At 41.2% G+C, this 72089-nt stretch overlaps 1 long non-coding RNA gene across 1 annotated transcript; it reads left to right on the top strand.

Annotated features, from left to right (window-relative positions):
• Nucleotides 1–25956: 25956 nt before the first annotated feature.
• LOC130709393 (uncharacterized) lies at nucleotides 25957–61631 on the top strand. Its single transcript, XR_009009931.1, has 4 exons — nucleotides 25957–26224; nucleotides 33285–33444; nucleotides 51278–51376; nucleotides 61504–61631. It is a non-coding gene; the product is annotated as an uncharacterized LOC130709393 (long non-coding RNA).
• Nucleotides 61632–72089: the final 10458 nt, after the last annotated feature.

The following is a 72089-nucleotide window of genomic DNA, read 5'->3' as shown; positions in this document are numbered from 1 at the left end:
TAGTGTCTGCCCCTCTGGACATCCATCAACCCTGCTGAAATCAGGGAACTAATTTTAATAGCAGGATCTCCCACCTTCATCCCCAGAGTACAGTAGAAATTCAACAAAGCACTCTTCAAGGATTCTGGTTCTCTCTTCATCAATGTTTTCTCCGGTGCCTTAGAAAAGGGAGTGTCTCTAGTCTTAGTTTCAGTATATGCTAGATATTGTGTATGATAAATCCATTCCAATATTTTTATCTCCTTAAGTCTCTGGAGCCATAGCATTTCAACTTCCTTCAGTGCTAGGCCACGGTGGAATCCGGGTTTCAGTTGACCAACCAAGTTAACAATTGGCTCAAGCTAAGGAGGATGAATGCAGAATCTCTGGTTAGTGTATCCATGCTAATAATTTGGCCCATAAAATTATGTTTCTAGTAGAATACCCAATATATTGTCTAGGCTTTTGCCAATATTAATTTTAGCAAAATTTTGCAATTCTTTTGGCATGTGAATCTTTTCCTTCCACGTTTGACTTTTTAAATTGGCCCCTAAGGACATGCTAGATCTTGAGCTAGTTACAAGTCTGCAGGGAATGAAGGATCACAGGTGTAAGGCAGGAGAACTGGAATTCCTGTAGGCGATAACTGTCTCAGATGAGGTCACTATATGGTCTTCAAGCAGGGCCACATGAGCATCTTTAGACAGGGGAAGAGGACTGCTTCTTTTGGTAAGAGAGGTGCAGTGGAGTTTGAGGGTACTCAGAATCATCTGGAGCCTCCCAAATGCCCTCATTCCAATTCTTGTGGCCCCCTTTCCCAAATAATGCCCTGACTTTCATATATGACATCTAGTGAGGACATGAATTCAACCTACATTGAAATTCAGTAACCGGCCAGATCTGACTCTGTGTTTGCTTTGCATCTGGCCATGACAGCCCTGTGACTTTAAGAGATAAAAAATTCTTTTAGAGGAGTCCTAAAAGCTCCCTGTTTCTCTAACAATACCTTAGTATGAGAATTTAAATTCTTTAGCCTGTCTTCATTTTTAAAAGCTCACAGAAGCTAATAGAGGCAGCCATCCCAACCCCTATTTTTATATTCCTTAGCCCCATGTAATAAGTGGGAAAACAATCAAAAGGGAAGCCAAAATTTGGCTTCAGTAGACACTTGATTCCAAATGGCGAAAGATAGTCATTTACATTGCTATTTTACCATCTCACATACCATGGGTTACTAGTGTCCCATCATTTAATGATATCCCAATACTTATTCCAAGCCCAAATAGGTCAGATAAGTCAATCTAATGTTCCATGTCTTTGAAATCTGTTGATTGCAACCACTTATAGTCCAATTTTTGTGTTGGTCAGAGTTCTTTATTTGTAATCAGTGAATTTCCTCTGGTTACTTTAAGCAGAAAGGAATTTATTCGGGGATATAGAACTTAAAGAAGCATTACAAATGTTGAAGAAACAGACTTTAGGTAAGCTTCCAGGAATAACCCCAGTGTGCTCTTCCACATTCCAAAACGACCTTCCAAAGGAGTTACAGCATCTGCTGTGATCCGGAAGCCACCACACTGCTGGTTCCATTCCATGCCAGAAATATGAATGCCTCTTGCCGTGCCTCTTCCCTGTACAACTCGGTTTTGAATCAGTCTAATATGGGTGCATCTGATTGGTGGAATGTCAATCACCCTAGGTATCCTGCACAAGAACTGGGAAATACAATTTTTTATTTGTTTATTTGTTGTTGAGAAGACAGGAGCTACAGAGTGAAGAACTATCAAAACGTTAAGAAGGTGTTCAAAATATTTTTGGACATCTGAGAAGGAGCCTGGAGAATAGAAAAGGGAAGAGCAGTAGGAATTTACTTCTTGGATTGGGTGGTAGGCCCACAAGGATTCGTTATTTATTTATTTATTTTGGCTGCACCGTGCCGCTTGCAGGATCTTAGTTCCCCCACCAGGGATCGAACCCGCACCTTTGGCAGTGAAATCATGGAGTTCTAACCACTGGACCGCCAGGGAATTCCCAGGATTTATTATTTTTCTAATACTTTATAATGAATACATATGTGTATTAGTCTGGCTTCTCCAGAGAAACAGACCAATAAGATTGTTCTATCTATCTATCTACCTATCTATCTATCTATCTATCTATCAGGAATTATCCTACGTGAATATGGAAGCTGAAAGGTCCCAAGATCTGCAATCGGCAAGCTGGAGACCCAGGAGAGCCAATGATAGAGTTCCAGTCTGAGTCTGAAGGCTAAAGACCAATGTCCCAGCTCAAACACCATTAGGCAGAGGCTAAGAATTCTTTCTCACTCAGCCTTTTACCCTACTCAGGCCTTCAAAAGCCCCACCCACAAGGGGGAGGGCAATTGGCTTTATTCAATCCACCAATTCAAATGCTAATCTCAACCAGAAGCACCCTGGCAGATACACCCAGAAGTAATGTTTAAACCAAATATCTGGTCACTCTGTGACCCAGTCAAATTGACACACATCAATTTTATATACATATCAAAGAATACTATTTTCATTATGAGATATAAAAAAGGATTTTGGGACAACTACAAGTGACTGATGGCCACTACAAAATGTAGTCCCTGTTCTTAAGGTTTTGACTGAGCTTAAGTGTAAATGCTTTGGGGAAGGAGCAGTTTTTTAAGTTGCTATTAGTCATTTGTATCTTGGTTTGAAGGTGAATGAATGGGTTGTTGAATGGAGTTTGGAGAGGGAGAGAGAATTTAATCTAGGTATTTGAGGAGTGGAAAGGTTGAGGGAACCATTAGAGGAATAAAGGAGGAAAGAATGGGAGTTTGAGGGCTCTAAGACAGATTTCTGCTATTTCACATTTTGGTTGGAACTGCGCTAACTCCTGGCACTTGCTTGAGGTAGTTTTCATTTTTATTTTTTCACCTTAAAGGATATTGGAATTTTCATGGGACTTCCCTGGTGGTCCAGTGGTTAAGACTCTGCGCTCCCAATGCAGGGGGCCCTGGTTCGATCCCTGGTCAGGGAACTAGATCCCACGTGCTGCAGCTAAGACCCAGTGCAGCCAAATAAATAAATAAATATTTAAAATAAAAATAAAGAAAAAATAAAGGATATTGGCATTTTCAGGTGTCAACAGATTATTTCCAATCTGTTATGTATCTATCAGTATGCCCAGTTTTCATTTTTTCATATACATGGCAGGACTGAATTAAAACTTGCTCTTCCAGCCTGTCTTTCTGGTTCTTGGGGTATTAGTCCGCACTATTAGAAAGTGCAGGTGGGGTCATATACTTCATTATGTGCTGCTATTTGTTTCAGTCTTGGATTGGAGGAGCCAATGAGCAGAAATTGCACAAGGGAACTCTCTTCAAACCTTCAGTTTATGAATAATGCATAACTCGCCGTGACTCATCAAAAGCAATGGTAAACAAACCCCCAACAGTTGGCCACCTCCTCAGCAATCCACAGACAGTGGTCCCACCCCTTGCAAACTGTGAACGGCAATATTTGAAGGTAGCAATGGAAATTGGTGGTGCTGGTTTATCTTTAGCATCACCCATATGCTTATTGGCACACAGTTAAGTCAGAAAAGTGACTGAGGCAAGCAAAGAGAAAAAGGTGTCCCAACTACTAAGGTATCTGGAATCTGTAGAAATGCAAGCTGTTCCCTATCCCACCCCACAGAAGTGCTCTTTCCCTGATCTTTTTCCTGTTATAAATGGGGAGCCCCACCGTTATTATAGTCTGACAGTCCTGGCTTCAGATTCTGCCTCTGCTACTTTTGAACTTTATGTCATTGGGCAAGTTACTTAACTTTTTTTTTTTTTGAATTTTATTTTATTTATTCTTTTATACAGCAGGTTCTTATTAGTTATCCATTTTATACATATTAGTGTATATATGTCAATCCCAAGTTACTTAACTTTTCTTCTTTTATTTTAGTTTCTTCTCATCTTTCCATCCTGGCCTCCATTCAGTAAGAAGGGATAGTAGCAATACTTATCTCTAAACACTCAGGGCTCTTAATTATGAACAACAGCAGCTGACTCATGCTGATTAGGCAGAAAAGATATTGGGTAGCTCACAGAGCAGTTGGCAAGGCTAGAGAAGCAGGCTTAAGGCTAAGCTTCTGGGGTCAAGGCCTGAAACTATGCTGCAGAAGTGACCCAATAAGGAAGCCGCTGACCCTGCTTTCCCCCAGAGCCCAGAGTGGCTGCCGGGAATGCACACTCTACTGGAGCTCTGCCAGCACTGATACTTCTGGGCCAGGAACTGTTCTTACAACAACTGGTACCCCAGAAGACTGGATGCCTCTGCCACCACCCTTGTCAGCAGATGGGTCCCAGGTATCGCCTCCTTCCTCTGGTTCATCTTTTCTGATTAAACTGTTGCCCGGGAGCATCTTAATGGTAGACCCTAGGCGTCATGCCTTTGTTCTAGCTGCTGAGGTCTCTGGGGAAGCAAATTTTCTGACTTGACTTTAGGGAGGCAGACCTCATAAGGCAGGGAACTGCCCAAACATAGCTAAATGCACAAAAGGTGAGAGGCAACCCGAAAACATGACGTACATTCTCTCTCAAAGTGTGGTGAACACCAAGCAGGTATGTCCAATGTTTGACATGCTTTTGGGGTTCATTAATTCTTGTTCCCTTTTCTTCTTTATCAGAAATATCCATCTGCTCATTGGATTCACCCCCAGGCTGGTTTCTACATAGGCAGGATTTGTAAACAAAGTGATGGAACCTTTGACCCAGTTTGGCCCACTTGGAAGGGTCTCTACTTCCTAGCGCCATTCCTTGGATGGACTTGACCTCTTGGTTCCTGACCTTATCTGCCCTGACCCATGGGACCTACTCACTCCTTCCTCTTACACTTGACCTTCCTCTTACACTTGACCTTTTGATCACTATACCTTTTGCTTGCTCATGACCACAGCAACCCACTGACACTCTCCACCCCCCCCCCATTTTTATCCTAAGCTCTTGGTCTCTTGCCTTTTAGTTTATAATGAATACTGATACCAACTGGATTCTCTCCTTGCCCTGACTTCTGAACAGTTTATGCAGCATTTTCATATTTTGCATAATCATTGAAGGAGATCTTATAAGAAATATTCAAAGACTTATTTAGGTTTATAAAATAACTACCAAATTAACTATTGTTAATGAAAGAGAAGTGAAGAAAGTCTGAAATGGAGATAGACGAAGACAAAAGAAACAGTTACAGAATGTTTCCCTATCACTTACCCCATTCTCCTACTCCTCTTTTTAAGAAGTAATTCATTAGGACTTTGTATATAGAGGGGAAAAGAAAACTAAAACAACTTGCTCCAAGAAATACGCTTACTGATAAAATTTCCCCAGACTCTCTTAAGACGGACTCTGCTTTCTCTTTCATGCAACTGCACTTGCTAAATTTCTAGAACTTCTTCCTAACTAACAAAGGGCAGCATTTTCAACATTAACAGCCTGGTATCTAGCTGTTGGGACTCTGTGGGCTAAGAGAATGCCTTGAGGAGCTGGGGAGAAAGCAGTATGATCCTGTTCTAGCATCATGGCTCAGGGAGCCAGGAATTATTTATCTATGATTATTTATTCAAATTTTCCTGCTATCTCTCAACTTCATTTGACCATCTGGGAAATGTTCTGCTCAATTGACAGGAAATGTCCTCAAAAGTCCTTAGGCTTGTTTGTATCTTTGGATGTGATCTAGAGTAGTATAAACAAGCAGATATGGAAGATGATTCTTGTTCAGAGTTGTCACAGTATAGTGACTGACCCTCAGGATAAAGGCAATTGAAGTCGTGTACTATTTTACATCATGGATCTCCGTCAGAGAGCAGCGTTCTACCGGAGAAAGTTTCAAAGAGTTACCAAATCTTTCTTGCTCAATTGTATCCCTCAAAATAAGGCATTATTAGAGAAAGACTGAGGACATCAGATCAAAAAGAGCTAACACATCTTAAGAAAAGTATTTTTGAGTGTGGGTCCATCTCTATTTACAATGGTGGGAGAACTATACTTAGACCACTTTGTTTAATTTAATTTAATTTATTTTTTATACAGCAGGTTCTTATTAGTTATCTATTTTATACATATTAGTGTATATATGTCAATCCCAACCTCCCAATTCATCCCACCACCATCCCCCTCCCCGCCACTTTCCCCCCTTGGTGTCCAGACGTTTGTTCTCTACATCTGTGTCTCTATTGAGTCAGACCACTTTGAATCCCAGTTCTGCTACTTTTAGAAGAGCATTTTGGATGAGACATTCGTTCTACTATTATGTAACTTCTTTGTTTTACAAAAGTGAAGGACTTAAAGTGCAAATATACCAGAATCCTTTACTAGCATCTAAATTAACTAAGATTCATTAGCTTGGTGGCCATAAAGACCCTGAAAATAGGACAGAGAGAGGTAATTCCTGGTTCTAGAAAGGGCTAGAGCATAATACCATGGGCATGGCAGTTCTAGCTGGGGTGCCCAGGTCATGGTGTCCTGTTGACCTTGAAGCAGCCGGAGGAGGGAAACTGGCATAGCCAAAATCATGTTGAAAGAGAGATGGAGAGAATCTCTCAGGCAGACTCCATGTACTGTTAAATTTTGCCTATACTTTGCCCTGCTTAGCATAGTTAGTTAAGCAGCAGGAGAAGCAGTAGTGGCAGATCAGAAAAAGTACCCTATTGATGGGGGTGGGAATGAATAACAGGTGTATTCCTAGCTAGTTGATTTTATGCCAAAGGTATCCAGATCCACAGCCCTGTTGGGGAAGGAAATCCCAGACTTCCTGCCAAATTTCATCATGGGGACATATGAACCTTATTCTTTCTGGTTCAGTAATCTTGGTCCAGCTGCAAAAATAACTTGTGCATGAATTGCCACAGAAACAGGTAAAGCTACTGGATGAGGACCAGGAGGATGGCAACCTCTCTGCCCCTTTATACATGTTTGGTGTTTGGAGGGTTGGTCTGGTTAATTTTGGCAAGTCTGTCTGCTGGGGTCCTAAACCCAGCTTCTAGGAGCTCAAGACACCTGTCCCATTCATCTTTCCCTGGGTCCGTTACAGACAATAAGTTCTAAGAGCAGTCTAAGACTGGTCAGAGACTCAGTGCTGTGTTGAAAATATAGGCAAAATATTTCCATTATTCCATTGTCATAGAATAGAATGGAAGAACAGGAAAGAGCTCTTTCATTCACCATGTCCAGGACAAGGCTCAGGTATGGAGGGGGGCTGCGTTTTCCCAGGATCACCTGAGGAGTGTTTGGTGGAAGTGGAAACTTTCCAAAAAGGATTAGAAATTACCAGTGGGCATGATTATTACCTCTCACCATCAGGTGGAGTTTGTGCAGTAAACTATTATTAATAAAAAGGGAATAAATATCTTCTCCATGTTTCAGTGTTTTTCTCACCGAGTGAACCAAAACCATATGTTTGCTAATATGCAATTTTACATAAATTGTGGCGGGAAGGCACTTGTTTTACCAGTTTAATGCAGCACTAGATTTTAGGGAAATACCATTTTGTTTTGGAGGGACAGTGATGGCTGTTTATGTACAGCAAATTCTTGGGCCCTGAAATATTGCTTTGTACTTCCTGACTGTCTCGCTAGGCTGCCTGTGACTCACAGTATAAGAATCCTTTAATTATTCTGAAACCGGCTGGCTGGCTGTGTTTTTTCTTTTGTCCTTCCGTTTCTATCTCTCAGACAGTGTTAGTTCTCCAGGTTTGAAGCTTTCTTTTCTACTAGCGTCTCTTGTGCCGCGCAGCCGTTGGGGGTGCCCGCGTGGCATGTCCCTGCCCTGCAGCAGTGCAGGTGTCCCTCTCCATATTCAGGGAGAGCCCTAGCCTAGTTCCCAGTCCTCAGCTGGGAGGGGGCCTCAAGAAAAAATGAACCAGAGCCAGCCAGCCCCCCTGGCTGTGGCTGTGTTTTACTGGCTAAGCTTCTGCTTTTTTCTTTTAGACAAAGCCCATCATGGTTCATCTTTTCAGTTTTTCTTTTCTCACAAAGGATCCATTTTGAGAGGCTTTCCTTTTAACCAAGAAGATACAGTTTTCTGGCCAGACTTCTCATTGTTGACACAAGGGGCCAAACCACCTCTCCCCTTTCTGTTTTTCTGGCATGTCTCCCTGACCCAGCATAAGCCAGCACCTTCATACAGAGAACTTAACTGGTCCTGAGGAGACGTTCATTCACCTGTTCCATAAATACTTACCAAGGGACTTCCCTGGTGGCGCAGTGGTTAAGAATCCGCCTGCCAATGCATGGGACACGGATTCGATTCCCGGTCCGGGAAGATCCCACATGCCGCGGAGCAACTAAGCCCGTGTACCACAACTACTGAGCCCGCGTGACACAACTACTGAGCCCACGTGCCACAACTACTGAAGCCCGCACGCCTGGAGCCCGTGCTCCGCAGCAAGAGAAGCCACCACAATGAGAAGCCCACGCACAGCAACGAAGAGTAGCCCCTGCTCACTGCAACTAGAGAAAGCCCGCGGAGCAATGAAGACCCAACGCAGCCAAAAAATACAAACACAAAAACAAACAAACAAACAAACAAAAAAATACTTACCAAGAGTCTGCCTTAAGTATGGTGACCAACTACCCAATTTGCCTGCCACCGTCCTGGCTTTAGAACTGAAAGTACTATGTCCCAGGAACCCCCTTCGTTTTTGTTGTTGCTGTTGTTTTTGTTTTTGTTTTAGTTTTATTTATTTATTTTATTTTTATTGAAGTATGGTTGCTTTACAATGTCGTGTTAGCCTCCACTGCACAACAAAATGAATCAGCCATACACATACAGATATCCCCTCCCTTTTGGACTTCCCTCCCATTTAGGTCACCACAGTGCAGTAGGTGAGTTCCCTGTGCTATACAGCATGCTCCCATCAGTTGTCTATTTTATACATAGTATCAATAATGTATATGTGTCAATCCCAGTCTCCCAATTCCTCCCTCCCCACCCCTTTCCCCCTTGGTATCCATACATTTGTTCTCTATGTCTGTGTCTCTATTTCTGCCTTGCAAATAAGATCATCTATACTATTTTTCTAGATTCCACATATATGCGTTATTATCCGATATTTGCTTTTCTCTTTCTGATTTACTTCACTCTGTATAACCCTCTCTAGGTCCATCCATGTCTCTACAAATGACCCAATTTCATTCCTTTTTATGGCTGAGTAATATTCCATTGTATATATGTACCACATCTTCTTTATCCATTCGTCTGTCGATGGACATTTAGGTTGCTTCCATGACCTGGCTATTGTAAATAGTGCTGCTATGAACATTGGGGTGCATGTGTTTTTTTGAATTATGGTTTTCTCTGGGTATATGCCCAGTAGTGGGATTATTGGTTGTGCCACGCAGCATGTAGGATCTTAGTTCCCTGACCAGAGATCAAACCTGTGCCCCCTGCATTGGAAACGCGGAGTCTTAACCACTGGACCAACTGGGAAGTCCCCCACCTCAGTTTTGAGAAAACTCAGACAACTGGTCACCCTAGCCCTAAGCTCAGCACTATCAAGGAGCTGAGTGTATAATGACTACCAGCTTCTCAGGTACTCAGTGACCCTCTGTGGTTGTAGTTTCTTTTCTCACAGAGCAAAGCATGACATGGTGGAAAGGGCACTTACCTAGAATGGGGGACCCTGGGCTCTGGTCCCAGATTGGCCACTAAAGAGTCAGGGGCTCAAGGACCGATCACTGAACTTCAGTTTCCTTCTCTGAAGAGTTGGATTTTGTGTTCTTTGACTTTTTTTTTAACAACCCAGATTCTACAGTTCTATTTCTAAAGCAACTTGATAAACCAATTCACACTAATTAGTATTACTAGGTAAGAAGTAGTAGGTAATAAGTTTCGGTTGACACTTGCTGATGATGCTAACATTTATAAGGTCCTTATCTGGTGTCAGACAACATCCATTATATTACTTCGTCCCCACAGTAACTCTTGGGGTGGGTGCTTTCTTTACTTCCATTTACAGATGAGAGACTCAAGGCCTAGAGAGGGTAAGTAATTTGCCCCAAATAACACAGAAAGTTGTGGATTAAAGATCAGAACCTGGGAGGTCTGACCTTCAAGTCCAAACTTGAACTGTTGCTCTCACTGGCTAGAGATAAGTCAACAGTTAAAATGAACAGGCTTATTGTTTTCCCTCAAAGGACTGGAAGAAGGAAACTGGCTGTTTGGAATGAGATCTTTGCATTCTGGGCTGCTAAAGGTTATGGTCCTGAAAATCAGAGCATGGTATTTAGGAAATTAGGGTTCTCAGCTCATAGTGAGCCCCCTCCCTGCTCTTTAAGACTAGCCAAAGCGACGGAACCAATTGCGAATTAGAGCATCCTTCATCCCCCACTGCTTCTTTCCTGTTTGTTTGGAAGCTTTAGGATATTTCCACTCCCTGCAGGATCCTGAAGCACTTTAGGTGCTGTTAGCAAGGCTCAGAGGGTCACTGCCAACTGCTCCCACTGCCTCTCACTGTTGTTGTTCTGAGAAATGATTCCATTTAGATCTAGTTTGCCTAACAGCGTGTGTGTGGGTGTGTGTAGGGGGCGGAGTGGGGCAGTGTAGGAAGATTCTTACTAGGCACGTTTCTTCTCTTTCTTTGGAAAGGATGATTTGAAATATAAACAAAATAAGGCTGTGCACATTCACAGCAGCTGGCAGAGTTTCACTTAATTAAACTACTGTGATTGCTTTATTCATGTATTTCACTTGCCCCATTCCCTTCTTCTCTGACTCCTTACGAAGGCAACGCCATTTCGTGGTGAAGGGGGGAGAAATTAAATGTTGTTAGTCTTTAAGACCAACACTAATTAGCAACTTTTATTTTATTGTGATTGCCTACGTGAAAGTATGCAAAAGTAAAGTTATATTCTGAGAATGTGACTGCTTTGGACTGAAACGTTAAAGGGAATGAACAGTTCCTGGGAACTCACCCTCATTTGCTCTAAATTCCCCCAGAGCACAGTGAAACACCAGTGCCAGGGGCAGGAAACGGAAACAAGGGCCAAAAGGGATGGTCAGTTGAGCAGCCGGCCATCAGCATGATCTTTCTAAAACCCAGGTCTGATCCACTTTCTCTCCCGCTGCAAAACCTGACACAGGTCTCCTGCCTGCTGGGTCAAGGAGAAGCGCCTTAGCCTGGCATATTTCACAACCTGGCTCCATCTCTCTAGCCTGTCGCCTCACATCACCTCTACCTGCCCAAGGCTCCAATCACATGACCCCACCCCCCTTGCCCCACCATTATTCTTTTCACACCTCCATGACTTTTCCACAAGTGATTGCCTTTTCTTCTAATGCCTTTCACACCCACCACACCCCTGTCACCTGGTGAATTCCTCTCATCCTTTCAGTTGAAGTTCAAAGCTTGCCTTTTCTGTGAAACCTGTCTGGACTCCCCCTGGTGGAGTTGGTCTCTCCCTCTCTTGTGCATCCATATTATTTTGCATATTTTTATCAGGGAATTTATCACAATGTGTTGTCATTTTTATTGGCATGGCCGTCTCCTTCATTAGACCATGTCTTACTTATCCTTGTTATCCCCTTCCAATTTCAGAGTTTAGCACAAGCCAGGAAATACTTATTACATAGGAAGTACTTAGTAGATGCTTACTGAATGAGTACATTACAGCTGGTATGATCTGTCAGTTATTATTTATTGTGTGTTTACTATATGCAAAGCATCATGTAGGTGCTGTATGTGCATGTGTATTGAGAGAGAGAGAGAAAAATCTGAAGTACATAGGTCAGAGTCCTTCAAGAAACATAAAATCCTATATGAGATGAAGAATTTAAAAAGCTGAACAGAATAAATGTCATGCAGAGATGATACAAGCACATGGCTCTGAGAGCTTAGGGGAGGGGGAGTTGGATTGGGGTTGGGCGGGGGGAAGGAGGCATCACAGAATAGGTGGCGTATGAAAGGATTTTGACAGATATAGAAATAATGGAGGAGTGGAGGCATCCAGCCTGGGGAAACAGTATGAACAAAGGCATGAAGATAAGGACAAAGTAATTTCCCTGGAACAAAAGGGTCTGAGAGTTCTAGTCTCACCATAACTAGGGAGACAGAACACTTTAAAAACATCTGAAATAAATCCCATCAATATCAATAAATGCATTTCCCCTAGTTGCCTATATTTGCATACTCTAAGCAGGAGTGGTGATTAATCACCTCCAAATTGCTCAAGGATATGAAGCAGGGTGTTCATAAGTCTTTAGCAGCGGGAAATGCTTGTTGCAAATAAACTACATACAATTTACTTTGTAAGCATCATTTCTGTTGGGACTGTGCGGCAGATAATGGTAACAGTAGGTGTTAGCGCAGTCTTAACAGAAACACAAAGAAAATGTTCATAAGTGGCAGCCATTTCCCATTACAAACAAAGTTTTAATGGGCTTGGCGACAGTTCGAGAGACTTTCAGAATATAGCCAGAGAACACAAAGTTGGTTAATCCTTTACATGACAATTGTGTTTTGAAAATAAAAAGAAAACAAGCCAAAAATTTATTTCTCCTTTAGCAATCCTTTATGAAAATTAGACTTTAAAATCAGACATAAATGCGATATATGAACCAACCAGAAACTGTGCATGATCAGTTTCTAATTTAAGGAAGGAAGGCTTTTAATTTGCCAAGTTTATGTAATGTGTGGCAGCAACGAACAGTTTACAGATAGAAATTATAGTTTATATTGAAAAGTTTTAAACTTTACTTGGGGATCCACCATTACCAACAATATTTATGAAGCCCCTTGTTGTTACAGTATGAGGCCGGTGAAAGCAGTATCATGTAGATGTACTTCTTGCCTTCTATGTTACCACGTTGGACGGTTGGGTTCATGCATTCAAGGACTTGCAGATGTCAGAATAAAGATAACCAGCCAGCCGTGGTCTCTTGCATTTCCTCCTTACTCTTTACAAGTCAACATACCTTCACATTCATTTTTTCAGTTTTTCATAACCTGATGAAGTAAATAGAGCATGAAAAATGACCCTCAGTCTACCGATGAGGAAACCGAAAGGCAGAGATGGTCAACAAATTGCTCACAGACCACTGGTTATCGCCACAGAAAGAACCAGAACTCTTGCCTTCAGTCTTCGTGTCCATTGCTACACGATGGTGCTCCTGAATAAACTTATCTCACATAGAGTGTTGTAGAGATGGGGAGCAAGAGTAAATATCTGATTGCCATGGAGATCACTGTAAGGAAGGATGACAGTTCCATGATAGACCAGAATGACTCAGAGGCAGCCTTGACGGTACCTCTAAGTTTAGAGCCCCACTAAAATGGATATATCTGATGCTCATGTAACAAACATATTCCCACAAAAATTTGGATTTAAAATCTCCAAGTCCTTCATAGGAAACCAAAGAGCATCACATAGCCAAAGCAGTAGACAACAACAACAGTAATCATAGTGAACATCTGTGGAGCGCTTGATCCACACCAGGTACTGTGCTAGGAGCTTCATACCCACCATGTCCTTTAACAACAACCCTTTGAGGAAGGCACTGTTACTGTTGTGATACAGATGAGGAAGCTGAAGCATAAGTTGTTTGTCAAGGTCTTACGACTAATAAACCACAGAGCGGAGAACTGAACCCATGCAGCCTGCCTCCAAAGCTGCAGTGTTTCCCCTACATTATTCCAACTCCTTTGTGTCAACTGTAATGTCTGTGGGGTGAGGGAATGGAAAATGTGCAGGAGTGAGGGTTGAGTCTAACCCTGAAGATTGAGTTCAAGTGTCGGGTAACATCTGAGAAGGTAGAGCCCACAGGGAAAGCCCTCAGTCACGGGAACCCAGTAGCAACCCCCAGTGCTGTGTCTCAACCAACAGATCTGTTAGCAGGCAAGGAAAGGGCATCTGAATGTCAAGGACCAAACTGCTTCTAATGTTTTCCCACCTCTGTTTTCCTCTTGTTCTTCAGAACTTTCTGGGTTTTTGTTGTGGTCATTGTTGTTGTTCCATTTCAGGGGTAATTTTCTAGATCTTGACGTGGCTGCCTGTAGAATTATATTTCAATCCTCCAGAATCTTTAGCATGTTTTCTAACTCTTAGAAGACTCACTGCACCTGATGAGACAAAGAAAATATCCCTTAAACACGGGCGCAACAGACTGAATGTTTGTGTCCTTGCAAAATTCATATGTTGAAACCCTAATCCCAATGTGATGGTAGTTGAAAGTGGGGCCTTTGGGAGGTAATTAGGTCATGATGGTAGAGCCCTCATGAATGAGATTAGTGCCCTTATAAGAAGAGGCCGGAGAGCTAGCTAGCTCTCTTTTCTGCCATGTGAGGATAGAAAGAGATGTCAGCTACTTGCAGCCTGGAAGAGGACCCTTACCAGGGCCCTGACCTCAGACCTCCAGCCTCTAGAGCTGCAAGAAATAAGTTTCTGTTGTTGATAAGCCATCCAGTCTATAGTATTTTGTTACAACAGCCTGAACTAAGACAATGGGATATACAGAGCCTTCCTCTCGGTGGAGCATGCTTTCTGCTCAACCCCACATCCTGCCTCTGTTCCCAAAGCTTAGGTGGGAAGCAAAACCGAGCTGTCCTCCTGAGAACCCATCATTTACTCTCTACAGACCTGAGCCCTTCCTAGTGAATCCCAGAAGAAATGCTATGCAGCAGCCTTTGGAAATGAAATGTTTTTCTATTGAACCAGAAAATAATCACATCCTCCCACTTACTCTTTAGGGTACAAATTGATCTGACTTGATTTGTCAGAGAGCCAGAACTGCAGGCAAATAGATGCTGGAGAAATCAACCAGTCTTTTAAGGCAGCAGTAATTGTTGCTCCTGTTGGCTGGCCGAGTGACTTGTATCTGGAGGAGATGCTCAGAATGACTCAGAGTGCCTGAGATGACAGAAACGCAGAGCGTTCCAGAGTGTGGGCTGTAACCGAGCGAGTGTTTCTTTCTGTCTTACAAGGGTTTGGTTTCATGTTTTCCCCCCTTTTCCTTCTTATCCTGTCTCCTGGGGCTAGTATCCTCCGCAGAAACCAAAGGTGATGCATGTATACAACAGTGAGGAAAAATAGCTTGTGTGGGGATGAGAAGAGATGGGTGTAAGTATTTAATCCACGGATATGCCTGTTTGTGCCTTGGTCATTAATAAACCCAAGAAGTGAGTAGGCACTACAGCAGAGGGGGTGAAGTCCTTTTGCTGGTGAGCTGTCCATTTTTAAATTAAAAAAAAAATAGTTTAAATACATAAGAAAACTGTGAAAAAACATAATTGACACTCACGTATCAACTACCCAGATTGAAGAGTTGCTATTTTGCCATATTATTGTTATTATTATTCCCTTCCCGTCTTCCCTTCCTTCCTTAGAAACAAAATGTTACAATATAGCTACATCTCTATACTTCCATCCCACTGTTTTATTCCTTTCTCTTTCTTTCCAGAGAGAAGTGCTATTACAGCATTAGACTTTATCTTTCTTGTTCATTAAAATTACTTTTACTATATAGATATATATATGCAGAAAGAATATGTAGTCCTCTTTGAAGGTGGACTTTTAATGTTAACCCTTGGGATATATTCTGAACGTATCTTTTAACAACTTTAAAAAATGTGTTTATAACTCAATTTAACCTTTTTAAAAATTTATTTTATTGAAGTATAGTTGATTTACAATGCTGTGTTAATTTCTGTTGTACAGCAAAGTGATTCAGTTTTATATATATATGTATATTCACATTCTTTTTTATATTCTTTTCCATTATGGTTTATCACAGGATATTGAATATAGTTCTCTGTGCTGTACAGTAGGACCTTGTTGTTTATCCATCCTGTATATAATAGTTTGCATCTGCTAATCCCGAACTCCCGATCCATGCCTCCCCCACCTCTCTCCCCCTTGGCAACAACAAGTCTGTTTTCTGTATCTGTGAGTTTGCTTCTGTTTTATAGATAAGTTCATTTGTGTCATATTTTAGATTCCACATATAAGTGATATAATATGGTATTTGTGTTTCTCTTTTTGACTTACTTCACTTAGTATGATTATTTCTAGGTCCACCTTTAACCACTTTTTACATGTGACATTATATTGCAATTTACCCATGTTAATACCAGTTGATCTAGTTCAATGATTTTAACTGCTGCATTGTATTGCTTTGTATGAATAACTCCAAATTTATTTCACTCTACCCTATTGATAAACATGTTTTCCCTACTACAAAAAATGCTGCAATACGTCTTCTTGTTGAAGTCTCCTCAGGTGTACGTATGAGGTTTTCTCTTCAGGGTCTGTCTATACCTAAGAGTGGAATTGCTGGGTTACGAGGTTCCTTAAATTTTACATTTAATTACCAAATTGTTAAACTGTGCACTTAAAAACAGTTCATATAGCATTCCCCTAGTGGTTAGACTAATAGAGGAATAAGCTGTAGTAAACCAATAGCAACAAGACATAACAAAAAACTAGTTGAATCAGGCAAATTGTGTTTATTTCCTGTAACCTGGTCCATGATATTTATGGTTGTATTTCCCTTCTTGAAATCAGAGTATAATACAATCTGTATCCTCCTTGAGATAAAATACCTAAACCCTATATTATTAGAGTCTCTATAATAATACATCTCTATATTATTCTACCATAAGTAGCTGGAGGAGAAGATCTAAGTTATCCCTCTGAACACCAAACCTTCATTCCATAGCTTTATCTTCAGACTTAGTTAAAATATATACCCAGGTTGGGCAATTACCTTTGTTTTTCACATAACCTAAAACACTTGTAGAAAAACAGCTCTTGAAAATGGAAGAATGTACAAAGCACCTGGATAATATCGGAACATCTGATTCAGGGTCAAGGAGACCTCTGACCGTCAGAATAGAAACTGAAAAAGGTCTTTATTTCATTGTGTAACCAGCCTGTGTGTACATGTTTGAACACATTCACATCGATGCTCCACAGAGCTCACTATCTGCCCTCTCTGCTGGACCTCCAACACCTTCCCCTCAGAGACTCCTCTAGTTATTTCAAGGGGGTCCCTGGGGTGTTTGTACAATACATCACTTGGGCTCAGAAACGAGTTTGCTCGTGTGCTTTGGCTCCGTTGTCAGGGGCCCTTTCCCTGTGTTGGATGACTGAGCCCTTAGTGAGAATGGGACCCCACTAAGCACATCCGTCGTCTTCCCTTCTTAGAAAGCCCAAGCTGCTTTGCACGCGTGGCAGACTTGGGATAGGGTGAGTAAAGGAAGAGAGACGTGTCTCCAGCTTTGTCTCTGGGACTCTAAAGCAGCCTGGGTACCTAGATTTTCTTAAGGTCTTCCTTCAGCTTCTACCATAATGCCTCTTTTCTTAGAGATTCAAAATTAGTCCTGTGCAGTGAGCTTGAAGTCGGGGGAAGGGGGACTATTACTCCATCCCCACCATTGCCATCCTGCTGTCCCTTCTCTTCCCCTAGGCACCCCATATCAGCACTCTCCCAAGTCCGTTCAATCTAAATCCCAAAGCCCCCAGGTACTGCGCTTCCTGGCAGTGGGGAGATGTGACCTAACGCTAGTCCCTTAGAACATATCTAAATCCCGCAGCAGTTCAAGCAAGACATCCTGTTGCAATAGTGTCACTAAAGATGTGAAGAGGCCCTTTGGGGGCATTCACTGTTTTTCCTCACATGGCAGGTCGGCAACAAGCACATGTGGAAGCCAACTGGTTGTGAATGGAGAAGAGAGCTGTAAGTAGACAGAAGAAAAAAGCTTGATTGGGGCTTAATCAACTCCCCCCCCCCCAACATTTCTTAAAACACAGAATCGTGTTTGAAGAATCTTTAGATGTTATCTAGTTCATCATTCCATCTATTTTATTTACCTACTTTGTATGACAAACGACCTCAAAAATTAGTGACTTAGAATGACGGTGGTGTGATATTTCTCACAGTTCAGTAGGGTGGTTGAGTAGTTCCTCTGTTGTTTTCACCTGGACTCACTTCAGTGTCTCTGTTAAACTGGGGGTTGGGGAGGGGATCCAAGATGCCCTCATTCACTGGTCTGCCCTTCAGATGGTCCTGGCTGTCGGCTGGGGTGCCTCGTTCTCCTCCCTCAGCCTCTCATCCTAGTTGGCTAGACTGGGTTCTTTACATGGCGTTCTCAGGGCAGTGTTTCAAGAGTGGGGAAGCTGCTAGGCCTCTTGAGGGCTGGGCTCTGGAGCTCATACAGTGGCACTGCTGCCAATATTCGATTGGTGAAAACAAATTACGGGGCCAGCGCAGATTCAAGGCACAGAAACAGACACCACACTTTGATGGGAGTTGTTGCCAAATATTGCGATCATATTTTTCAACCTACTACACCATTCAATCCCTGCTATAGCATCTGTGGTATTGTTCTAATTGAATAAGGCTAGTAAAAGGGTCCTTATTCTTTCTAGAGGCAACTTTTTCATGGAGAACACCCACAGCCTTCTCCCTTTAGATGAACATCCCCTTGGTTCAAAATAAGCATTAGGGTCACATCTTTCCTTATCCAGTACTGGGGAAGGGAAATCTTCAGGGGAGATGAGCAAAAGAAAATTTACATTTAGGACACACAGATGGACTAACTTATTCTGTCAGAGTTCTATTTGAGCTAGGTGTGCCTTTTGCAGGAGGCCACCTCATTCTGAAGAGCTAAATTGGGCCAGTGTGGGACTGAGGGGAAATAAAACTAATGAGCTGATTGGGTCTGTATCTTAGACTTAAGGAAAAAGGATAAAGGGGGCCCTTGAGGTTTCCAAGCTGTTCAGCTTAGTTCACTAGAGCAAGAGAGCAGATAAGTTAGTTGGGGAGAAAGCCGTAGTCAGGAAGAAAGTGTACCCAGGGCCATGTATCTCAGGAAATTAAGTATCGTCATAAGTAGCTAGATGACATGAAGATTCCAGGGAGGCAAAAGGGTGCTATCGCAGTTCTGGTCTAGTGCCTTGTTATTTGTAGTGTATTCACTGGACCACCAGGAGAATCTTGGGCCCACCCCAGAACATGAATCAGAATCTGCATTTTAACAAGATCAAGTGCCCCGCATGCTTGTTGAAGTTTGAGGAGCACTGGTCTAGAGAGCCTTCGTGATGCCTTTAATTCACACCCCACGGGAGACCCACATAAATGTGGCCTTACTTCCAGTAAAGAACTGTGCTTGGTACCACCCAAGGCTTTCTGGGAGAAGAGAGGGCTCAGCCTCACTGTCTGTGGTCACCCACAGTCTACAGCCCTTTTCTCTAAGCAGGGGTTCTTAGCCATTTGAAAAAATAGTTTTATTGAGATATAATCCACCTATACAATTCATCCATTTAAAGTGTACAATTCAGTGGTATTTATTCACAGATAGGTGCAACCACCACAGTCAGTTTTAGAACATTTTCATCACCTCAAGAAGAAATTTAGTAGCCTTTAGCTATAACTCCCTCATCCTTCTATCCATACCCCCCTTCCATCTTGCCTTAAGGAACCACTAATCTACTTTCTATCTCTGTAGATTTACCTATTCTGGACTTCCGTATGAATGAAATCATGGAGCATGTGGTTCTTAACAGTTTTTTGTATCGTGAAGACCCATCGAAACTCAAATGGAAGCAATGAACCCTCTGCCCAGAACATACAGACACAAGTGTATTCACCCAGAACTTCAAAAAATTTCGTGCATCTTTTGAAGCCTTTAGGGAGCATCTTTAGGAAGCCAAGATTAAGAACTCATGCACTGTGGCCAGTCAGAATGGGTAGTTGTCGCAAGCAGGTCCTCATCTGGTTTGAGCACTGCAGGCAGAAGGGATGGGACCACACAGGGACAGGTCACACGGGGTTATTACAGCCCCAAGGTGGGAAGTGACTAAAGCAACAAGCAAAGGACAGGCACCAAGTGTTTACAGAGCTGAAGAAGCTGTGTTTATAACACATAGTTTGCCAAGGAGGGGGTGATGGTGAACAGATGTGTCATTTGCAATTAAGCCTAAAGATGTTAATTATGCAAATGGAATCTCTGATTAGGGTTCTAAAAAAAGAACCCCATATATTATGGGGTGTTGGATGCGCACAATCAAGCCGTGCTTGCTGACTCTTCCTCCAGGTAATCACTGTTGGTGCCAGACTCCTCACCTGGGGGTCTTGTTTTCAATGTGCCACCTTGAGAGCCAGAGAGGGGTTCTGTGGAGGCACTCTCCAACTGCAGAACACTAAAGCTGGACATGGTCTTTGAGATCAGGGAGTATAGTCTGTCCTTGTCCAGAGGCAGAAACTGAGGCCCAGAGAAATTACGTGACTTGTCACTAGCAGAGTGAGGATAAGAGCTCGTATCTCTTACATCACAGATTCACTTTCTCTTGCCTTATTACATCAAAGAGGACATAAATCAACTATCAATTTTCTCGTCAGGGTCTACTTTAAATCTATGTGGAGTAAGGGCCAGGGGAATGATGTAAACAAAATATCTCCCTAACCCACTCAGGGTGTGCTTATGCGTCTGTGTGTGGGGAAGGGGAAAGCAGGTAACGAGAATAACACAGGGCTTATACTCCAAGCTGTGTTAGTCATTAGAGCAGCCACTAGTCATCTGTGGCTATTTAAATTAAAATGAAATAAAATTTAAAATTTAGTTGCAGTAGTCACATTTCAAATGCTCAGTAGCTACTTGTGGCTGGTGGCTCCCATATTGGACAACACAGAACATTTCCATTACTGCAGGGCTTTCCAGAGTCTAGAGTCAGATTTTCTCAGTCTGAATCCCAGTTCTGCCACTTAGAGTAAAAGTTCGAGTGTATTATTTAATGCTTCCAAACCTCGATTTCCTCCTCTGTAAAATGGACATAAGCACCGTATCTGCCTCATTGGTTTGCTGTGAGAAGTATGAGTGAAAATGAGATAATGTGTGTCATGTGTTTCGCAAAAGGAGTTTACACTAATTAAGCGCTAAATAAATGTCATTATTGTTGTCATTAAGCATCTCAGTATCCTGCTTAAGACTGTGCTGCTGCTTCTAATTGAAATGATGCAGTTTGTCCCCTGGCGGAGTAAGGAATGGCTTGCCGGGGGCACTAGGACGCCAAGAAGCCTAGGTCTTGGATGACTTATAGAAGAAGGAGGTCAGGAACAGAGAGAGGGAGATGAGGAGGGGCTGGGGCTGAGGGAAGATGATCAGGGTCCTGGGAACAAGGAGAAGACACAGTGGTGTGAGCTGTGAGAAGTGCCAGAGGGCAGTCAAGATCACCCCACTTCGAACGTTTGTCAAGGGCTGGCAGACAAGGGCCTTACTTAGCAGAGCCGTTGCTCTATCAGTCTGAGCGTGTGTTTAAAGGCTCCTACCTCCTCACGTTCCTTGTGCTAACTTCTTGCCTGCTTTTCCACAAGAGGGAGGCAATGGAAAGGAGAGAAGCAAATCCTACAAGTCCAGCTGGCTCTTTGCTGGCAGCTCTGGTCAAAGGTTTGCTGTGGAGGAAGCTGAAAATTCTGATTAAAATACGACTGCCTTTCACAGAAGCTCGCAGGTCTCAGCTGTGTTTTCCTTGAACCCATTACCTCCGTAGAGAGGATCCCTCCCAAAGGCTGTGTGTGATTCAGAAAGTCATACTTCACGGCCTCTCAGGAGGGCTGGGACAATTTTCACACCTGGCTGGAGGCTGTGCCAGCCTCCTAGCAACGCCCCCAAATGGGTTCAGCAGCAGAGGACACAGAAGGTGTGAGCGGAGTGCAGAGAGGTGGCCGTCATCCAGGTAATTTGGCCCCATGGCATGCCACTCCACAGTATCGATTGCGCTGCCAGGGCTCATAAAGCATTGTGTTAGGCATTGGGAGAAGGTATTAAAAAATAATTCTCTTTGCCCTTAGGGAATTTTCATGTAATTCAGGAGCTAGTGAGCCAAGGGACAAAGGGGCTTAGGGTGGCAGAGGGGAAGGAGCATTGCAATAGGATCTGCAGATGTATTTTATGCCCTGGTCTGCCATTAATTCGAAGTGTGACTTTGGGCCCAGCTATTGCAGTTTTCTGGGTCTCCTCACTCTCGTCATGGACACATTTAAGCTGATGGACTGGGTGATTTTAAAGTTCTCCATTTCTGGAACCCTGAGATTCTAATTTAGGTGTGGGGATATGAACATCTAGGCCATCTAGGAGGAAGATTCTTCTACTAGCAGTGTCAGATTTCTCAAAGTATGGGATGCCCAGTTCATTTGGATTTCAGGTAAACAATGAATAAATTTTTTTAGTGCACGTCCCATGCCGTATTTGGGACACACCTATACTATGAGATTATCTGTTGTTTATCTGAAATCCAAATTTACTGGGCATTCTATATTCTATCTGGCGACTTCTGCCTTCCACCAAACATATCTGCCCCTCTCACTACCTGGGGAGGGTGTTTCTGTCTCTCTCCATCCTTTTTTTTCTTCTCCATCCTTTTATTGGGACCTTCTGATTACTCTGATTGGTCAGAATCTGCAAAATTCCTTGGCCGCATTTGACTGACAAGGATAACGGTGTTTAAGGCAAGGCCTTTGACTTCCTTTGGCTTACACTGCCTAGACACAAGCGCTGAGGTGTCTCTTCCTCTCCCTTTCTCTTGAAAGAGCCCACGAGCAGGGCTGCTCATGGGGAAGAGGTAGGTAACTCTCCCTTTGTCCTGCTGCCCACCGCAGACCACATCCATCCCAATGACTCAGTGGACTTGCAGTCCTTTCTGAGGGCCCATTTATCATAGATATGCCGGAGTGTTCTGGCTCCAAGGTATAGATTTGGGAGGGGAGCAAAGGCCCCGTTTATCTTAAAGTTTAATCTTTTTTTCTCCAGTTTAGCTTTCACCAGTGAACTCTGCATTTGGGGGATTATTGGGTGCTTGCTGGCCTAGTAATAAACTGATACTTTCATTCCCACTGGGCCAGTGCATTTCTGTGTTTTCCTGTCTGACCTAGAAGGGAGGAGCTTGGAGACTCAGGTCCCAAGCCACGTATGTGGTTGTTGTCTCCACGGATCAGACTTATTGGCCTATCTAGATCCAGCCCCAAATGAAAAAAAAGAAAAAAAAGTGAACAGCATGTGATGTCATCAGGCTAGAACAGGTGAGAATGGTCAGATACAGGTCATCCTGGGACACTTCTCATTTACTTAGAGAAATGATCTGGGAACTTTATGTTGTAAATGACTGCTTGCTATATGAAAGACAATGGGGAGGGCTCTAGTCCGGTTATCCAGCCCTGACAATTCTAGTTATAGACCTTTACAATGAGATGGTTTTCGAAAGATATCTCTTGATATCCAGTGGATGCCATCACCCTAGTCTTTGGGATTTTCCTAGTATGGGTTCTTTATTTCTTGCCTGGACCCTTGCCACACACAGCATTTTAAGTCCGTGCCTCCTATACTTGGCTTTCCTAAACCCAGGTCTGATTATGTCCCCACGCTGCCTAAAAGCTTACCCTTTCCTGCAGAAGCAAGTCCGAACTCCTGAGCATGGTCCACAAAGACTTACCAGGCAGGTATGACACTCTTTGCATTTCAGTTTTTTTTTTCCTGCTATCACCCCTCCCTGCCCCCAGGCTTCTAGGTTGTAGCCTAAATAAAGGTTTACTTGTCTCCTAAATATTCTCCAACACATCTCCAAACCTTTGCACAGTTTGGCCCTTCCACTTCTAATGCCCTTCCTCTTCTCTCTCTGGTGAACATTTTATTTTGAGAATTAACTCAAAGGTCAGCTCTCCAAAGTCTTCTTGAATTCCCCTCTCCCCGGTTGAGTGACAGTTCCCTTCCTCTGTGCTCTCAGATTCTACCCTATTGCGTTGCAACAAGCGGGCCAGGTATCTGTTTCTCCCTCTTGTCTAGGAGCTCCACGAGGGCAAACATCTTGTGTCTTTCATCTTTGTAGTCCCTCTTCAATGTCACATGCCTTTCCTATTTCCCCTATTACAGCGCCCAGCACAGCAGGGGCATCCAGTAAATGACTGTTGCATGCAGGAGGACAATAGAATATGGCCCAGAGAGCTGATATTTGAGTTAATTGTGGGATGTGTTTGAATTGTCAGACGAAATAAATCTTTGGGGTGGAAATGACTGCATTGAAATGTTAGTATAGGTACATGGGGCAGCCCATAAAGACCCAATAGATACTATAATTTAAATGAGGGATATTAAATCTTTATCTCAAGGCACAAATCAGAATAGAGCCACAGCATGAGACCCTTGTAATAGGATAACATCAGCATTAGTATTAGCATTAGGTAATCCTTCCTTCTTTGGGGTAGAGAATGCCTGTTTTGGTATCAAACCACATCTCATCAACACGTGTGTTGTGACTTATGGAAACGGTTATTTTCTTTGCCATGTAAGATTCAGTGGATCAGCAAAAAATCTCTGTTGGCAAGTACTTTGTGAGAGGCTGTGAAACTGGTCACAGGAGTAAAGGGTATTTTTTTGGCACTTTGCCTAAATGAAATCTGGAGGGATACCTCTTCTAATACTTCATTTCCTTCAGTACACATTGGGCATAAATTTAGCTCTCAAAGCCTAAAGGTTTTAATGGGAAAACCCCCAAAGCTAGAAGCACTCTAGAGAAAGACAACTGGACTTAAGAGTCAAGAGTCCGGTCCCAGCTCTGTTACTAACCCAGTGGGTGATCCTGGGGAAGTCACACAACCTCTGAGGGCCTCAGCTTCTCCATCTTTATATCAAGAGGGTCCTACTAGGGATCTCTGAAGATAGTTCTCTGCTTTATCATTTTGATCCTACGTGCTGCTCTGCAGGGACAGATTGTGAACATAATGAAGCTTAAGCGTCAGGGATCTTTGCTTGCACAGCTCTTTTCAGAAGCCCTGGGAAGGGGCCCATCAAGGTCTTTTACATGGTCATATATTTTTGTAAAGTTCCAAAAGTAAAATATTTTAACTGAAATTGGTTACGACAGCTGTCCCTCTTCACTCCCTCTCTCCCTTCATTATAATTCCCCAGGTGTGGGGTGGCCTTGAAATGGCTGTGGGCATTTTTGGGATTCAGATAAAGGGAAATTGTGTTGAGGATATTAATGATACATTTCTATGTAGTCTAGAGTTACTTTTGTGTATAGTTACCTTGTTACTAGTCATTCTAATATAGGTATGGCTTCTAAGAATATTTCATGCCATCCAGCACGCACAAGAGCAAGTCAAATACATTTCTAAATTGTGTCTATAACATTTTGAGCTACATAAGAATATAATCAAATTACTCTTCTACTACGTCTATCACCTTACTGATGAATATAGGAGTTCTGCCACTAGAAGCCTTGTTTCTTCAGGACTTTTTAATGCATTGTATCAGTGCATGCTCCCTCACCAGTGTGGCATGAAGGTGCAAGGCACACGTGGTACCATGGAATGAACTTATCCTACAACTCTTGGCACTGGAAGCATGTGGGGATTGGGAGAGAGACAAGTGTGAAATGTACAGAGCCAGAAGCTAGTCTGTTGAAAATTCTTCCAATTGTCTGACACATAAAGTTATAAATGGAGGTTTCAGTTCTCAATGATGCCTAAACAAAATGGAAATGTTCTTCCATCAGGAATATACTTAATAATGCAGCATATACAATTATAAACACACTCTTTTCTCTATTTTTTTTATTATATGTGCTTGAAATAGAATTTTCCAGAATGCCTGTGTTTGTAGGAGCAAAAACCTTTAAGCAGTACTATAAGCAGTAAGTCTGTGATTTTGTAGGTTTTATGCATCTCAAAATAAGTCTTCGCATATCTGACACATCTTGTCAAGATGAATTGTGCTGGTTTTAGATGAAGCAGCATGCAGTATTGACACAATGCATTAAAAAGTCCTCAAGAAACAAGGGTTCTAGTGACAGAACTCCTATATTCCTCAGTAAGGTGATAGATGGAGAATAAGAGTAGTTTGATTATACTATTACACAGCTTAATATATTGTAGACACAATTTAGAAATGTATTTGACTTGCTCTTGGGCATGCCTTAATTTCGGATTAATTTTGTATCTATTTTCAGAACGGTTGATACACTAAAACTCAAAGAGGAAAGGAAGGATGTATCCTATTGGAAACTGACGATCTAAACTAAAAGAAAGGAGAGTAGCAGAGACTTCAAAATGTTGAAAACTGTCTTATCACAACAGAAGCTAAAAACTCTGATGTCCAGAGTCATAAAGACAAGAAACAGGATCACAACAGCAAGGAAAATATAGATTAAACAATAACAGAAGAGAGAGAAAATTTATGTAATTTGGGACATTCCAGGACAAAGAACAGAAGAACAGACCGAGGAGGTAAGTAGTGGTCTGCATGAGGACATGGACTACAGAAAAGTTAATGAGTTGGTCATTGTGTCAAAGGGTATTTAAAATTAGCCACTGCTCAAGAAGCCTGAAATACCATGACTCTTTTAGCTCATAGGTGAAGGAAACTGGATAGAGCTTAGCCCAAATTTGACAAAACTCTAAAAGTGTTACATGACACTGTAATGAGTTGGAAGTTGGAAAAAACTTTTCTAAATTATCAATCATGAAAAAACAAATTTCTACGAGACTGAATTATCTTTCTCATCTCCTTATAGAAAGATTGCAGAAAAAAGTGGCTTATCATATAAAGAGATGACTACAGATTTAGAAAAATATTATACATGTATTTTAGGCAGCTCATTAGGAAACATGTTTTGTCATTTTTTTCCCCCTGGATTTTGTGAGGTTTGTGGAATTTTTCAGTTTTAGAAATTAGTACTTTATTATGATTTCTTACTTCATTGTAAACAAATGTTCAATCTGTGCTCAGTTTTTGTCTGTGATTTTGTATTTCTTTCGGTAAAAAGGGCCCCCAAGCTGTATAAGCTTTAGGCCCCATGAGAACTGGATCTGTTGCTGCTCATCTGATAGCATCCTCTATAGAGCAGTGTTTCTCAAGCCTTAATGTGCATTTGAATCCCCTGGGGATCTTGTTAAGCTGCAGCTCCTGAGATTCTGTATTTCTAACAAACTCCCAGGTGGTGCCCACACTGCTGGTCTAGGGACACACTTTGAGAATCAAAGATCTAGAACAATGGTTCCTGTCTGGCTGTGCATTGGAATCACTTGTGATGCTCTTAGAAAACACAGATGCCTGGGCCCTACCCTTGAAGATTCTTACTTAGGAGGTCTAGATTGGGGCCCTTTAGCTATATTTTTTTCTTGTTTAAAAATTCCTTAAGTAGGGAAAGAGACCCTTTGATACACTGTTGGTGGGAATTCAAACTGATGCAACCATTTTGGAGGTTGATTTAGCAATATCTTCCTGGAAACCTAAAAGAAGCCAGCTTGTAAGGCAGTCTGGGAAAGGGAATTTACAGATTCCTACCCCAGCGTGGGAAAAAAAAAGTGTGGGAGGATGGGGTTTGGCTGAGAGACAATAGATATATAATTGGTACAGGGTACATTCTCTGTGACCCAGAACTTCCACTTCTAGGAATTTATCCTAGTAATATTTATACGTATCAAGACATAAGTATAAGATTGTTTAATTCCACATTATTTGTAGTTGGGGAAAACTAACAGTAACCTGCCCATCAATAAATTATTCAAATCATGAAACATCTTTACAATGAAATAAAAATAGCTAATCTTAGTTAAACAATTACTATGTGCCAGACATTGCTCTAAGTTATTTATAAATATTAACTAAATTTGTCTTCACAATTATCATGTTTCCATTTACAGATGATGTAATTTATATGTATTGACATGGAAAGCTGTCCAGGGATATAACAGGCAAAAAGCAACTAGCAGAACATTATATGTAGTATATCATGCATTACCATTATAATACAATAGCAAAAAATAATATATTAAAATCTGAGACACAGTCCCAGTAGATAACTACTGATCTAGAATAGGAATGAAAGGACATTCAGTTATATCCAAACACGCTGTTTTCATGCAATTTGATTAACTGGTAACACTTTCAGAAGAAGAGAAAGTAAAAATGATTAGGTTGATTTGGTGGTTTAGAGTATTCTGTCAATGGTCAGACGGATAGTCATTCTGAATGATCTCAACATTAGGGATGATGGGAAGAACTGACCCATACATGTTCCTATATCTCATTTCTTTTAGGACACACTCTTGGGAGAAATACTCCAGTGCAATTTGTCTGGGCTTCTCAGTTGGTCCAGCTCTTTGCCTTATGCTGTTTCACCTTAGGAAGCTCAGTCCACTCTTACTTTTAGTCCATGGTAAGGTTTAAAAAATTTTCCAACACTTTATTATGGGAATTTTCAAACATACAGAACAGATAAAATAAATCTACAGGGAACACATGTATCTATCATCGGATTGTACAGCTAACATTTTACTATACTTGCTTTATTGCAAATCTACTTATTTCTCTATGCATCCATTGATCCACTTCATTTTTGGGGACGCATTTCAAAGTAATTTGCTGACATCAATCAGTACATTTTCCCCTAAATGTGTCAGTATACATATCAACAACTATAGTTTAATATTCATTTATAGTTCATTTTCTTTCCCTGTGAGGTAAAATTTACACACAGGAAACACACAGATCTTAGGTGAACCATTTGATGAGTTTTAACTAATGTGTGCATCTGCATAACTCAAACTTCTGTCCAGAGAGAACTTTACTGTACCTACGAGTTCCCTCATGCCTCCGCCCTGGGGTACTTCCCTGCCTCCGCACCACTCCCCCACCAGACAATCACTGCTCTGACTTTTTTTCCATCATAGATATCCATTCTAGAACTTCATGTAGGTAGAATAATACAGTATGTCTTTTGTGTAACAATTATTTCACTCAGCATAACGTTTTTGCGTTTTTGTGATTCATCCATGTTATTGCATGTCCCCATTGTTTGTTAAGCATTTCCTTATTTTCTGGCATAAGGTGATGTTTCAGGTTCAACTTGTACTTCCCTGTTCTAGGCCTGGAATCAGCCATTTTCCCAAGGATCTCTGGTTTCCTTTAATAAAGGGTATATTCAGAGACCAAGATTTGGGTACTCAATGTTTTATTTGCTACTGGGGTGTCATTGCTTTTAGGCTCATTCACTCTGTGGACACACATAGGAAATACACACACACACATATATGAGATATATATGTGTGTTAATATATGTATATATACATACACACATATACACCTGTAACTATTTCTGTATTTATCTGTGTGTATGTATATATTTACACACACAAACACAAATAATAATAAAAGCTAAGTTCATACTGATACTCTGATTTCAATCCAAACCCTCATGGTTTTCTAGACTTCCTGTTTCAATATTTGTAAATACCTTCTCAGGCAATGAGAATTTTGGCTCCTGTTATCCTAGTATATTTACTTATTGGCTCAATCTCCCAGCCACGCCCGCTGTCTCTTCCGCCCACCACCTCCACATCCCACCTCTTTACCCCTGTGTCTCACCCCTTCCTGCCCTGCATCCATGCCTCTGCACGGCTTCCTCAACCCTCGCACCGTCCTGTGATGATGAACGCGCTGTGCTGAGTTCTCCATGCTGGGAAGGGGAGTAGAGGGAGTAGGCAACACGTTTTGAAGGGAAGAAACCCAAGTGAACAAAACCATTTGCTCCATTTGCAGTAGTTCTATTTCTTAATTCCTGTTCCTAAATTTTTTTTTTTTTTTGGCTGCGTTGGGTCTTCATTGCTGCGCACGGGCTTTCTCTAGTTGTGGCGAGTGGGGGCTACTCTTCGTTGCAGTGTGAGGGCTTCTCATTGCAGTGGTTTCTCTTGTTGTGGAGCACGAGCTCTATCATGTATCTATCAATGGTCAGACGGATAGTCTGCTCTAGGAACGTGGGCTTCAGTAGTTGAAACACGCGGGCTCAGTGGTTGCGGCTCGTGGGCCCTAGAGTGCGCAGGCTTTAGTAGTTGTGGCGCCCGGGCTTAGTTGCTCTGTGGCGTGTGGGATCTTCCCGGACCAGGGATTGAACCTGTGTCCCCTGCATTGGCAGGTGGATTCTTCAGCACTGCGTCACCAGGGAAGTCCTGTTCCTAAATTTTTACAAAGAACAGCACCGAGTCTTTAAAAAAAGAGAAAGGGAACGATCGAGTGGAGCAAGTTACAATTTTATTTAAAGTCCCAAGCAGAAGACTTTTTTTTTAAGGATTTAATTAATTATTTATAACATCTTTATTGGTGTATAATTGCTTTACAATGTTCTGTTAGTTTCTGCTGTATAACAAAGTGAATCAGCTATATGTATACATATATCCCCATATCCCCTCCCTCTTGCATCTCCCACCCTCCCTATCCCACCCCTCTAGGTGGTCACAAAGCACAGAGCTGATCTCCCTGTGCTATGCGGCCCAAGCAGAAGACTTTTAACAGGCTATTAGAATGATAACCTGTGCTTGCTGTGGAATCAGCTCAAAGCCTTCCCGATGTTGCCCAGCACGGGCTAACACTGCTCTGTAACAAGTGAACACACTGACGGCCTTCAAAGGCGTTAATCAGTCATAAGGAGTATTAGCAGAAGCTTCCATTGCCGAAGTGTTGGCTGTCCTTGGTCGGGCACAGCAGGCGAGGGTCCCAGCCAGTCGCAGCAGTCCTCCGGCCTTGGCATTCACGAGGTCTCAGCTGTGACAAGCCTGCAGGCATCAAGGTCAGGCTTTCACCCACTGACTTGAGCTGCCTTGGGGTTTCTCATCAGAGCCTTTGCCTATCACCTTAGGGGGGAAACGCTGCCACAGTTACTTTCACATTTCCTAAGTCCAAGAAATAATCTGGCTTTTGGAAAACCATCTGATAACTCTTTCTGGAAGTTGTGGGAGGTAGCGACCCCTTGAGTGCACCAAGCAGCTTGTAGGGTTGGCTCTTTCATTTCGAGTAGCTTAGTTTGCTTATCAGATTGCATAAAGCTGGGTGCTCTCAGGGTCTGCTTCTGTCTCTGGCTACACACTCCCTACTGACCAGGGAACCCACTTAATCATCTCTGAAATATGCCACATTTGTAGGCTTAAGGCAGCCCTGACCTAAAATAAGGATGGCAGATTTGTTTCAAGACATGTACTAGCTCTGATTAATTGTTCGCGTAGGCCTGAGAGAGCTGTATAGTAAAGGACTTTGTGGCCTCATCAGGGCTCAATAGAAAAGAGTAAGGTAATTGATTAGTTATGTCTGCCGTGAGCATGGCAGGGAGAACTGGGGTAAATGGGCACCATATTTGTCATCCCTCTCCTAGGATTTAACCTCATGTTCCACCACAAGATAGGTGAGAAAGTTTTGCCTGAGGTAGACAGTAATTATCTTAACTTCAAAACTGCCTGATTGGTACTATCTTGTGTCTGTTGTCCTTATTTATTTTATTAATATTTTGGCCAAGTGTGTTCTCTGATGAATAACAGGAAAGAAAGAGAAAAATGAATATTCATTGAACATCTACTAATTGTCAGTTCCTTCTTTTAGGAGCTTTATTAAATATCTCTCACGATATATTCAAAACAATCCTATAAAATCAGAATATTATTCCCCTTCTTAAAATAATAAAGAAATTAAGCCTCAGAGAAGAAAACATTTGCCTATAATCCATAATAGAAAATCTCAAATCCAAGGGTGATACTCGTTCTGATATACTTGGACAGTGGTTCTCACTCTTAGGAACATATTAGAATCTCCTGGAAAGATTTTAAAAACATTTGAAAATTTTGATGACCGCATCTTGTCCCAGATCAATTACATCAGAACCTCTGGGGTAGAGGAGACTCAGGCATAGGAATGAGTTAAAATTTTTCCAGTTGATTCTAATCCGCAGTCACTGGGCCAAGGAGTAGGGAGCAGGATAATTTATATTTATAGAATGCCCATTCTGAGCCTAGCTCCCTGCCCTGCCATATTCTATCTAATTTAATTAATTCTCATGTAATTTCTCAAAGAAAAAAGTATTAGCCTCTTTTTACCTATGAGGAAAATGGAGGCTCATAAAACCAAGAAATTCCTAGAAGAAGATCTTGCAGTAGAACTGGGATTTGAATGCAAGTCTGTTTGCTTCCAAAGTACCTGCTCTTTCCATGGTACCATGCTTTTTTTTTGGTTAAGTTTCTGAACCAAGGCTCCACCCTTAACCTTAGTTTTGAGCAAATCTGGATTCTGCCTTGTTTCCACATCTGACCCCAACTTGTCATTCCCTTCTTTGACTTGGTTCTAGCTTCCGCTGGAAGCACCATTCTGAGCATTTGGTTTCATGGTCGAGAAATGCAAGAGGCACTCCCTAAAGTTACCACCTTCTATCCTGTGGGCTTTGGGCAGCTCAGAGTAAGGCTGTTTCCAGAGCCAGGGATCCTGCACAGTGACCTCGACTCTGCAGGATCTCTGTGTCCACGCCAGATAAGTGTGGAGTCCCCTTTTTGGACACCAGGCAGTTCAAAGAGATACAGAAGAGTTGTGGCCTGAGGTCCTAATCCTGTGAATTGAGGGCACCTGTGTGCCTGCTTGGCTGTTTTAATGTCACATTGACTTCAGTTCCTCAGGTCAAAATCATGAGTCTCCATGAGATAGCTGAGTAAACAGGAGAACCTCAGAACTGGCTTGGATCTCCAGCTTGATTTAGTTCCACACCTGCCTAAAGCCAAAGAGCCCTGCCGAGCACCATTGTCAGAAACAAATGAGACTGTTTAAATATTTCCTGGGGAAGGAATAGCACAATCTCTCCCATTAATTGATACATTGTTAGGCAGCTCAGAAACACTTTTAAAATTAAGCCTGTATATTGCTCTCTGTAATTTTCAAGTTCTTCAGCTGACTGATTTTCCTCAGTCTTATCAAAGACTGATTTCTATAAAATTGATCCATCATCCAAGTAGTTGGTGCAAATTAGGTTGGACTAAGCAAGGTCAGTTCCAGGCCAAATTATGAATAAGGTTCTCCAGCGGAGTTTACTTTCATTGTCCTTAATCATGTGTCTTCCTTTAGGGACAGCCCCTTCTCACCCTCTCCAGTCTAACTTTTCTTCCCCCATCAGAATTCCCACTGTCAGAAAAAATTTGGAAACTTAGCCACCAGGGGTAAGTGAATGATAAAACATGATTGTATCCTCCTAAGAGCATTTATACTTTTTTTTTTTTTTTTAAGGACGAAGGCTTGAAAGATTTGGCATAAAAGAATAAAATGAATCTTAGTCATCAGGCAGGTTAAGGGAGGGTGGAGTAAGGGAACATAGCTTCCCAGCGCTTCTGATATTGAAACAGCACGTAAAACATTGATCAGCTTCAGCTAGTTTTGCCTCCTTAAATAGAGTGTTGATTAATCAAATTGAAACAGCACCAGCTTAAACTGGTTTTGCCTCTGTAACTAGGTTGATTAATCAAACCTTGAGTTACTTTACAGAGGCAGCACTGCACATGTGCAAGACAGGAACCCACGTCTCCAGGATGACCCCAGAACCAAGGATCTTCAGTCCACAGAACTCAAAGAATAGAAGTGTTGACACTGGAGCCCTTTACGAAGCAAGAAGTCCTTCAATAAGGAAAATCTGGCCTCCTGCACCGTAAGTAGCTTATATGGACTAATTCAAGTCTAGCCAATCAGCTTCCAAGTTTGAAATTCCTCTGACTCCTTTAATTTTGCCCTGAAGCCTGGATGGAGAGACAGATTTGAGAACTTTGTCTCCAGTTTCCTTGCTGGTCGATCTCACAGTGAAGCTCTTCCTTGTCTCAAAAGCTAATGCCATAGTACTGGCTTCTGTGCGCCTGGGGCAGCCAGCCCTTGCTCGGTAACAATACTGCGTCATGTAGGACACCTGACTCGCCAGCGTGAGCCTGGTCCTACGTCTCCATGCTGGGCTGCTGCCTGGTCAGATGACGACCTCCGCTGTGTGAACACCGGTGGTCTCATGGGAAGATGGAATAGAAGAGCATAGGGGGGTCAGGGACCTGTGTTACTTGAGGTCTAAGTGAAATAGAAAGTGGCTGGTTGGCTCAAAGTAAAGCCCAGTAGGATTCGAATAGCCACCCTGGATTTGACTGATGATCTGTTTTCATTCCCTTCTCAAAGATGGCAACTCCCACAGTGCAGTCTCCACTCCACCCTTACCGCTGCCAAAACAGGAGTCAGTGATCATTTGGAGAGGAGTTTTCCTCAGAAAAAACAGCCGTGTCTTTTGTTTTTTTTTGTTTTTTTTTTAATATTTTTGCCTTGTTTTGTGTCCTCAATTGGTTTTTCACTTCAGTTACTTTTTTTTTTTTTAATTAATTAATTTATTTATTTATTTATTTTTGGCTGTGTTGGGTCTTCGTTTCTGTGCGAGGGCTTTCTCTAGTTGTGGCAAGCGGGGGCCACTCTTCATCGCGCTGCGCAGGCCTCTCACCATCGCGGCCTCTCCCGCTGCGGAGCACAGGCTCCAGACGCGCAGGCTCAGCAACTGTGGCTCACGGGCCCAGCCGCTCCGACAGCCGTGTCTTTTGATGCAGGGCATACACATTCCTTGAAAGGCTTTCTGTCGAAACAGACAAGGTCCCAGCCTGCCTTCCTTTCAGAGAGATGAAAATATCACAGCCTGCGGTGGTTGAGGGCGCCGTGGAAACTAAACTCCTTAGCCTTGAGGTGTAGGGATGGGCGTGTGTGTTTTATTTATTATTTACTGAGAAGCCTGCCCAAACACTGCATTTTAGGAACTGGTAAGAAATACCGATGAAAATATGAGCACCCGGGGCATGAAAGAGCCTTTGAAACTAGGACAGACTTTCATTAGAGCCCTACCTGGAGTCTGTGGGCGAGGCAGTTTGTATGCACTACCCTCTCATCCTCACAAATCAGTTTTTAAACTTGGTTTAGGCTCCGGGAAGCAGTGAAATTGGGAATTTCAAATGAGCCTCTCATTTCAGATGTGTCCATAATAGAAACCACTGGGCAGTGGGGCATAATTAACAATCTCTCCTTCACTGAGACCGCAGAATGGCATTCATTTCACCAACTGGGCTTGACAAGAATTGGCTAGAATGTCTGAGTAGCTTTCCAGCTGCTGCTCGTGTAGCTCTGGCTTCCAGCAGTATTTGCATTCCAAATAAAACGAGGCCTGAAATAGATGTGCAATACATGTTCAAAGCTATTTTTAATCAATGATCACTTGGTTCGCTGTGAAAGATTATCAGCAGGTCACAATCCATTTCGGATTTTGCTGTGTCCTGCAGAACTGATCTAAACACACAGCGACTTCAGCTCCCTTGTGCTTCGTCAGCTCTGTGGATGAAGGGGAGGAGGGGCTTGAGTGGACGGGGGCAGCACAGACATGTTTACAGTTACAAGTACCAGAGCTGGAGGGCCATTTACTTGAACTGTTTAAGTTTGTCCTGGTCCCACAGAGAAACTTTGTGGGGCAATCATAAGCCGGGAGGATTCTGTCCTCTGAACCTCCATCCTGAAACTCACCATGTTACTGTCCAGGAAGCCAATCAATTTCAATTCAAGGGAGAACTCAGAAAGAAATGTTTCTCATTTCTAAGCCCCTTCTAGCTGTGGGGATGCTGTAAGCCCTGCATATTTCTTTATAGATAGTATCTTCCTGGAAGCTTGAGCTTTCTGTAGGGACTGCTGCCAATATTATCCACTAGTTATTGTTGTTGTTGTTTTAAATAATAGCACCTTACATTTATTTAGCACGATTACTGTTTGCAAGCAAGTCTATAATTTCATTTGCAAAAAGTATTTACATAGTATGAATATTTAAATAGTTATAATTGCATATTAATTTTGTTTAACAGAATATGCTCATATTATTTTCCCCACCCCTGTTTCTCTCTTTTCTTTTTCTATAATGTGTTTTCCTTTTTGATCCAGCTCTTCTGACTTTTTTTTTACGCATCCATTGGCAACTATATTTCAGTTGATCCCCAGGACTATTAGTCTTAGTGCTTTATCTTACAACTTAAAAATAAACCCTCTGTCTTTTACCCGTAATATTCATTTTGCCCTCGTTTTCCATCCTCCCCAAATGCTAGTTTATAGTTTCCAAAAACATTTTGCTGTGATTTACTTAAGAGTTTAGATGTGGCTTTGTCTTTTTTCAAATTACAATAGTTGATACCAACTGATGCACATATAAACTCTGCACAAGGTTTCTAACCTCTCTGTGCCTCGGTTTCCTCATCAGTTAATTTGAGTTCATTAGCTATTGTGAGGGGTGAGTCACAACACGGAAAGTGCTCAGAGCGCGTCTGGCACGTGGTCAGCGTTCACTGAATGTTTGCTGTTACTATGTTGTTTGTCTTCCTCCACGGGAATGTGTGCTTTGTGAGGGCAAGCTCTGTGTTGAACGGCTTCCATCTGGCCCTCCAGGTCCGTGCTCTGCCTTCTCCACCCTGTGCGTTGACCCGGCAGACAGGCGTTGCATGGACCACATCAGCAGTCCTCGCCTGTGGCTTCAGGTTGGGTTTTGCTCCTTGTGGAGCGCTGGCAGGGGACTGGAGGGAGCAGGGAGAGTGAGTTTGGGGAGTTTGTTCCTCTAGGTCCCTCCCTGGGGGAGTCACATCAGGATGGCTGTGTCCTTGACTGAAAGTCACAGGTCCTGTCAGATGGCCTCTCCACAAGCTTTCTATCCAGGCTCCACTAACTACTTCCTCCCTTTGCCTGCTCAAGCCCAGTGCTGGACACTGTGACCATCCTTTGTTATTCCCCTACACTCTGCCAACACCTTAAATTACCCCTGTTTAAAGTCCCCTCAAAGTATCCAATGTGAGCATGGCTTTCTTTGTCTTCCATGACTTGGATATTTTTGAAGAGTCTGATCAGATATTTTGTAGAATGTTGCTCAATTTGGGTTTGCTTGGTGTTTTTTCACAGTGAGCTTGCAATTATGCGTTTTGGGAAGGATACTTTAGGGGTCATGTACCCTTCTCAGTGCATCGTATTGGTGGATACATGATTCAATATGTTTTATTACTAGTGATGTTAACCTTGACCACTTGGTTAAGGTGATGTCTGCTTTACTTTATTATACCATTACTATTTTCCTGTTGTAATTAATAAGTAATTTTTGGACAATATTTAGAGACTATGCAAATATCCTGTTTCTCTTCAAGCTTTCACCCATTAGTTTGAGCATTCATCAGTAGATCTTGCCTGCAGCAGTTAACATGGTAGTGTTCTAATGCCGATTTTCTATTTCCCTCATTCCTTCCATATTTCTTTTTTTAAAAAATTATTTTATTTATTTATTTATTTTTGGCTGCCTTGGGTCTTCGTTGCTGCGTGTGGGCTTTCTCTAGCTGCGGCAAGCGGGGGCTACTCTTCGTTGCGGTGCGCGGGCTTCTCATTGTGGTGGCTTCTCTTGTTGCGGAGCACAGGCTCTAGGTGCACGGGCTCAGTAGTTGTGACACGTGGGCTCTAGAGCGCAGGCTCAGTAGTTGTGGTGCATGGGCTTAGTTTTTCCGCGGCATGTGGGATCTTCCCAGACCAGGGCTCGAACCCCTGTCCCCTGCATTGGCAGGCGGATTCTTAACCACTGCGCCACCAGGGAAGTCCCCCATATTTCTTAATTGGAATTCATTCTTCCATAAGGAAGAGTTGTATCTTATTTATTTCTTTCAGTATGGACTTGTGGATATTTATTTTATTATTAGGATTATATACAACCCCATGCTATCATTCTTTATTTTGTTATGAAGTTGATCCAGCTTTGCCTACTGGGAGCTCTTTTAGATTGGATCCTATGTCCTTTTGACATACACACATTTTATTTTTGAGTACTGCCTTATTTCTGGCACCAAAAGATGCTTCTGCTCTTTGTATTTTCTTTTTCTTTTTTTAAGTGAGTAGACTTTATTTTTTAGAGCAGTTTTAGGTTTACAAAGAAAGTGAGCAAAAAGTACAGAGAGTTCCCATATACCCGCCTCGGTTTCCCCTACTATTACTATCTTGCATTGATATGGTGTATTTATTACAATTGATGAACCAATATTGATATACTATTATTAACTAAAGTCCGTAGTTTAAATTAGGGTTCACTCTTTGTGTTGTCTAGTTCTATGGGTTTTGACAAATGCAAAATGTCATGTGTCCACAATGACAGTAGCATATAGAAGAGTCTCACTAGCCTAAAAATCCCCTGTGTTCCATCTGTTCTTCCCTCCTTCCCCCCAACCCAAACTGCTGGAAACCACTGATCTTCTCACTGTCTCTGTAGATTTGCCTTTTCCAGAATGTCATATAGTTGGAATCATACAGTATGATGTCTTCTTTCACTTAGCAGTAGGCATGTAAGGTCCTTCTATGTCTTTTCATGGCTTCATAGCTCATTTCTTATTATTACTGTATAATATTTCATTGTATGGATGTACCACCATTTATCCACTCACTGACTGAGGACATCTTGGGTGCTTCCAAGTTTTGGCAATTATGAGTAAAGCTTCTATAAACATTTATGTGCAGGTTTTTGTAGGACATACGTTTTCAACTCATTGGCGTAAATACCTAGGAGTGTGATTGTTGCATCATATGGTGCGACTATGTTTAACTTTGTAAGAAACTGCCAAATTGTCTCCCGAAGTGGCTGTACCATTTTGCATTCTCATCAGCAATGAATTCTTGTTGTCTTACATCCTTCAGCATTTGGTGTTGTCAGTATTTTGGATTTTATCCATCCTAGTAGTTATGTACCAACTGTGTTGTTTAACTGGTCAAATCCAATAAAAGGTGCTGTCTGAAATGTTTGATGAAGGATGTAACTTGAGAATCAGATTTCTTGGAATTGGGAAAGGAGCCAAAGCAGAAGCTAAGTTGAAAACAAAAAAGAGGGACCAAGTCTCAGCCCAGCATGGCAAAATCTACCTGAAAGCACAAATAAAACTTAATTCCCAAGTCTAGAGTCAAACTGAGGAAAGGAAGTACATTGGTATTTTTTAGTATGTGGGCATCTCCTGTCTTAGTGTCTTAATTTTGGTTAGCTGGAATTTCTTCTTCACGTACATTTATCAGAAAAGATAAATGGGTAATGTATTTTCTGACCCCATGAATCTTGGGAATGTTGGGAATGCCTTCAGGCATAGAAGACAAGTAAGTTGGAATAGTGGAACATCTGTTGTGCTTTTCTGCTCAGCTTTTCCTGTTTGTCTTTTGTTGTTGTCGTTGTTTTTGTTTTGTTTTGTTTTCAATTGAGGAACGTTTACTCCCTCAACCCATGTATTTTTGGTATAATTATCACTTCAGAGTCGGTATGTACCTAGACCTGGTTAACTGTGATAACCTGTCCGTAATGACTTACACAAGGGGTGGGGATATAATTCAAATAGGGCCAGTCAGGGCCTTTGAATTAAATTATATGCATGGCTTGTGAGCTGTGTGGATGTAGAGCTGGGCTGCGAGGGGCCATCTTCTCTGCCATGTGAACAGAGTTCATCTGTGGCAAGAGAGAATGAGGCCAACATAAGCAAAATGAAACAAACAAAATGAAACACGCAGATCTTAGAGATGGAGAGAGAGAGAACACGAGCGCTGGAGGGAAGAGAATGAGAAAATGAGAGTGGGGCTAGCTGAATTGTTTGAGATCTTTGATCAGCTGCACTGGAAGTCTTACTCTTGGACCTTCGAGTCAGACAAGCCAATAAATTTCCTTTGTTTTTCTTAAGATAGTTTGTTTGAGTTGGTTTTCTGTCCTTTACAACTAAAAAAAAGTAAGTATAGAATTGCTATTAGGAAAAGGCCATTGCTAGGAATAAACTCTAATGTAAAGATTTGGTTGAGTCTAAGTGTATCACAGGATGGAGAGGACCCCTATACCAAGGGCAAGAAAATCGTCCATCTTTGTTATGCTGTTCCAAAACATACGGTTAAAGGGTGACCTCTTCTTTCTTTGGACTCAGACCATGTGCCTGCTGAGACTGGAGCTTTAGAGGAATCGTCAGAATTTCAGGATGTTGCCTGCTTCTTGCATGTCTTTCAAGAAAAGAAAAAGCTTCAGTATAAATTGGTCCCTGTGAAAGCAGGAAGGAAATAGTATATAACTTCGTTAAAAGGTGCCTTTCCTCCATTTGGATGTGGGCAGTAATCTAAGACTGCTGGGGGTCAGATAATCATGCACCTCATGGAACTACAAAAGCCAAAATCCCTGCCCCAAGCTGAAGTTAGTGTTGGCAGAGGTCGGGAGGTGGGAGATGAAGTAGGGTATGTGATTGGGACTCAGGAGGAATTTGAGAAATCCGGAAGCCTGATCCTTTAAGCCCCTCCCCAAACTATCCTGCTGAACACTGGCTGGTGGGGAAGGTAACACTTCATTCCCTAGTAAACAGCCAACAAATGGGTTCAGCCTGGGCACAACACTGATCAGTTCTGCTTCAGTACCTCAGCCTGAGTCATTTAGGACTCTCTTAGCTGAAGGCTAAGAACTGCTGCTAAGAAACAGGTATGCAAAAGAGTCTGGTCTATAATCAAGGACAAGACAAGATTTCTGATTTTCACCTACAGAAGTAGACCCAATCAGTAGATGACTAGGGGTTTAAAAGTATTGATTTTCCAGAGAAATATTAACGGGAAAGCACTTGGGATTGTTGGATTTCTAAGGCAATCCCCAGGTCCTTGTAATAACACCAAATGCAAGAGAGATGTTAAGGGGCAGGACCTCCAGAAGGATTTTTTCCTACATTCATTTTAGGCACAGCCTTGAAGAATAATGAATGTGGGCGATCTGTGCACAGGGAGAAGCCTGGGGTTGTCAGATTGGTTTCACTGTCAAGATGTAAATTCTTGCGGTGTTATTCTGTAGGGTCTGGTACATGCTGTGGCATACATCATGGCACCCTTTCCGAATGGAGTTTTTGTTTTTTAGTTTTTTTGGCTGCACCGCGAGGCATGTGGTATCTTAGTTCCTGGGCCGGGGATTGAACTGCGCCCCCTGCAGTGGAAGCACGGAGTCTTAACCCCTGGACTGGCAGGAAAGTCCCCTGAATGGAGTTTTATTGGAAGATATGCTATTTTTCCTCCTCTGCTGTGTAAGGGAGCTGTAGGGGATCATTACATTGATCATTTAAACTGCAGGTTATGTTTTTATTATAACTATTATTATTGTACCTTTATAGTGAAAAATTTCAAACAACCACTATAAATATCAATAGAATAATGAACCCTGATGTATCCAACCTCAACAATTGTCAACTTATAGTCAATCTGGTTTTATGCATATCTCCACTCACTAGATTATTTTGAATCAAACCCTACACATCGTATCATTACATCTGTTAATAAGTCATAAGTATTATTTTCAAAAACCCGTAATACAATAACACCCAAAAAATTAAGTGATTCATTATTATTATTAAATATCCAGTCAGTGTTTAAACTTCCAGTTGTTTCATGAATGTAATTTTAAAAATATATACTGCAGATTATTGAATCAAGAGAAACCATATCTGGATATCAGAGATGTGTACATCACCCAGAGATCCTGGGCATGAAGATGGGGTAGTAACTGGATGTGTTTCTGTGTTGTCTCTCTTTGGAGTAAGTGTGACTTTAGTTATACATTAGTTGGACATACATTTGTTGGACAAACATTAGGTGGAGGGACTTCTGAAATTGTTTGAGTTTGTGTTAAGTAGGCATGGGGGAAATGTAGTTGATATTTGCTCTTATTGTCTGCCCACTCTTTCTTTCTATGAAGGAAGTGTCTTCCTCCCATCTCATTAGGTTCTTGTGAGACTGTTAATCACAGTGTATGCGCTGGCTGCAGGACCAGTGTGTGACTCAGGCCTGACCAATAATGGACCAACTTCTCATCCATGGTGATTAGACATGGTCTGAATACAAGCAACCAAAGTATTTTCATGAGATTGAAAATCTCACGGATGCAGGGAGTCTGTCATCCATTTGAATCATGAGCTAAAACAATGTGGGTATGGAATTGTTTCCTTAGCCACACTTCCTGGGATAGGGAAAGAGTGTACATAACAGTGGGAGAGAATGAGGCCAATATAGGGAGAAAAGCAGAGACAGGATGAAGTAAGAGTTGGCGGGGTTGATGGCAGGGAGGAAGAGAGAGAGGGGCAATGACAATATTTGAGCCCTTGGGTTTAGCTGTACCTAAAGTTACCTTGGAAGTTTTGTGAAACAATATATTCATTTATTTCCCCTTAAGCTAGTTAGAACTGGGTTTCCTCTCGGTTGCAACTAAAGGAGTCAAAAACTGGGTATAAAAATCTTGAATTACAACTTTTGCCCCTCCAAATTCTATACACTCTGCTTAATTTCCTTCTAACATTTAATAATACAAAAGAGTAGAATTCCTGGTGGTCCAGTGGTTAGGATTCTGAGCTTCCAATGCCAGAGGCTGGGGTTCCATCCCTGGTTGGGGAACTAAGATCCTGCAAGCCACGTGGCATGGCCAAAATAATAATAATACGAAGGAGAAATCTGTAATCAGCCTGACTTCCCTCCCTTTATTATGCAATTCATTATTCCTGTCTGGATGCTTGAAGAGTTTTTCTTTATATATATTTTCCCTCTGAAAGATTATGGGCTCCTTACACCTGCATAATTGAGGCTTTTTCCAATTTGTGATTTATTTTCAACTGTGTCTTTGATTATAATTTCTATTCCACTAGCTTTGGTTCCTTTCGCCTATAATTCATAGGTTGGATGTTTATAAGTTGGGGATGGTGGGAAATAACAATATTCTGACAACCTCCAAAAGCAGCAGCTAGTCAGTAAAGGTCAGCTATCCAGTTTCTGGGTTGGGACAGGTCTTGCATTCTTATTCCAGGGAGTCAGACCGTTTGGGAGAATTGAATGAACTTTGTACCTTTTTTTCAGATGGGTAGTCTTTCTATTAAGGCAGCATAACACAAGGATTTACCAACTGCACTCTTCAGCACAGTTCCATCAGTATGGTGGTTAATGAAAATGTTAGTTTTTAATTCCCCCCCCCCCTTCTGATTCATGGTTATTTTAAGGGAAATTTTAGAGAGACTGTGTCAGATGCCATTTAAAGTTGAAAGTCTTTTCTGTTCACTTAAGAGCCAGTTTATATCATGTGCTTTGTGTTTTCAGCATTCACTTAATTAATTAATTCAATTCTCAAACCAGCATTATTGAGCAACTTTTATATGGCAAACCCTGTGGTTGGCTAGGCTATAAAATTGAATAAGATGCTATTCTAATTCTTAAGGATCTAGCAATCTAGTGGATAGATAGATGTACAAAACAACCAACTACAAAGGACTGGTAAGCCTATGATATACACAGTGCTCTGGGAGCAAATTGGGAGGTGACAGACATTTATATCCAGCTTTGTAGAATCAGTAGGAGCTTACCAAATAAATGGAGAAGATGCATTGCTGTATAATTCTGCTATCATTGACCTGTGTCCTTTGAATGGGATGTGATGGGGGATCTGCCTGTATATGGATATTTCTTTTCAAAATTTAACTCCACTGCCTTTAAATTTCACAAGCGTTTTCTTACAACTGACCAATCTGCATGCCACACACAGTGTATGGGATGAGACGGGCAGCTTTGCCTCTCTCCTTGTCAGTTTAATTTCGCTTTTTCTCTACCCACTGGGTATGGAGATGCTGGGTTCTTACACATTTTAATTGCTTATCTATTGCAAAATATATTTATGTAATTTTGAAGGAAAGCAGTGGTTTATATTAGCAGAGAATGGGAGAGTTTAAAGGGATAATCTAGTCCAACCTCCTCATTTCCAGTTCCATTTTCTAGTTGTTAAGGTCATACAGCTAAGTAGGACCAGAACAGGAATTATAATCATGATGATGAAGATTGCACAGCACTGGCAATTTTCACACACATTGTTGCATTTAATGTTCACAAAGATCCTCTGAGCCTTGTATTATTATTATACCCCATTTACCAGGGAGGAAATTAAACTTAGCAATACCAAGGTATTTGTTTTAAAATGTTGTATTAAATCTCTGGACTTTCAGTCTAGTACTTTCTCTGTTACTCAGTGAAACCTCATTGGTTTTTGTTTGTTTAATTGAATTCTAATTAAAAATACTTTTCAAACTAGGATCTAGGATTATCTTTTTTTCTTTTTATGTTTTTTTTCTTTTAGTTTTATCTTTAAAAAAATAATAAAATGCATAAATGGTATCTAGCCTAATATCTGATTTCCTATATTTCTTATAGTCCATATCACAAGTAATATTTCCCATACTCCTTGATATTATACTGCTTTGTATTATTGTCTAGTGTGTGTTTATATGATTTGTGTAGTCTGAGCAAAAAGCCTTTTTTCCCTGTTCAAAATCTAGTAATTTTCTTTTACACCCCCTCTTTGTGACTTAAGTTCACCAACTGTCAGCTCTTTCCCGCCTCTCCATGGCAGATTGCCAGATTGTATAAACCATGCCTTTGGCTGTTCTTGTCAACAACTGCAGCAGAATTTTTGCAAAAATCTTGTAAACAGTGTGTTGCAATGTTAGTGGCCTCTGCTACTAATGCCTCCCTTTTCTTTCTTTTAATATGATGCTCAGTCCCCTTGTTTTATGAAGTGGACCATTTCATCTTTCTTCCATGTGCAGCTAGCTAGGCTTTTCTCATGGATTTAGTAGAAGTTGATCTTGAAATTTTCACAAAGGTGCTTCTTCTCTTGCTCCTTTAGTTTCCATTAGGATCCCTAATGGGAGTGATGTTGAACACCCATCATATCAAAGAGTCCTATTTTCGAATCCTGACCCTGCCACTTTCTCGTTGAGTCATCCGGGGCAAACTTTTCCAACCTCATCTGTAAAACGGGATCACATTGCACATACCTAATGGCAGAATTGAGAAGACGGAATTACCATTGTTATTTTCGGCCACACCACATGGCATGTGGGATCTTAGTTCCCTGACCAGGGATCGAACCCATGCCCCCTGCATTGGAAGCGCAGAGTCTTAACCACTGGACTGCCAGGGAAGTCCCAAGAAGATGGAATTAGATGAGAATAGTGCCAGATACATAATATTTACTAAAAAGAATGTTGATTTCCACTTTTATTATTCTTGTAAATAATTCTTTCTTTGGTTGAAGTTTCTCTTTGTTGTCAAGCTAACCATTCAGTCATATATCACAAACTCACCACTGCCTTCTCTCTTTTGAAACATTGTAAGTCAGTTGTTTTGTTTTTGCCTAAACTCTATTTCTTGAGCATCTGGACCCAACTCTCTTTTTAATCATTTTGCTTCATTCTTTTCCTAAGAGTTTTAGGGCCTACTACTCTCTGGCATCTTTAGATTGGAGCAAATGGTCCCTTCGAGTCATTCCTCTGACATTTTTAGCCACTTTATATTCTCTCAGTAGTTTGCTAACTCCACATATAATCTGATAAACCAGTTCCCAAGAAGTCAGTTTTAAGATAGTGGAAAAATTGGTATCTATCACTTTACAGTGATATGCTCTGGTAGTTCTATTGGCTCGTTTCCTGTTTTCCCCCCAAGCTTTTAGAAAATGCATTCACATAAATATTCTTCAATTCTGTATTATTCATATTAATTTCATAGGCTGTGATTGATTATTTCCAATCCTGTCCCTTTTAGTTGAAGGGCAGTCAAGATCCTCTTCCAATTCTAATGCTTCTTTTTATATTCAGGAAACTCACCATTTAACAGATATAACAACAACCATAAATGCTAGGATACAGGGATACAGAGGGATAAAAAACATGGTCCATCCTTCAAGGAACTCATAATAAGTAAGTTGTCCCTTCCTTGTTTCTTTAAAAGACATTCATATCGTTTTATTTTCATAATCGTTAAACTTGGCTTCTTACATAAATGAGTATCTAGTCCTACATCCTTGGAATAATTCTTACCATCAGGACTATCCCAAGGCTTATATTAAGGTGAAAAAAATATTACATGGTTCCCAAAAGAAGTGGTTTGTGGTTTGGGTATAATTTGCTTAGTATTTGCATATGCCTATTTTGAAAAGACCTAGTGTTTCAAGTTAAAACACTAAGGCTATAAATGAGAGCAGATTTCTTGCTTCATGTTTGGCTGCCATAATTGATACCGATTCCAGAAACGTATAGCCAGAAGTGAGTCAACAGTTAAAGGGAACAGAGAAGAGGGGAAAAAAAAAAGAGTCTCAAGAAATCTTCAAAGACGGTAATAGCCCCCATCTGGAATTTTCCTCTCCTCTGTAAGAGCTTTTGCAGTTGGAGTGCAGTGTGGCTGGACGGAGCTCTGGTTTGCATGCTGCCGGCTGAGGGTTACTCCAAGTCCACCCCATGCTCAGCTGTTTCCCTTACTGGCCTTTGAGTTAGAGCATGGAAGACCCCCTGTCAAAATAGAAATGTTTAGACACAGAATTTTATTGCTGAAAGGGATCTTACAGATCATTATACCACAGAGATTCCCAAGCCTTTTCAAGTGTGAGAACCCCTTTTCAATCTCAGCGTTTTTTGGATTCCCATTTAGTAGGACTTAAACTTGTAGTGTGCATGGATTGAGAAGGTGTATAATGACAATATGCCACTATGAGTTCAATAATCATTTGCATGAATTTAAACTTTGTTAATCAGAACAGCAATTACATATATTTGAAACAAATAGCTATACCTGTATGAGTGAGACATATTTATTTCATCTATAGCCTACTAGGTGTACACATGGATTTGGAGATCCCATGAATTTGGAGGGCCCCAGGGACCTGCACCTTGGAAAACATTGATCTAATCCAGTCTCCTATTTTTACAGATGAAGATAAATGTGGTTTATGGATATTAAGTGACTTTCTAAGGATACAGCTAGTTAGTGGCAGAGTCCAGTTCATTGACACCTTTTCCACTGTGCCTCAGCTGTCTTAAACTTATCTGAAATTATTATTCATCCAGATCAGCAGAGAGAGGTATCGTAAATGAACTAGCTCAGAGGAAACTATGATTGTGTACCACACACAGGAAAACATGCTCCTGTATATAACAATAACAATAACAAAACAGATTAATTAGATTAATCAATTAGTTTGTATATAGAATTAATTAGATTGTATATAGAATTCTTGCATAACTTGTCTCACTTGACAATTACATATTTCTTGAGGATTGCAAGGAAGTAGAGACCTGTGTTAGGTACTTTATAAACTGTGGAGTAAATATGAAAAATATTGACTTTCTGGCCACAAATAATAACCCCTCTCAAAAAAAAATGCAGAGGAAGAATTAAAAACCTTAAATATTATGGGTTTTTGGCAATGAACGGGCACAAAAGTCAGCAAGTATGGACATCCTCAACTTCTGCCAAGTCAGGAGGAGCAGTTCTGGCTGCTGAGTTGAGAAGAGAAATGAGAAAAATCACCAGCCAAATAATACATTATAATATTGGCAGACACAGGAGGGGGAGTGTGTCACAGATATTAAAAAGCCATTCAGTGTTAGAAGGATGCGATTCAGCTGGGGAAAGAAGAAAAGAACAATTGATATTTCCTGGATATTTATTAATGTTTAGATACAAGAGGTTGTATTGAGCGTAGGCAAGTCTTCAGCCCAAGTTTTCTCTGAGTGCTTGATATGACGTGAAAGATGCCGAACAGAGCTGTTCAGATCCATGCTCTCCCTGGGTGACCCATCTCTGCCAGTACTGCACTGGGTTAGAAAACTTCAGCGGCTTCCTAGACTAGCTTTAGGTCTCTTTCGATCTGGATGACCCTTGGGAGTCTGAGTAGATTTTGATTCCTGTGAAGATTTGGGTCATTTGGGGGTAGATCTTGCCTGGTCCAATCATATCTTTTGTGTGGATATGGTAATAATGAGGGTCCATTCAGTTAGATCCAACAGTGTCTCAAGAAGGTCAAGGCTACTTACTTAGTTACGCTGTGTATCTGTTTTCCATAGATAGAGGATCTATTTCATGAGCAAAGTTTTCCATCTTCATTCCAACCAAATGATTTGAAACTATGAGCTTCAAAAGGAATCTTAAGGGAAGATAGGGCTGAACGTGAGCAAATCCATTCTCACCACCGGAAGCTGGAACTCCACCTGCATTGTCTTTGGGGGACAGCCCATCTGACTGAGTCTTAGAGAAACAGAGTAGATATAACTGGTATTGACAGAAAAGTTGTACAAACAGATTGTGATTAATTTGTAGTCCCTACAGCTGAATATAACAGAACTGGGGTCCAGGGACTGTTGCTTTGCCTCCATGTTCTCTACTCGCTCGTTCCCGAGACTCTAGGTGTCGGAGGGAGGGAATGGCGTTTGCCATAGAGCAGAACCCTTTCTCTTCTCAGTAACTCGCCTGTTAGAGCTGCAGTGCTGGCAGCGGTCCTGAGAAGGGCTCTGCAGTGTGGGCTGGTTAGCAGGAGCATTTTCACTGCAGGCAGATTCGGTTGCCTTGGTGAAGTCCCCACGCATCTGAAGAGTGGCTCATCTGTTTCCGGCTGGGGATCACTTGTGCTCACCCAGGCACCCATGAGAAACCTGGGAGACTGGTGAGCAGGTGCTGGCTGAACCGGGAACCTTTAAGAATCAGCCAACAAAATAGATAATTTTACTCAGTACAATTCCAGGAGGACTAATTTTTGGAGGAAATGCAGTCAGAGAAGCATTTTCAGTGTCAGGGGGCCTAGGGCAGGAATGGTGAGTTGAGAAGGAGGAGGGAAGAGGAAGAACAGAACAAAGCAGTGAGGGGGTGAGTTGGGGGGTGAGCGGGCTGAGAGATTCTTAGCACTCGGGTGGAGAGAGTTGTCTAAGAAAGATTTTAAGGATGTAGCCTTTATGATATGCTTGTAAAACCTCTCACCCTGCTCCTTCATGAAAATCACAGTAAACATCTACATTGTGCTTTTTCCAGTGTGGGTGTCAGGACCCACCTTTGGCTATTGAGCTGTTGAAGTGTGGCTGGTCCGAATTGAGATGCGCAGCAAGTGTAACATACGCACTGGATTTTGACGACTTAGTGTAGGAAAAAGAATGTAAAATATCTATTGCATTGATAATTTTTTACATTGAATACTTGTTGAAACGATAGTATTTTTAATATATTGGGTTAAAATATATCATTAACGTTAATTTTACCTGTTTCTTTTTACTTTAAAAAACTGTGTCTATTAGAACGTTTAAAACATAATGTGACTGGTGTTATACTTCTACTGGATAGCACTAATCTACATGATTCTTCAAAGCTACTGGAGTTAGATTTGTGTTTATTTTGGGTTGGTATTGGTGGTGCTGCAGGGTTGTACAAGCAGACACTCACACCCATGTCTGCTGACGGCCAAAATGGAAGGGAGGGTCAGACTTGATAAATCTCAGGCTCCAAAAGGAGCATTGGTCAGCAGGCTTTGGTAAGTAAGTCTGTGTGCCGAGACCTGCAGACATTTGGAAAGATTCAGAGTCAGAGAAATATCTGGGCGAAATGGGGCCTGACTTAAATATATCAAAAGGAGACCAAGTTTTCCTACAAGAACAGAACTGGTATTAACAGAGAAACCTCAGAGGGCAAAGATGGGAAACAGCGGGGATGGGAGAGAAGGTGCAGCCTTCTCTGCGAGTGTGTCGTGCCTCAGTAAGAATGCCTGGGAGGGAGGAGAAAGAGGAAAAGAAGAAAGGACGGAGGGGGAGGGAGGAGAAGGAAGGAAATATAACTGAATTGAGAAAAATAGCCACGCAAGGCTAGACGTGGTTCATGTGGTCACTAATAGATCTTGTGAGTTTGAAACAGCTTGAGAAGTGACCACTCCATGGAGCAGAAATTCTCTGTAAAACCCCCACAAGTAAAGAAAAACAGGTTTCCTGAATGTTCAGTAGCAGCAGTCATGAATCTGTTTATTTGAGAAACGGCTTTGAAGCTGCCCTAATTCTTTGTTAAGACAAGACTGGGGAGAAAGGAGTATTTGCATAAGTGATGAGGTGAAAGGGCTCCTGGCGTCCTCAAGGTTGAATGCTTCCCAGGGATACGTCCTTTAGCGCCCTCCATAGGAGGGCAGGGAGTCCCTGCCTGCATCCCTGCCACAGTGTTATTCTGTAGCGGTGTGTATATATATCGCTCAACTATTTGGAGCGCGATTGGGCCCTTCAAGTAACCAGAATAGCATCCTTCGTTTCACTTTACGGCCAGCAAAGACACTCATTCCAAAGAGTTAGTAGAAACACGTAAAACCCTTCAGTGGAGTACAGCCTATGCTCTGGGTCTGAACAAGTTCAGTCCAATTTCTTATCCCATAACTCCTGTGTCTATGAAGCCAGGCAGTTAAAATGAATGACCCGAGGCGCTGCAAGCGTCTGAAGAGCCTCACAAATCATCAAAGAAAGACTGAATTATGTCCTGAACTTACCAAAGCCAAAAAGTGAACTAATAATATATTTTAGAAACAGTTGCTCCATGAGCTGAAACTGAAAACATGGTGATGTTTAACCCCAATTTAATGAGAACATCTAAGTAATTAAAAGGCCCCACTCTTAAAGCTTTCTGGTTGATTGAAGGTGCTTTGCATATTGGAAACAGGTATGAAAAGCTTTTATGTGTTAGGGGTTCTCTGAGGCAGAACTGTTAACACTACCCACCTGGTGGACCACCTGCATAGGTTTACCTAGGAATAGTTAGAAATGCAAATTCTCAGGGCCCACCCCGAAATCTTCATGTTATCAACATCTTTAGGGGATTCTAGGCACGCTGAAGTTTAAGAAGCACTGGCCTAGGGGACTAGTGTGTCTCTTGGAGAGGAAGGAACACCCTTTCCTTGAACAGGGCCTCTGGGGACCACAGCTAATCCTTATTTTATGTTCTAGGCACTGGGCTAAGAACTTTACACAACTTACCTCATTTTAATCCTTCAGCAGTTCTAAGGAGGCAGTATTAGAATTAATGCCACTTTACAGATAAGAAAACTGAGATATAAAATCATTAAGCAATTTGCCCAAACCCACATGCCCTAAGTAGGAGAACCAGGATTCACATCTAGGCTGCCACTCTTTGGCAGGACGTGATTCAGTCTTTTTCACTTGGGTTTTGAGCCATCTACAAGATGGGCAGATAGGGAGTTCTGTGGGTCCTACCCCCATGGGTTTGCTTTGTCCTTTCCAAAAAGCCTGGGATTTCCTGCTTAAAAGTCCCATAGAATCTAGATGGTGGAGTGACTTCCCCAAATCACATAGTTAATGGCATAATCCTGGCTGGAGTGCAGGTTTTCTGACCTTTCATCTCATATGTTACAATAAAAAAAATACCAAAAAGCAAAACTGAGACCATAAAATTGATCTGAAATACCGTCTTTTAGGAATAATGTCTGTTAAACTTGGAGGTTTACTCTTATATGACTCAAGATAGCTCAAGGAAAGGGGAGTTATTTAAAAGTGGGGGCGGAGGGAGTTAGTGTCACCCCTCCTTTCACCCATCGCACTCTCTTGAAGCACACGTTCTGTTTCTCTGTTCTCTTCCTCTCCCTTCTGCAGGCAAGGCTGTCTCCACTACTCCTCTGCTTATGGGTGAATGAAAATGGCCACCCCAGCCCTGATGGGACAACATCCTTCATTTCACACGTCAGCCATCACGTGAGCATGGTTTTGTGTCTCTTATTTCTAATTCTCCAATCAGAGAATTCTAGGCTATTCACTGATCTCTCATATTAATCAGCCAAAGTCAAGGCGTTATTAAAACAAAGGCAAGAAGGCTATCCCTTTCAGTAGGGTCATGGGGGTAATTCCAAATAATGGATTATAGAGGAGGCAACCCTGCCCAAATGTTCTACTACATTTTTTAAAAATAAAAATGAGATCATACCTCTTGTAGCTTTTTTTTTTTTTTTTTACTATTTTGCCAACATACTTCCCTGCCTATAAATAATATCGTACCTCCTCAGTTTTCGTGATGGTGATACAATCAGCATATCCATTGTATGGCTCTGCCTCGATTTGCTCAACCATTTTCTGTTGGTGGGTTTTCTTTCCTCCAGGTATTTGCCAGTATAGTCAATGTAATGAACAACTTTGTCATAAATCTTTGTGCCCAGTCTTAGTTCTTTTTTTAGGATAAATTCTTAAAAGGCAAAACTGCTATGTTAAGAAGTGTGGCCATTTTTAAGGCTTTAGAAATACATACCCCAATTACCTTCTGGAAAAGCTGTCCCAGTTCAGACTCCTACTGGCAAGGGAGTAAACCTTCCCACAACCTCACCAGCACTGGGGATTATTCTTTTTTATCTTTGCTAATTTTATAGGTAAAAATTGAGCTCATTGTTCTTTTAATTTGTGTTCTGGCTGAGGTGGAGCAGTTTTTTCACATGTTCACTGGCCTTTTGTATCTCTGGTTTTGCAACATATGTCTTTTGAAAACCTCAACTGTGCTTTACACAGGAAAAAGATTTTGGCAGTTGTCATTAAATGTCTGCTTGTTCCTTATTCTAGTGGCGTCCTTTAGTTGATTACCCCAACCTGAAGGTAAACCAGCATCGCATTATTAGGATAATAGTATTTGAGTCTTCAAACAACATGTAAAGCTAAGCCTTTAGTTTGTTACCCTGTCCTTTAGGAAGGTGTTCTTGGAGAGGCGAATCGATCTTCCAAGCTATGTGATAAAATGTCTGAGACCAGAATACCTAGTTGGCTGAAATGGTGGGTTAGGGGTGAAGGGAGAATATGAAAGATGTCAAAGCAGTTGGAGTTGTTAAGGGAAGAGAGTTTTTCATACTATCCTAATCTCTAAGAAGGGGGAGAGGAATCTGTATGGGAAGTTGACTGTTTCTTTTTAATCCTTGCTTTACATCCAGCATTGAAAGGATGGACCCCTATCTCCTGTTCACGTTGAAGTGTGGGTAGTTTTGAGTCTCCTCACAATTACTTCCTGGGACTTTGAAAATGATTCAGGATAGAAGACTCCCAAGAGATCAGATTGAGGTGACAGTAGGCTCATTGAGAACCACAGGTCAAGACATGCTGAGGAATGCAGGATGGTGGAGCTTGGCTACACGGGTCAGAGATGTCCTTCTGTATAGGCAGTCGCCTCTGGTTTGATTTAACAGGGTTTCCCAAGCTTCCCTCATGATAATGATCACCTGATGTATTCACTAAAAACAAACATTCCAGGCCCACTGATTCAGACTCTTCAGGCAAGGGCCTGATGATTCTACCATCAGAGAAATTTGGAAAACACAGATTCAGAGGTTCTGTGGGAAGGTCTTTTATAGCACATAGCTTTTAGGATGTCCATTCAGCCTATACGATAGCCACCAATACAATACAATACAATTCCCTACCCCTAGGTTGGACCTTAGTATTCATGGTTGGGCTTTGTCATACCTGTGTCCCTGGCTGCAAAGGAAGCCAGGCTGTGCCAGTCAGATTTTCTCTCTGTAAATTAAAAATGGTATTTAGAGTAGCCAGTCTGTCTCTAGAATTGCAATATGGAATCTCAAGAGCATGGGGCAGCTATATTCTGCCATGTGGATGAAGAAGCTGTTAAAATGGTATACAGGAAGACAGAAGAATGAAATACAGATTCCCTCTTGGCTTGCAGTAGCTTGACTTGCTTTCAGTAACTTTTATCTCTACTAAAACACTCTAATATAAAAAAAAATCATCTGCATGTAACTAAAACCTTTACCTTGAACATCAATTGAAGTTAATGGGTCTTCTATTTTATTTTATTTTTTAAATTAATTTATTTATTATTTTAAAAAATTTTTACATTTTATTTATTTTTTTATACAGCAGGTTCTTATTAGTCATTAATTTTATACACATCAGTGTATACATGTCAATCCCAATCTCCCAATTCATCCCACCACCACCACCACCCCCCCGCCGCTTTCCCCCCTTGGTGTCCATACGTTTATTCTCTACATCTGTGTCTCAATTTCTGCCCTGCAAACCGGTTCATCTGTACCGTTTTTCTAGGTTCCACACATATGTGATATTAATATACGATATTTGTTTTTCTCTTTCTGACTTAACTTCACTCTGTATGACAGTCTCTAGATCCATCCACGTCTCAACAAATGACCCAATTTCGTTTCTTTTTACGGCTGAGTAATATTCCATTGTATATATGTACCACATCTTCTTTATCCATTCATCTGTTGATGGGCATTTAGGTTGCTTCCATGACCTGGCTATTGTAAATAGTGCTGCAATGAACACTGGGGTGCATGTGTCTTTTTGAATTATGGTTTTCTCTGGGTATATGCCCAGTAGTGGGATTGCTGGATCATATGGTAATTCTATTTTTAGTTTTTTAAGGAACCTCCATATTGTTCTCCATAGTGGCTGTATCAATTTACATTCCCACCAACAGTGCAAGAGGGTTCCCTTTTCTCCACACCCTCTCCAGCATTTGTTGTTTGTAGATTTTCTGATGATGCCCATTCTAACTGGTGTGAGGTGATATCTCATTGTAGTTTTGATTTGCATTTCTCTAATAATTAGTGATGTTGAGCAGCTTTTCATGTGCTTCTTAGCCATTTGTATGTCTTCTTTGGAGAAATGTCTGTTTAGATCTTCTGCCCATTTTTGGATTGGGTTGTTTGTTTTCTTAATATTGAGCTGCATGAGCTGTTTATATATTTTGGAGATTAATCCTTTGTCCGTGGATTTGTAAATATTTTCTCCCATTCTGAGGGTTGTCTTTTCGTCTTGTTTATGGTTTCCTTTGCTGTGCAAAATCTTTGAAGTTTCATTAGGTCCCATTTGTTTATTTTTGTTTTTATTTCCATTACTCTAGGAGGTGGATCAAAAAAGATCTTGCTGTGATTTATGTCAAAGAGTGTTCTTCCTATGTTCTCCTCTAAGAGTTTTATAGTGTCCAGTCTTACATTTAGGCCTCTAATCCATTTTGAGTTTATTTTTGCGTATGGTGTTAAGGAGTGTTCTAATTTCATTCTTTTACGTGTAGTTGTCCAGTTTTCCCCACACCACTTATTGAAGAGACTGTCTTTTCTCCATTGTATATCCTTGCCTCCTTTGTCATAGATTAGTTGACCATAGGTGCGTGGGTTTATCTCTGGGCTTTCTATCTTGTTCCATTGATCTATGTTTCTGTTTTTGTGCCCATACCATATTGTCTTGATTACTGTAGCTTTGTAGTATAGTCTGAAGTCAGGGAGTCTGATTCATCCAGCTCCGTTTTTTTCCCTCAAGACTGCTTTGGCTATTTGGGGTCTTTTGTGTCTCCATACAAATTTTAAGATTTTTTTGTTCTAGTTCCGTAAAAAATGCCATTGGTAATTTGATAGGGATTGCATTGAATCTGTAGATTGCTTTGGGTAGTATAGTCATTTTCACAATATTGATTCTTCTGTTGGTATCATCTTTAATTTCTTTCATCAGTGTCTTATAGTTTTCTGCATACAGGTCTTTTGTCTCCCTAGGTAGGTTTATTCCTAGGTATTTTATTCTTTTTGTTGCAGTGGTAAATGGGAGTGTTTCCTTAATTTCTCTTTCAGATTTTTCATCATTAGTATATAGGAATGCAAGAGATTTCTGTGCATTAATTTTGTATCCTGGAACTTTACCAAATTCATTGATTAGCTCTAGTAGTTTCCTGGTGGCATCTTTAGGGTTCTCTATGTATAGTATCATGTCATCTGCAAACAGTGACAGTTTTACTTCTTCTTTTCCAATTTGGATTCCTTTCATTTCTTTTTCTTCTCTGATTGCCGTGGCTAGGACTTCCAAAACTATGTTGAATAATAGTGGTGAGAGTGGACATCCTTGTCTTGTTCCTGATCTTAGAGGAAATGCTTTCAGTTTTTCACCATTGAGAATGATGTTTGCTTTGGGTTTGTCATATATGGCCTTTATTATGTTGAGGTGGGGTCCCTCTGTGCCCACTTTCTGGAGAGTTTTTATCATAAATGGGTGTTGAATTTTGTCAAAAGCTTTTTCTGCATCTATTGAGATGATCATATGGTTTTTATTCTTCAATTTGTTAATATGGTGTATCACATTGATTGATTTGCGTATATTGAAGAATCCTTGCATCCCTGGGATAAATCCCACTTGATCGTGGTGTATGATCCTTTTAATGTGTTGTTGGATTCTGTTTGCTAGTATTTTGTTGAGGATTTTTGCATCTATATTCATCAGTGATATTGGTCTGTAATTTTCTTTTTTTGTAGTATCTTTGTCTGGTTTTGGTATCAGGGTGATGGTGGCCTCATAGAATGAGTTTGGGAGTGTTCCTTCCTCTGCAATTTTTTGTAAGAGTTTGAGAAGGATGGGTGTTAGCTCTTCTCTAAATGTTTGATAGAATTCACCTGTGAAGCCATCTGGTCCTGGGCTTTTGTTTGTTGGAAGATTTTTAATCACAGTTTCAATATCATGACTTGTGATTGGTCTGTTCATATTTTCTATTTCTTCCTGGTTCAGGCTTGGGAGGTTATACCTTTCTAAGAATTTGTCCATTTCTTCCAGGTTGTCCATTTTATTGGCATAGAGTTGCTTGTAGTAGTCTCTTAGGATGCTTTGTATTTTTGCGGTGTCTGTTGTAACTTCTCCTGTTTCATTTTTAATTTTATTGATTTGAGTCCTCTCCTTCTGTTTCTTGATGAGTCTGGCTAATTGTTTATCAATTTTGTTTATCTTCTCAAAGAACTAGCTTTTAGTTTTATTGATCTTTGCATTGTTTTCTTTGTTTCCATTTCATTTATTTCCACTGTGATCTTTAAGATTTCTTTCCTTCTGCTAACTTTGGGTTTTGTTTGTTCTTCTTTCTCTAGATCCTTTAGGTGTAAGATTAGATTGTTTATTTGAGATTTTTCTTGTTTCTTGAGGTAGGGTTTTACAGCTATAAACTTCTCTCTTAGAACTGCTTTTGGTGCATCCCATAGGTTTTGGATCATCGTGTTTTCATTGTCATTTGTCTCTAGGTATTTTTTGATTTCCTCTTTGATTTCTTCAGTGATGTCTTGGTTATTTAGTAACTTATTGTTTAACCTCCATGTGTTTGTGTTTTTTACTTTTTTTTTCCCTGTAATTCATTTCTAATCTCATAGTGTTGTGGTCAGAAAAGATGCTTGATATGATTTCAATTTTCTTAAATTAACTGAGGCTTGATTTGTGACCCAAGATGTGATCTATCCTGGAGAATGTTCCGTGCGCACTTGAGAAGAAATTGTAATCTGCTGTTTTTGGATGGAATGTCCTATAAATATCAATTAAATCCTGGTCTGTTGTGTCATTTAAAGCTTCTGTTTCCTTATTTATTTTCATTTTGGATGATCTGTCTATTGGTGTAAGTGAGGTGTTAAAGTCTCCCACTAGTATTGTGTTACTGTCGATTTCCTCTTTTATAGCTGTTAGCAGTTGCCTTATGTATTGAGGTGCTCCTATGTTGGGTGCATATATATTTAAAATTGTTATATCTTCTTCTTGGATTGATCCCCTGATTATTATGTAGTGTCCTTCCTTGTCTCTTGTAATTAGCAATTAGTAGCAATTAGTATTGCTACTCCAGCTTTCTTTTGATTTCCATTTGCATGGAATATCTTTTTCCATCCCCTCACTTTCAGTCTGTATGTGTCCCTAGGTCTGAAGTGGGTCTCTTGTAGACAGCATATATGTGGGTCTTGTTTTTGTATCCATTCAGCAAGCCTTTGTCTTTTGTTTGGAGCATTTAATCCATTTACGTTTAAGGTAATTATCGATATGTATGTTCCTATGACCATTTTCTTAATTGTTTTGGGTTTGTTTTTGTAGGTCCTTTTCTTCTCTTGTGTTTCCCACTTAGAGAAGTTCCTTTAGCATTTGTTGCAGAGCTGGTTTGGTGGTGCTGAATTCTCTTAGCTTTTGCTTGTCTGTAAAGCTTTTGATTTCTCCATCGACTCTGAATGAGATCCTTGCTGGGTAGAGTAATCTTGGTTGTAGGTTCTTCCGTTTCATCCCTTTAAGTATATCATGCCACTCCCTTCTGGCTTGTAGAGTTTCTGCTGAGAAATCAGCTGTTAACCTTATGGGAGTTCCCTTGTATGTTATTTGTCGTTTTTCCCTTTTTGCTTTCAATAATTTTTCTTTGTCTTTAATTTTTGGCAATTTGATTACTATGTGTCTCAGCGTGTTTCTCCTTGGGTTTATCCTGTATGGGACTCTCTGTGCTTCCTGGACTTGGGTGGCTATTTCCTTTCCCATGTTAGGGAAGTTTTCGACTATAATCTCTTCAAATATTTTCTCGGGTCCTTTCTCTCTCTCTTCTCCTCTGGGACCCCTATAATGCAAATGTTGTTGCGTTTAACGTTGTCCCAGAGGTCTCTTAGGCTGTCTTCATTTCTTTTCATTCTTTTTTCTTTAGTCTGTTCCGCAGCAGTGAATTCCACCATTCTGTCTTCCAGGTCACTTATCCGTTCTTCTGCCTCAGTTATTCTGCTATTGATTCCTTCTAGTGTAGTTTTCATTTCAGTTATTGTATTGTTCATCTCTGTTTGTTTGTTCTTTAATTCTTCCAGGTCTTTGTTAAACATGTCTTGCATCTTCTCGATCTTTGCCTCCATTCTTTTTCCGAGGTCCTGGATCATCTTCACTATCATTATTCTGAATTCTTTTTCTGGAAGGTTGCCTATCTCCATTTCATTTAGTTGTTTTTCTGGGGTTTTATCTTGTTCCTTCATCTGGTACATAGCCGTCTGCCTTTTCATCTTGTCTGTCTTTCTGTGAATGTGGTTTTTGTTCCACAGGCTGCAGGCTTGTAGTTCTTCTTGCTTCTGCTGTCTGCCCTCTGGTGGATGAGGCTATCTAAGAGGCTTGTGCAAGTTTCCTGATGGGACAGACTCTAGGTCTTCTATTTTAAAAATGAAAATTATTCTGGAAAGGTTAAGGGTATCAAAAATACATAATTTAATGTAAATTACTTTAACCAGATTACTGCAAACTCTGAGAACAGGAGTGTTATTTGTAGGGAAGAGGGTGGGGAGGTGGCCATGAAGGTGATGTGAGGAGAGGCAAAATAGGTGAAGAATCACAGCAATGGTTTTAGAGACCAACAAGGGAGCATGGAGCCTGGATATGGTCATTTCTATGTGGTGTTTACACATTTTCTCCTTGTGCTGGAGAGTGTGCAGGTATTTCCAATCTAGGCTGACCTAACCACCAGTGTGAATGTCAGGTGGCATTTAGGATCTGTCAGTTTCAGTTTTTGCTGCTGTAAATAATACCTGGTTAGGATTCTCGAACTGAAGATTAAAAACATGAGTGGGTGTTTGAAGACAGCACAGTGTGCTTAGTAGAGTTGATTTAGTGTTCATTCAACTAGTCAACTCATTACAGAAGTAGTTATGTTTAGCTTTTGCTCATCACACAAGGGCAAGACAAATTTTTCCTCCCTAACTCTCAGGGCTGGGTGCATATCTCTTCTGGGTGTCTTGATCCATTGTTCCCTTTTGTTCATGATTAAAGGGCTATGGACTCCTTCAGGAAGTTGTCTCAGAATTCCATTAGCATCGCAATTTGTAGACTTTCCTACCAGGTCAGTAACTTGTTAAAAGCTCACCTTCTGGTTCCTTTGATTTCTCTTTTGCTTTCTGCATATTTGGTCCTCATCCATTCTACTATCTCCTATTTTTCCCACTATTTTCCTATTTTTATTTCATGTGTGTAGGTGGAAGGGGAGCTCCTTATTATCTCCCGGGAAGGCTTGCTGTTGAAGAGGGAAATATCTGACTTCCCAGGAGCTTAAGGTTCTTCATATTCTTTTAAAACAAGCCCCAACATGGGACTTCCTGGGCAGTCCAGTGGTTAAGACTCTGTGCTTCCACTGCGGGGGTGGGGTGGTGATGGTGGGGGTGTGGGTTCAATCCGTGGTCAGGGAATTAAGATCCTGCATGCCGGCGGGTGCGGCTGAAAAGAAAAGGAAAAAAACAAACAAAACGCAACCCATGGAAGGAGGTAAAGCCACTGAGCTTTGAAGACATTGGCAAACCTTTCAGGATCTGAGGCACTGCTGCCTTTAACCCTTATTGCCACATCAGTGATTCATTTTGTTGTTTTAAGGACCTCCCTTCCTTTGCTAGGGAGGTAATTTTGAATTTCACTCTAAGTTTCCCAGAAAGCTACAAATGTGAGCTTAATCTAGGTTGTTTGATGCAATTATAATTTTATCTGATGGTCTGGGTGATACGTTTAGAAAAGAAGTATCTGAGGGCTGGTCCTGGAAGTCCAGTTCTAGGTCCCTGGCTGAGTTCACAAGGAAAACACATCGCAAGGAGGACGTATCTGATCTCTGGGAGCCAAAAGGACCCTAAGGTTACATTCTGCCTGAGAATGGCTGGCTGTGGCTCCCTGATGCTCTTCAGATGTGGGCTGGGAAGGCGTACTCGAATGAAGTTAAGAAAATCTGGGCTTTCTTGAGAGCTTCTTTTTTAAAAAAATTTTTTAAAAATTAAAAAAAAATTTTTAAATTGAAGTAGAGTTGGTTTACAATGTTGTGTTAGTTTCTGGTGTACAGTAAGGTGATTCCGTTTTATATGTATGTGTGTGTGTGTGTGTGTATATATATGTATATTCTTTTTCAGATTCTTTTCCATTATAGGTTATTACAAGATACTGAATATAGTTCCCTGTGCTATACAGTAGGACCTTTTTGTTTACCTGTTTTATATACAGTAATGTGTATCTGTTAATCCCAAGCTCCTAATTTATCCCTCCCCCACTTCCCCTTTGGTAACCATGAGCTTGTTTTCTATGTCTGTGAGTCTGTTTCTGTTCTGCAAATAAGGTCATTTGTATCTTTTTTATTTTTTTAAAATTAATTAATTTATTTATTAATTTATTTTTGGCTGTGTCAGGTCTTCGTTGCTACGTGCGGGCTCTCTCTAGTTGCGGCGACGGGGGGGCTACTCTTCGTTGCAGTGCGTAAGCCTCTCATTGCGGTGGCTTCTCTTGTTGTGGAGCACGGGCTCTAGCGCGCACGGGCTCAGTAGTTGTGGCTCATGGGCTCTAGAGCGCAGGCTCAGTAGTTGTGGCTTACGGGCTTAGTTGCTCCGCAGCATGTGGGATCTTCCCGGACCAGGGCTCGAACCCGTGTCCCCTGCATTGGCAGGCGGATTCTCAACCACTGCGCCACCAGGGAAGCCCTGTATCTTTTTTAGATTCCACATATAAGAGATATCATATGACCCTTGTCTTGACACCTTCTTAAGGAAGGGGTGTAACAATATGGAGATTTGCATGTGTAATAAATTTTTATTAACTCTTATGTGGGTTTTCAGTGTACTTTGCAAATGCAAACTCCCAACTCTCACTGTGCATGATTTTTCTCATTTATGGCTGGGCAAACAGAAGCATAAAGAGCAGCAATGACTGGTCTGAGCTCACCAAGTTAGTGAAACAGGCAGAGCTCATAGACTGATTATCTCTTACTGCACCTCTTGCCCAGCCTGTCACCCTCACCCGTAGTCTTCCCTGACAGCTGCCATCCACAGCTCCTTAGGAAAAGGGAAATTCAAGCGCAGATGAAGGAAAAGGAAATTGTTTCAGTCCAGTGTTCTCTTAACATTTAATTCACACCTGTGCTATTGGACTAGCGGCCCCCATGTGATTTAATATAGTGATGATTAAGTCTAAAGAGAAAAGTATATGGACAGTAAACTAACACTAATGCATTTTGGGGGAGAGAACTGCTGACTCAAGCGAAATATACATTTATTTCAACCACGTGCACTATAGTGACTGCTATTTGTTTCTCTCTGTTCACTCAGGGATTAAATTGAGTTTAAGCAGCCTGGAACAGTTTGATGCCTCCTCCTTCCAGCCATGGAAAGTGCCAGGTGGCTTGCCTCTAGAATCTGACATCCTGTTGGTGAGGATAACAATCCACAACTGAGATCCTTTGGCTTTTTTTAGGCCCATCTATGAGAAATAAATCAGAATGATGCAGAGCTAAGAGCATGAACCTTGGCCACAGATGGTCTTAGGTTCGAATTCTGTCACTTAGTAATGGTGTGACTGGGTCCTCTGTGAGAATTTTCTTTCGGGTCATGATTAAATAGCATATGATAGGTGGGTAATAATAATGATAGTAGTAATAATAATTGTTATTAAAGCAGCCACCATTAAATGAGTACTTACTACACACCAACCACTGTGCTAAGTGGTCTCAATCTTGGCAACAAAAATAGGAAATGGGTACTGCTAATAAATGTATACTTAACGTCAGTTGCTTTTTTTCTTTGACTGAGTAGGTATTTACTGAGCATTGGATACATACAGACGTCATACTAGGTGTTGGTGATTTAGCATTAAATGGGTCGTGATACCACCTCTCAAGGAGTTCTTGTACTCCTGGGGGAATGGGGAAGAAGGCAAAGGAAATACGAAATGATAAGGACTATTGTATGATGGGAGCAAATGGAGGGGAGAATATGAAACAAAGTAGGAGTTAGGGAAGGTTGAACCCTCAAGGTTCTGTGGCTCGGGAGATTGCTGGATGCTAAGGTCACGGACTTCTGAGTTCAAGTCCAGTGCCCTCTACTAATCCTTGCCTCCTAGAGGAGTGTCATCACTAATACAGGACTCTGGGAAGCTTCTTCCCAAGGAAAGGATTACTTTAAGGAAAAAAAAAACAAGAACCTTTATTGTGAAAGTTTTCAAATTCACAAAAACAGAGAGAACAGAATAATAGACTCTTTTACTCATCCTCCACATTCAGTAATCATCAACATTTTGCCACATAAGCTACATGCAAAGGACACTTTTACTGGGGGGCTCTGCTGGTGATTCTGAAGAGACTATATAAATCCCTTGTCCATTTCCCTTGTCCTATATCCATAAACTGGATCTTCTCTCCTCCCTCTGTTGTGAAGACACCCCTTGATTCTAACAGGAGAGTGAGTGTCGGGCCTGTGATCCAACCTCCATCACTGCTGGAGTAGAACAGCCCCACATATATGCTGGAATAGCATCTCCCTTTAAACAAAGACAGGATTATTATTGCGGTAGTCAGATTTGCATTTTGCACATATGTACTTTTTTTTTAAACATCAGTCATAATGCCTGGTTTGGTGAACAATGCCTTAATCATCACATGGTCGGTGTAGTAAGACCATCTTTAACAAATGGATTGGACACAATAGACATCTTGGTTAAGATGCTAGACCTCACTGGGTGACTATTGTCACCCACATCTATTACGTGGCAATCATCTGGTGAATGCTAGATCTGACTGTGAAAATAGATTTGCACTTTGTCTTTTTTTTTCTCCTTATTCTCCATCAGTCCCAGCCCCTGGAAAGGAGTCTGTCTCAGGCAGCATGCTCTGAGTGGTGACCTTGAAGGCAGGGGGAAAGAAAAAACCAAAAACCAAAAACGAGTGCTTAGACTACTAACCCATGGAATTTATTTTGTGGTGCATATTTTCGATTACAAAAGAACTGATTGAGCTTATGAAACAAGAGTAAGTCATTTCTGGAAGGGAAATTCTCTCTAGCATTCAGTAAAGAGATTGATTGGGTTTACCAAAGTTAGAATAAGGCTGCTTTTGTTAAAAAGGAAGTGATTAGGTACAGGGGAAATCATTTTGGATTGTCAGATAAGAGTCTTAAGTTCAACTCCTAGGCTCTGCTTTGATGAACCAGGCTGTATTTGGCAAGGCACCGCACACCTCTGGTCTCAGTTTCCTTACCTGTAAAATACACAAGATCCTCCTAGTCTCTGATATTTTGTGACTTTAGGAGGGTTTAATGCAATGCAGTGGTTAAAAGGAGGTCTTTAGGAGTTGGATAAAGCTGAGTTTCAGGCCTATGTCAGCTGCCTGTTAGCTGTGTGATCTTAAAAAATTCACTTAACCTTTCTGTTCTCCATCTTCACAGTTTGTAAAACTAGTACAGTAGTAATAGTTCAGCCAAGAACTATTAGATCAACTGTATTGTGCTTCACATAGTTCCTGGCACATTTAAACTCAATAAATGGGATTTCTTCCTATTATGTGCTCTTGTTACCTAAAGAATCAGAGATCCAGGAAGAAAAACAAAGCCCCCAACAAAATTTTACTGGAAAATGAAGCAAGATCCCTGTCCCCAGCTAGCAATATTTCCACAAGTACTTTGCTCTGATCCAGTGCTAGCACGCATGAAGATGCATTATGAGCTCAGTGCCGTGTCTTTGGTCCATTTCTAATTTCATTCATTTAAACAACCAGCCAGCGTTCACCCAGTGCCCTCTCGGTCCTTGAGATTCTACTGGCCTTGAGGATGAAAAGGCAAATGTGCCATCTTTCCTGCTATCACGGGGCTTACAGTAGAGAGGGCAGAGGGAGACCTAAGCAATATTATTATCGCATTACTTTCTTCACCAGCTCTTTCTTTCTTTGTGCTTTCTGGAAGTTCTTTCAGGTTTGGAACTCAGAGGCCGATGCCCATTTTTAAGTTTGCCTTAAAGTCAGATTTCTCTGTGATCTGAGGTTCAGATGCCTCACTGGGTATCTTCTCAAACCACATAACTTCAGATTCTCTGTGTTGAAGTCTGTTATCGGTTCAATTCTCCTCTTTCTAGAAAGAGTTTATTTGGAAGAATATTTGAAACAAACTGGGAAAGTGTGCAGATGTTTGTACAGCTATTTGAAACAAACAAGCAAAGAAACAAAACGAGAAGAGTGAGTAGCCCGGTTCCACTTTAAAAAATAATAACCTTAGTTAACTTCTGCTGAGTCCTCTTTATAATATAAACAGGCAGTGCTCGAAGCAATTTGTATATAATCATTTATTAATCTTCACAACAGCCGTGGTAAATAGATTCGAGGATAATTCCCGTTTTGCTGGTGAGAAGAACTGAGGGACAGACAGGTTGAGTCATTTGCTAGTCAGACAACTAGTATGTGGCTAAATTGGGATTTAATCTCTTACCGTCTGACCCCAGAACGAGGCTCATATCTAGTGGTTTCTGAATGGCACAAGATACTTGTAATAATTTTCTATTGTTTTATTAAATATTGAGCTCAAGAAAATTAAATCACAGGGGACTGCAAATATAATTCAAACTTTTATTAAATGTCAGAATATCAGATATTTGGATGTACTTTACTTCTGGGCAATAATCCAGGTTTGAAGCATATACTTAAGTATTTGCTGCTGTGATTATTGCATTGACTTATAGTGGCAAATCAGATTACACAGTGAGGAGGATTAAGTTACTGACACACACTTTGGGGATGACACCTTTTGATCTTGGTTTGGGAGTTCAGATGTTCCCTTATAAGGAGCAGGCCTTCTCCTTGTCTATTTCCTTTGAACTACCTGCTCTATGGAGAGAGTTGTCATTTAACCTGAACTTGTGAGTTCTGAAAGGGACATTTATTCTTTTTCCTTCTGCAAGATGTATGCCACCAGAAATAAATGCTCTTGGTTTGTAAGTTTAGAGCTGCTATCATAACCATTTTTTGTTTAGTTTGGAAAACTCCTAACTGCTACCTACTCCATCTTTTTTTTTCTTCCTAAAAGTTCTTTCAAACATAATTCTTTTAGTGGAATAAAAGATTTTTTTCTGTCTTAATATACTATAAATAGTCATCTTTTTTTTTAATTGTTCCTAAAAGTTCTTTCAAACATAATTCTTTTAGTGGAATAAAAGATTTTTTTCTGTCTTAATATACTATAAATAGTCATCTTTTTTTTTTAATTGGGGTATAGTTGCTTTACAATGTTGTGTTTCTGCTGTACAACGAAGTGAATCAGCTCTATGTATACATATATCCCCTCCCTCTTGGACCAACCTCCCCACCCCCCATCCCACCCATCTAGGTCACCACAGAGCACTGAACTGAGCTCCCTGTGCTATACAGCAGGTTCCCACTAGCTATCTGTTTTACACATGGTAGTGTATATATGTCAATCCCAATCTCCCAATTCATCTCCCCCCTCCTCCCCCCCACCCCGTGTCCACATGTCTGTTCTCTACATCTGTGTCTCTATTCCTGCAAATAGGTTCATCTGTACCATTTTTCTAGATTCCACATATATGCGTTAATATACGGTATTTGTTTTTCTCTTTCTGACTCACTTCACTCTGTATGACAGACTCTAGGTCCATCTGTGTCTCTACAAATGACCCAGTTTCGTTCCTTTTTATGGCTAATATTCCATTTTATATATATGTACCACATCTTCTTTATCCATTCATCTGTCAGTGGACACTTAGGTTGCTTCCATGTCCTGGCTATTGTAAACAGTGCTGCAGTAAACATTGTGGTGCATGTGTCTTTTTTTTTTTTACTGATTCACTTTTTTTTTTTTTAACATCTTTATTGGAGTATAATTGCTTTACAATGGTGTGTTAGTTTCTGCTTTATAAGAAAGTGAATCAGCTATACATATACATGTATCCCCATATCTCTTCCCCCTTGCGTCTCCCTCCCTCCCACCCTCCCTATCCCACCCCTCTAGTTGGTCACAAAGCACCGAGCTGGTCTCCCTGTGCTATGTGACTGCTTCCCACTAGCTACCGATTTTACATTTGGTAGTGTATATATGTCCATGGCACTGTCTCACTTAGTCCCAGCTTACCCTTTCCCCTCTCCGTGTCCTTAAGTCCATTCTCTACGTCTGTGTCTTTATTCCTGTCCTGCTCCTAGGTTCATCAGAACCTTTTTTTTTTTTTTTAGATTCCATATATATGTGTTAGCATACGGTATTTGTTTTTCTCTTTCTGACTCACTTCACTCTGTATGACAGACTCTAGGTCCATCCACCTCACTACAAATAACTCCATTTCATTTCTTTTTATGGCTGAGTAATATTCCATTGTATATATGTGCCACATCTTCTTTATCCATTCATCTGTCGATGGACTCTTAGGTTGCTTCCATGTCCTGGCTATTGTAAATAGAGCTGCAATGAACATTGTGGTACATGACTCTTTTTGAATTATGGCTTTCTCAGGGTATATGCCCAGGAGTGGGATTGCTGGGTCGTATGGTAGTTCTATTTTTAGTTTTTTAAGGAACCTCCATACTGTTCTCCATAGTGGCTGTATCAATTTACATTCCCACCAACAGTGCAAGAGGGTTCCCTTTCTCCACACCCTCTCCAGCATTTATTGTTTGTAGATTTTTTGATGATGCCCATTCTGACCGGTGTGAGGTGATACCTCATTGTAGTTTTGATTTGCATTTCTCTAATGATTAGTGATGTTGAGCATCTTTTCATGCATTTGTTGGCCATCTGTATGTCTTCTTTGGAGAAATGTCTATTTAGGTCTTCTGCCCATTTTTTGATTGGGCTGTTTGGCTTTTTTTGATATTGAGCTGCATGAGCTGTTTGTATATTTTGGAGATTAATCCTTTGTCAGTTACTTCGTTTGCAAATATTTTCTCCCATTCTGAGGGTTGTCTTTTATAGCTACATGTAAAAGAATGAAATTAGAACACTCACTAACACCATACACAAAAATAAACTCAAAATGGATTAAAGACCTAAATGTAAGACCAGACACTATAAAACTCTTAGAGGAAAACATAGGAAGAACACTCTTTGACATAAATCCCAGCGAGATCTTTTTGACCCACCTCCTAGAGTAATGGAAATAAAAACAAAAATAAACCAATGGGACCTAATGAAACTTAAATAGTCATCTTTTAAGTCTGCGTCTCCTCCAAGAGGCAGCTAGATCACTTGCTTCTTGGACCATCTTTATTCTTCTGACTTCACCCTCCATAACTCCTGAAAGCTGGACTTAAAAATGGCCTTAATTCCAACTTCCTTTCCACCTCAGTTCCAGAATCAATCCTGGCAGGAAGTGTATCAGTCTCACCTCTGGGATTAGTTCACATTCCTGGCCTGGGTGCCCAGTGACATGGCCACAAATGCTGGGCCCCATGCTCTTCCTCGTCACCCAATCCTGATAGCAGCCTCTTACCTGACATTGCAGTTGAGCCTGCCCTAAGACTGTCTTGCTACTGTGTTCCTCCCTTTGGGCTGAAACTCTGCATATCCACAAACTCTGAACTGTGCCTGACCTCATTATGCCCTTGGATGATTATGCCTCGAGACTGAGTCTGACTCTCTCCGCCCAGAGCCAAGGGCAAAGCATAAGCTGGGAATGCTGGGCTGAACGCTCTGGTTGCCTACGGGGGCAGTTATAGGAGTGAGTGCCAAGGATAGGCTCAAGGGGCTGCAATGCTCGAGATTCTAGAAAAGCAGTTCAAGCATCACTAAACGAGGAAGGAGAAATGTCATGAGCTTAGGGGTGAAGGGGTACATTATTGTACAAAAGAACAGGTGGACAGAGGTGCCCAGACTGAAACTGGGGCTGAAATGAACGGTTGGCTACCACAGAGGCCAGGCAGGGCACTAGGTGAGGGATGGTGGTAGAAAGGACGAGTCCTGTGGGCCCTATGACCCTTTTATATGCCAGGGAGTGTACCTGTCAGGCTGGGCTGAGGACCTTCAATTTTGCAGCTGGCCCGGCTTGTACTCTGGTTCAGGATGCCCATTCCTGCCTGCTCTTGGCTGCCAAGGCCTCAGCAAGCCTCCTGCCTGCCCGAGTCTGGGCTCTGTCCCATTTTCAGTTTAATAGAATTGATGTTACTCAGCGCTCCCAGGACACATGGCATTGCCCTGTTTGGCTCTGGCCCTGATTTCAACAGAAGGGGAAAAGAAAAGAGGACTGCCAACAAGCCCATTTCCTTCAACTCTAAGTCGCACTGTGCCCCCCAGCTTCTCTTGAGTGACAAGCCTGAAGGATTCTGAGTAGCATTTTTCAATTAAAGTGTTTCATTTTATGTTTGTCTATCATAGAACATAAATAGTGGAGGGAAGAGATCACCTCTAATTAAAGTCAGCAAGTGTTTATCAAATGTCTACTATTTATCAGTCTTACTTATATCCCTAACCTTGTTATAAAAGTCACAGAGGCAGAAATAATATAAAATGTGGTTCCAGACTTAAGGGGCTAACCCAGAAATCATTATGAATTAAAGTCATTTAATGTATATAGAAATGTAACTACTATCACAATATGATTTATGGGCTTAGATATACCATGACTCAACTTATACCAACCGAAAAGAAACCACACAGAGAAACTTCGTTGCAATCTTGCTTTCCAGCACCAGTCTCTAAAGGAATTCTAACTCTAAGCCCCAAAGTTCCAAGAGTCCTTTTGTTATAACTAGTAATAAAATCTCTCTCTCTCTCTCTCTCTCTCTCACACACACACACACACACACTTCTACCTTGCAATGTTACTAGCAAGTCAGATCAGCCATAAAGCTGGCCAATGAATAGCTCCTGACTGGCTGGCTGATCAGCCCATACATTGTTTGGCAAATTGGATCAAGCCACAGAAAAGTAGCCTCAGATAAAGTGAGCGATTTAACATAATTTACTTTCTCATAGTGAGAGGCTCTATTTAATTTTCACACCCCTGTGTCTGATGTCTTTTCATGAAATGTAGTAGTCTACTTCTCAAAACTTCGCTGCTGGTGAAAAGCATGCATTTATTTTTTAAAATACATTCTTAATTTCTGGTCTATAGGAATAAACCGTGCCTCTGGGAAAGAAATGCATTGCATGGATACACTTTGTGAAGGTAAACACACAGAGGCATCCTGCTTTCTGTTAATTAATGATAGTGATGCCAAGTTTTTATAGGAAACCAATTTTGCTTTTGAACACCAGGGAGATCTTTGAGCTTAAGAAACATTTCAATTTAGGAAAACTGTAGCATGGCCAAAAGTCCAAATGTAGCAGGTGAATTACAGTTGGTATAGAAAATTAGATGCATCAGGAATTGTTCCATGAATGTTCAGTAAATACAACTGGACCACTGAAGACATTTTCTCAAAGCTGAAGACAACTCCAAAAGTTGGGATTTGTTCCAGCATTTTCCCAAGAGTTGGAGTTCACATGCATGGACTGGGGCTGTGGGAGCTTAGAAAGGCCGTAGTCGTGAACAGCCCACTGGGTAGAACCGTGCCTTGGGCGGGCCAGGGCTTTGCCAGACTGACGAAGGGTGGATATTCCTTGTCTCCAAATGGAGACCAACTCTGACCTTTTTGGAGGATGGGAGTTTCAGCTTCCTCTTGTTTCTATTCATTAGGAAGTTATTTATGAATGTTCACTGACTGTGACATGACCTCCTTGGTGTATTTAAAGCAACCCTAGGCTGGTGTTGTCAAAAGTTTCATTGTACACACAGATGCTGCAAGTCAGCAGGAATGCAGAGTTTGACAGGGTGAGTGGCACACGATGCGAGGGCTGAGTCACTGCAGAGCACGCCACACAACCCCTCTTGTGTAACGGGTTCTATTCTCGTGCCCTTACTGATTCTGCCCCATCTAGACTCGTCTGCCTTGGACTCTGCACCATTGTCTGCCTGGAGGCATAGTTGGTGATAAAGAGTGGTGAAAGTGAGGACAGTTACTTAAAGTGGAAACCCCCAAGTCTAGGTCCTCTGAGCCCCCGTAAAGGTGTCTGCGCTTTGACTTCCAGGAATCAGTTCTACAGAAATACTCAAACAAGTGTCTACAAGTCCATCCACAATGAAGACACATACAAGAAGGACAAATTGGAAACAACCTAAATGGGAGGGGGGCCATCAATTATGGTATTATTTATGCAATGGAATATTATGCAGCTGTGAAAACAGCCAAGCAGCTTTATGTGAATAAAGCTGCCCACTGTAGATTGCTGAGGAAAAAAACTATCTGTCTACCTATCTATCTATCATGATCCCATTTCTGTGTTTAAAAAATTACATATGTGTAGCAGTGCTGCCCTGGGGGACTGGAATTGGGAAAGCTGAGGGAAGGATCCTCACTTTGGCTTTCTACATTTCTGTTTTACTGGGAAGGTTGCAGTTAATATGTATTACTTCTGTAACTAAATATATATTTGCAAAAGGAGATTAAATAATTTAAAAGCTTTTCAGTCAAGATGCCCAGAGTAATCCTGGGATTACACAGTAGCCAAAAAGAATAAATCCATAATTACAAACAGAGGTTCCATCATCGCTCCAGGCTCTTGAATGAAGCATTTCATCCGAGTGTATTTCTAGGATCTGTGTTCTGTCTTCTAAGAGAAGGAGCAACTATAAGCCCAAGTTGTTTATTGGCCTGACCCCTTTGTTCTAACAGCTTAGTGATACTATTAATAACATACATTATTCATTTCCTATTTTATGGTTTACGAAGCACTTCTCATATCTTGAATAATACAACAAAGCTGTGAAGGGGTACTAGTATCCTTGTTTTCAGAAAAAGTAATTGGGGTTCAGGGAAGTTCGGAGATATGCTCTAAATCACACAATTAGGGCAGAACTGCAGTAGGAGTCAGGGATTCTATCCCCAGTTAGCCATTAATTCTAGAAAAGTCATTGTTTTTCTAGGTCTCAGATTCCTCAACTATGCAACTGGGATGGTGAAGTTTTCTAAGTATAGAAGTATACAATTGTTTAAGTGAAACCAAGTAGATCCTCCCTATCTAACACCCTGCAATTAACTTTGGGACAACTCTATGGATGTGTTTAAAGATACATTGTAAAGACATGGCAGTCATTCCTTCTATTAGCATATTTAGGTGTGAAGTTAAAGGCTGTATATTTGTGAAGTGATTCAAAGGACAAATTGGTTGGAAGGAACCCAAGGTGATATGGTCACATCCCTGCCATGGCCCTCCATCCCAGGTGGCACAGATGGTCATGGCCCACCAGAGGTGAATTGTGCTGCTTCTTTCCTGGCCTTGGTAATTCCAGCTACTTATATAAGCATGCCACGTGAATTAGAGTCGAGAGATGGTTTTATACAGGTTTAGTTGGTACATGGTAGTTCTAAATAAATGTTTGCTAATAACTGGATTTGCAGTGTAAATATTTGGCAATGGGTCATAAAAGAAATTTACTTTTCCTATGACTGAGCTATTGGTCTTATTAGTACCATCTCCCAAACAACTGATTCCTAATCTTTTCACTGATCAACACAATTTTCATGAACCTACCCCCATAGGGCTGTGTTTTAAGACGTAGCTTTTTGTTTTTATTCAGGAATGGTGAGGACAATAGATCAAGAGATGACTGCCATTGAAAAATTAGTTTGTTACTCGCAGTTCCCGAGGGGAGGGGCCCCGCCGTGCCTGGGGGAGGGGGAGGAGAATGCGGGGAAACGGCAGGAACAGTCAGGAGGCGGAAGGCGCGAGGGGAAAACAAGGGCAAGAGCCCTGTTTGTGGTTTCCGCCGGGAGAAACAGGTGAGGCAGGGTAAACAAGTTTAGGATTGACTAGTTTGAATAATTCCAGTGGGTTCTGGTATATAAGGGCTGTCTCTGGCTCTTTGGTACCCTGGCCCTGGCATGATTAGG

Source organism: Balaenoptera acutorostrata, chromosome 12, assembly GCF_949987535.1.
Source record: "Balaenoptera acutorostrata chromosome 12, mBalAcu1.1, whole genome shotgun sequence".
NCBI lineage: Eukaryota > Metazoa > Chordata > Mammalia > Artiodactyla > Balaenopteridae > Balaenoptera > Balaenoptera acutorostrata.
This window is presented reverse-complemented; position numbering and strand designations above follow the sequence as displayed.